We start from the raw sequence: 71,750 nt of genomic DNA on the forward strand, positions 1-71,750 counted from the left end.
AGACATGCACTAAATCAGAAAGACTGCTCTCCACAGATCATCGAGTCACAGCACACAGCTTGGTAAATCATGAGACTCAAATAAATACTCCTAATTTGTTGCAATCTGGCCTACAATTCTGCAGTATTTAACGAAAATCAGGTATTTTTACCTAGAATGATGAAAAAGAATCACCTCTGAAAACAGGTGATCTTTGGGAACAGCAAAGGAGCAATGCCAGGGAAAAACAGTTGTCTTTGCAACGTGAACAAGTTGATCCGAGCGCACTGAGAGAGATGCACCAGTCTCATCGTGGAGCTTTGTAAGGCACCCAGATCCAAGGCAAGATGTGACATTTCACTTCTCAGATATCAAGCAGGGCGGAAAACCTGTCTTACACTGCAGATCAATACATCACTTAGAGAGAGAGAGAGAGGCCATAGCCCAAATCAATCTGTAAGGTGTCAGAAACATCTAGGCCAACGCCTGGCTACAGTGCCCTTTAGCCCCCTGAGAGTCACAGACTAAAGCAGTTGTCAGGAGATGAAGTCAGTGAGGCAACAACACAAAGCGAACATGAAAAGAGCCTCTGCCATGGAGCAGGGCATTGCTGTTTTCCAAAATTACACATCTGTAATGCATAGATTTCCAGGCCCAAATGTGCATAGTATTTTACTCAGAACTCTTCAAATTGTAGAAAAAAAAAATTGGAAATTATTTACTCCATGCATATACTACATTTTGGCTGGACAATGAGGAAGAAGTTGGGGGGAACAGATAAACTTGCTTTTTAAAAGAAACTGCAGACTGTGTTATAATGATCCTCTGGCCTCTTAGCTGGCAATTTCTATGGGGTGAAGACATATACTACAATTTCTCTCATTCAGGAAATATTATTATGTTAGACTTCATTCCTCATCCTGCTTTTTGTTAAGGGCACATTAAAAACAGTCTGAGCCATGGTTGCGGTGGCTATTTTAGTCCCATACACAAGGACACTTCTGAGACCACTCACCAGGAGTTCCACTTTCAGGTCGCTTTTCTTTCAAAGACTAACTCCCAAATGAATAATGGGGGGTTGTTTCCCTCCATCACAGAAATTTTTTTGTCACAAAAATGATTTATCTGTTGACAGCCAGGTTCACTGCCCCCAGGCAACTGATGGCAGTTGAAACCACTCAATGGAAAGCACAGAACACTATTACCAACTCAAAGAAGAGGAAGGAAAAAAAAAAGTATAAATACTCCTCTTCTCTAAGACTGCCTTATAACTCCTCCCTGGAAGAGACACAAGCAGAATCAACTCTTCCAGGTGTTAGGTATATGTTTACTCTTGGGTTACAACACTAATTATGACTTGGATAAGGTAGACCAGACAGTGGTTGGTCTTAAAATATTTTTCACTATTTGTGAAGTCTCTTTTTTCAAAGACGTGTGGCAAAAACACTTGAAAATACAAGGTTGTGGTTCAAAGTGATGGAGAATGGGTCTAGACCTAAAGTATTGAATTAAACACGCCCCCAGAGGAAGAAGACAAGATGAACTCATGACATCCAGTAGTAGGGACTAATGAGGACATGTATTAGTGTGATCCACTGGCAGGGATTAGAGCAGTGGTCTGTTTGTGGCTGATATCCCTGTGTAGTCAATGAGAGGGACAGTACTCAAATAATTGGGAGCAACTCAGTCATACTCCTGCTCTGAAAATGTGTCCCTCTACTTCTGTTTCACATCCAAGGTGAAGGCAAAAAGAACAGTTACATTAAGTTTTTCTTCAAATTTGACTCTACGTATTGCAAACTCCTGAGAACAAGGACTGTCTAACTGTCCAACCATGGTGGCCTCTTGGGAACTAGTGTATTAATACTTTTAAACAAAATGCCATAGAATCACAGAATCATAGAATTTTAGGAGGTTGGAATGGACCTTAAAGATCACGTAGTCCCAACCCCCCTGCTGTGTGCAGGGACACCTCCCACTAGACCAGGTTCCTCAAGGCCTTATTCAACCTGGCTTTGAACACTGCCAGGTTTGGGGCATCCACAAACTCCCTGGGCAACCCGTTCCAGTGTCTAAGCACACACAAAAAAAAGTCTCATATTAGCCAATCGATAAGCTAATCATGAGTTTATTGACACAGAAGACATAGGAAGGATATTGAGCACCACACAGTACTTCTAAAACAAAGTCCATGACTAAACTGAGTAGAATCTACATACAAATACAGTGTATTAAACTTATAACCCAGTTGAGAAGTATAAATGTAACCTGTTGCTTACTCAGTTGCTAGATGTGATCACACATCTTCAATTTCAAAAAACCAGAACAGCAGGCCACACTTTTACATTTTTCCATTTGAACTACAATTATTGTCACAAGAGCCAATTTCACGTTGGGCCATTTCTTGTTCTTGTTGCAATTCATCATGAGAAGACGTGAGATCTAAGATACCTCAGCAAGGCATAGTCCATGAATAACACAGTGCATTACTTTGACCTTTTCAGTTTGCTTTGTAGTGTGATTGGCCAGCCATTCCTGTCCTCTCCTGTTAACCACCCCATTAACCTGGGATGAGAAGGTGGAACGGACAGACAATTAGCCAGCAGAATGCTAAAAAGGTTAACGCAGGAGCTCGCAGCCCCGGCTTTCTTGAGCTTCAATCAGTATTAAGATTCTGCAATCTCTTCCCTCTTTCAAAGTGTTCAGGGAAAAAATAAGAAATAGCACAAGATGAACTTTGTTCTCATTTCAGATTATAATCATGTAGTTCCTTTCAGATGTCACACTTGGATGATTCTAGAGTATGGTGAATAAAATGAGAAGAATGTTTATTTTTACTCCTCTCAATATGGAGAATATTCAATTAGAGTGGTGAACTTTCTCTTTGAAGCTGGACATTCTTGAGTAAAGGAAAACTGGAGAAAGGAGAGGCAAAGCATCTCCATACGGCAACGTGCTTTCAAAGGTCACTTGCTACGCTGACTACGCAAGCTGAGCCATTCCAGTCATTTCCTACTCAGAGGAAATGGTGGGATATTTACATCCTGTGGGCTGTCAGCTGCAGAAAACTTCATCGCAGTACTCACCAAGACTCACAGGGCGGGTTCATCTCATATGTTCAGGCACATGTAGAACATGAGGCACAGTAGGTCTTGGTGAAGTTCCACAAGTGCCCTTCTGAAAGCAACTGCCCCATTTTCCTGGGTTTCCACACATCTTTAAAATCTCCCAGGTTTTTTTTGTTTTTTTTTTATGAAAGATCACACCATCTTGAATGACAGAGAGTTATAGGTAAGTATCCAAAAAGGTTTTCTGAAGCCTTCTAGTTAAGAGGCCTAATTTCAAAACTCCACGTGAGCTTCTTTTGCTCGTAAAGATTTCCAAACTATCGCTCCGATGGTTCAGTTGTGATGACCTGGGATAGTTTGTTTTACAAACACTACCACACTCATGTCTTTATAGAAATGTGTTACTCTGAGTTGCTATTACTAGCAATGATATTAAATACTTTAGACGGAAGAAGAGGGAGTAAAGAGAAAGGGACCTTTTCACCACCCACTAGAACACCAAATTTTATATTTATTACAGGTATTGACTGCAAGAACGTGGAGTCTTTTTGATTAGCTCACAGTAATAATATATTCTCTATTTTGCTTAAGGTGAACAATGATATTCAGACAGGAAGAATTACTAGCGAAGAAAAGACAAAGCTTTAAATTATAAAAATGACTTGATAGTTTCTCTCTGTAATACATTTTAAGTCCAGAAGGGACCATTAAGTTCACCTATATGCCAAGGATTTTTACACTGTACTTTTTGATATATGGGATCTCAAGTAACATACCATTTCTTTTGACCCTTGCTCTTGAGTGCTGTCTCTGATGGATTTTTATAAACTGCATATTGAAATATTCACTTGCTTAGGGGCCTGCTCACAAACTGAAAGAGATTAGGAAAGCACAATTTCCTTTCAGAAGAGCGGTCTTTTTTTTCAGGATAAAAGTTTTGCTGAGTTTTTGTAACAATTTCAGTGAAATCAGCATAAAATTTATCAGGCTGCAATACCTTTAATGTGTTGATTCAAAAAGATTGGTAGCAATTTTAATGCTAATTCTGGATTTAAAGGTTAGAATAGAACTGAATATGTCTGGGCATTTAGCAAGAAAAGTTATAGAAGTTATACCATTTAAAGGCTCTCCATAACTCTACCCACTGCTGTTTAGACAGACACCACCATGAGAAGAACTCCCAAACTCAACGGCTCATTTCTACAGATCACTATCACAAATTAAAACATATCACAAATAAAGAGAGTACTGATCTTGTCAAGAATCAGATTAAATTCTGGGTATGTTGAATAAAAAAGGATAATGAAGAGAAAGGAAGCTAAATCATTCCTGCATTTGTTTGAGTGTATGGGTGATCTGGGGAGTCCCTGTGGCAGCAGAGGAATTGTCCCCTCCCACAGCTAAGGGATTAAAATCTTCATTCTTTATGCTCGTTAAATGATGGCTGAGGTGACCCCTAAGAGAATGAGGGTGCCAGGAACCATGTGGAGTTGTTGTGCTGCTGTCATGGTTTAACCCCAGCCAGCAACTCAGCCCCACGCAGCCACTCGCTCGCTCTCCTGGGTGGGAGGGAGAGAATCAGGAGAGTGAAAGTGAGAAAAGTTGTGGGATGAGATAAAGACAGTTTAACAGGGAAAGGAAAAGCCCTGCACACAAGCAAAGCCAAACAAGGAATTGATTCCCCACTTCCCATGGGCAGGCAGGTGTTCAACCATACCCAGGAAAACCGTGACAGTGACTTTCCATCACACATAACAGTGACTTGGGAATGCTCAGCGATGGCATTTGTCTTCCCACTTTCTTCTTCTCCCCCAGCTTTACATGCTGAGCATGACACCACATGGTCTGGAATATCCCTTGGGGTCAACCGTTCTGGCTGTGTCCCTTCCCAACTCCTTGTGCACCCCTGGCACCCTCACTGGTGGGGTGAGGAGCAGAAAAGCCCTTGGCTCTGTGTAAACACTGCTCAGCAATAACAAACGCATCCCTGAGCTATCCATGCTGTTCCCAGCACAAATCCAAAGCACAGCCCCATACCAGCTACTGTGAAGAGAATTAAGTCAAACCCCAGCCAAAACCAGCACAGCTGCCTTGAACAGTCTCTCCCCAAAGCCACCTTTATAGCAACACATCAGTAACTTCACTTTGGAAATATATTTATCCACCGCTATTGTAAAATGTGCCCTAAGAATTTTTGTTTTCCAAAGGAATAAGAAAATCATTTTTTACACATCAACAAACAAGCTGAGATAAAGCTTTTTCTGTTAAGATGAGGAGTATGCTTTTTTGTGGGGGTAAAAGCTGGAGGTGCATAAAAGCCATTTAATTAGTAATCAACAATGATCTGTCAGTCAGAGTTACTGTAATTCATGAACTGTTAAGTCAAAGCAAAAATGGCAAGTAATTAGACTGTATCCATTAGAGCTTCACTAGCACACACTCATACAGCCAGGGTTTCAATCCGAGGGAGAAGTGGAAGTGTGAAACTCCTTAATATATTCTGCTTTTTAATTAGCAATCAGTGCTGATTTGTCAGCCATACCAACTCTAATGAACAAGCCATTGAAACACAGAAAAAAGAGGCACATTTTTAAAATCATTTATGTTTATATTTACATTCCCTCCAGGCTGAAACATTGGAGGAATTACTGAAATACCATCTTTGCCATCACAAAGCATCAGAAAGCATGTAGGAGCTCACAATCCAACACAGCCAATGCACCACTGATGGTTTGGGTAAAGACACAAGTTGAGTATTTAGGAGAGGCAACTGGCATCTCCAAACACTGACAAATAAACATTACCTTTGTTAACTGCACACAACCCAAAATCTCCAAGAGCTCAGGTGGCACTATTTATATTCCAGTCAAGCCCATTTTAAAGAATCCATTAATAAATTGATAGTGTCTTACCAGGCTGCTGTGCCTTCCTCAGTCTCTGGGTGGAGAAGGAGGTGAGGGAAGAGAAGTGCATAAAGTCCTCCTTTTTCTGATCTTCACAGGTACCTGGGAAACCTGAGCAGGTGAAGCAGAACACAAGCTGCTTCTGGGCTTTGGTAGGCACAGGGTTTTACTTGCCCCAAAACAGGATGGGATCTACAGTGCTCCTGGGAAGCTGAGCAGCAAAGCTGGGCTCTCCAGCATTAGGTCAAGAGCCTCTTCCTTCTTCCTCAGCCCTCAATGAAACTGAGGTGCTGGGGGGAAGAGAGAGGATGGGGAGTAAAGATTTTCTCCTCTTGTTATCCACGGTAATATAAAGGTCAGAACTTTAATTGCTCAGTTTCACCAGTATAAAGTATCTGCACTCTACCTCCCTATGTAGGGTAAAAGTTAAAGGCTGCTTCACTTATCTAAGTACAATTTTTTTATATATATAGAAATACACATATGTATTTTTATATAGAATAACTAGCTTCAAAAGCAGAGGGTAGGTCCTACTGTAGTCAGGCTCTGTACTTGAAGTCAGTGTATGGATCAGCTGATAAAGGCACCAGCACAGCTTAAACTGATTACAATTTGCAGGTAGGGTGGTAATTGTGCTTCTAATTGTCTAAATTAGGCAAACAAATGCCTGGTTCCCTTTGTGTAGAGGCTGACAGGGTACCCTGTGCCAGCTGAAAATTCAGCCCTAAATAGTGGCAATGTTCTCATTGAAAAATGACTTTTGTTTGCCTAACATCTGACAGCATTACATCTATTTCACTAGATGTTTAATTAGTTTGTTTTCATGGTGTTCCCATTTCCATGTCAGCTTTCCTTAGTGGTGGGAGCAAGCAGGTTTCTGGCTCTGTGCTTAAAACCGGTCCCAAGGCAAAGGACGTGGCATCAGTTTGCCTTCATGCTTCCAACGTCAGCTGCGTGGAGCACTCAGCCAACATTTTCAGCTTTCAACAGCTTTTGTGCTTTTAAAGTACATTCTAGCTGGCCCCTGCTTTGTCTCTGATGGCTGGCTTTCAGAGCTTGTAAACATCCGTCTTGCAGTGGAGTTTTCAGTTCCTATTTTTGAAACAGTAACTTATTTTTCTGCAAAACACAGGTCAAGACATCCTACTGAATCTACAGCAGATTCGCAAACAGGTGCTTACAAGCAGCTGTAAACTCTCCACCTTTTCTCTTCGAACAGAAACCTACAGAAGATTAATTATGTTAGGCCATAAATGCTTTAATAGTTTGTCATGAGGGTATGTTTATGAATTCTAGGTATAGGTTTGTGGATGGCTCCAACCTGTGTTCCAGGTTTCTTCCAGTCTCTTGGCCTACTGCTGGTTCTTGAATATCTCAGAGGATTCTTCTAATTTTTTTAAGCAAGCAAACAAGTTATTGCTTCCTCATAACACCACTCCACCAAACACCCACCCAACAGGAGACCCTTTCCTTTGACAGCTGCTCTTCAATTACAAGAGGCACCAACTTGGAGCAATGGTTAAGAGTAAGGATTCTTGTAGCCATGAGAACAGCTCACTGAACTGCTGGATGTTGTACAGCCCACGAGAGGCTGTGTTTTAAATAAAGACAATCTTTTGACCTCCTCTTCCAAAATTCCATTCTTTCTGAGTGAAAACAATTCCCTATGCTGAACCTGTGCTGGGTGACTCTGTAGCACAGAGGTAAGTGAATGAAAGGTTATTCCAAAAAATACTGAAAAAAGCAGAAATCAGGGACTGCTGTTGATTTTTAGCATAGTATTTATTGAATAGCTTATTTTCTAGAGCCACTTTATCATGTGTCAGTGCATATTTAGCTCAGGTGCTTATTTTGAGTGGATAAGGACAAAAAAAACCCCATGGATACACATAGCCAGGGGAGAAATGTGAATATATTAAGAAAAACAAAATAAAAAAGTTGTATACTTTATTAGCAATAGCTATATAGATAATCAGATGCTTTGCTTTTTTTTTTCCATGTAAAAAAAGTAAACTTTCACAAAAGCCTGTTTAGCAAAGCCAGAAGCAGTGTTATTTTAAACAGTTTTATTTACATTGCTTAGATTGGCAAAAAGAGATATAAAAAACAGTGCAGTCTGACACATTCAGAAGCATCACTAGTTACATATAGATACAAGACAAAACACAGGTGGTTAAAAAGCAACCAGAAGCTGTGAACTCCTGCTAATACCGACAGTAGAACTGTTAATGAAATGCAGAAATATACATATTTAGATAGTTCTTGGGATAGCATTGCATTGTACAAACTGTTCAGAGATGAAAGAGGTGAACATACAGTTTTGAAGGAAGACATAAATACAGGAGAAAGCCAGGTAAAAGCCTTAGGAGTACTACACCTGAAATTTGACACACCAGAATTGGACCCTCAAGTTACAATGTCACACCAATAATCCCATGCATTAAATAATGATTCATCAACCAACTATGGGGAAGGTGTGGGGCTTGGGGGTTTGGTTTTTTAACAGCTCTAGAACAAGGGAGTGTAATTCTTTTCCTCAGACTTCTACTTCAAAGCAATTAAAAATAATTCAATTAATCAGTTTTGGTGGTCAAAGCTCCTCATTGCCTTTAAACTTCCTGTTCATATCACTGTGTTACAGTGAGGCTGCAGGAGACCATAATCACAGAACTCAATTCTATTTAATTATAAACAACTACATTTATAAAATATCTGGAATAAGCAGCTGTACAACAGGTTAACTGTCATACTTGAAAGGTCAGGTACTTCATAATGCATCTCCATTTAAGAAATCCACAATTCAAATATTAGAGTGCTCTGCCAATTGATGAAGTTAGGCAAGCATAAGAGTCATCCAAACTAGCAGTAAATTATGTGATCATCATCTTCATTTCAAAATCTGACAAACCAGTTTATTGCCTAGAGGGGACAATTTCCACAGATGAAAGTGTTTCAGTTATGTTGGTGAGAAAATAAATTTGTGCAAGGGAACACTGAGTTTAAATGAAGGCCAAGTCACTTATTCCACTGATCAGCTGATCTGCTTCAATACAACTAAAACCCCTTGTGATTAACTTAGTGTTATCTAACATTTTGCTAATCATGGCTAAGTGCTAATGACTAAGGTACCATTAATGTCAGTAACAGGTCAGTGACCAGCCAGCTGCTTGTCAGTCACTTCCACACAGCAGTGTCTTTTCATCCTGCTTCATATCAAGTGGGTTGTTGATCGGCTTAATGTGTGACTCCTCCTTTCAAAGATTGAGGGAAGGCTGACCAAGGAAGGAGAAGGAATACCCTGTTAGAGAGGGAAAAAAACAAGTTACTGATCATTTATTAGCCAATGTCAATAGCGCAGTAGTTGTTTCTCAGCCTTGATACATCATACAAGGAATATGTGAGTGCAGAAGACCTTAAAGATCAGCAGCTTTTGAACTTAACGATTCAGCATTTCTAGGGTTAGAAAAGTTGAACACGTTTTAAAAACTGTGCAAGAAAGATTTTTTCCTTGTTATCAGCCTTGAGAGATTTGGAAGGCAAGAACATGTTTTTGAAGAGTAGCTGTTAACTAAGTATTAGCATACATCCTGCATCAATCTTTTTGCAATAATAATCTCCCTCCAAATTGAAGGCAAGATACATTATGATAATCTCTTAGAGAAACAGAGCTCCCCTTAGATCCTACAACTTTCTGTATTATCATCAGCTCTGAGTCCCAGATGAGATGCTGAACACACGTCTTCTTGGCTGCAGAAGGCAATAGATATCACAAAGATTTGTCAAAGCTTGCTTTAGCTATGCCTGGATGGGCACATACCAGGCAAAAAGCTGACTTTCCTTATGCTGGGAGAATAAGCTGCTTTTGACACTTAAAATTACAGTGAAACCAACACATCAATATGTAGCACTAAAAGTAAACCTCTTTGGATTAGCTGAGATTTTATATTCTTATCACATTAGACCTCAAGATACTTCCACAAGCAATGCTCTGTTGCTCTTTACAGCACAGCCAAGCTTTTCAGCATATCAACAGGTCACAGTAGTTAAGCAGCTCGTGCACTTGCGTGCTTCAAGAATCTTTTACATAGGGATATGTGGGGCAGGTAAGGATATACCACTTCACTATGAACAAGTCTTATGCCTATTTATGGCATGTCTTCTATTTGCACTCCTAGGGAATATTTGAAAATAAGATCCTAAACTCCTCTTTATAGAACAGCTCTTATTAGACTCAAGTATTTTATACCAGATATCTTTTCTATTTATAGATAAGGCTTTTGCCACAGGTAAAATGAGCTGCTCAAAACTTCCCTGCAACCAAGTTAAAGTCCTCAGAACTCTGGCTAATGAACTACACTGCAACTTGGACAACTGAACTGAATTGATCTACAATTCAATTGTAGATAAATTAAAAAAAAAAACAAAAAAAAACCAAAAAAAAACCAGAAAAAATAGATGTAAAAGGATTTGTGAAAGAATAAAGTTTACACCCAGAACCAAAAAGAGAATTACACCACGTGTGAGTGTTGACTCCAACCATGTGCATTAGGACGTGTCAGAGAAGAGCCCAACACCATTTAAAGCACCCTGTGGCTTCCAGAGTTCTACAACTGTACCGCGCTCTCTTAATTTAGAGGAATCAAGATCTCTTGCTCACTTCAGTCAGGCTCTGATGTACACAATTTTTCAGCACCATACTGGTTACTATCTCCAGCATCAGCACAAGTGGTAGTAATAATGGGGATAGGACATCGTCTGTCCAAGGCATGGCCATTTAAGCTTTCCAAGTTGGAAGAGGCTTTTTCTTGTGCAGCATTTGAAAGATGAATATTTGGAGAGCCAGGACACAGCACAGGTCGAGGCTTGGAATTTTGAGAGCTCCAATCAACAGAATTGGAGCGATGAACATGAACAGCACATTTGACAGATCCATTGAGGCTGCACGTAGAAGATGAACGAGCAATCTACAATTAGCAAGAGGTTCAAGGGTTAGTCCAAACAAGAAAAATAACAAGCATCCAACCTTTATTGATATTTTTACTCTATAGTTCTTTCTACACCAAAAAGTTTCCACATAAGCACAGGCTAGGATTTAATTTAAATAAAACAGTGTCTGAATAAGAGCTTTGACTCTATTAATAAACTCAGACAGGTTTCCTGCAGTTTTAGTTTCTTACTCAACAACTGCATTGGTATTCCAGCTTGAGGGGCTGGAATCCAAACCCCTTGTCCCCTCAATCTTATCAATTCAACCAAAAAGGCTTTATGCAAGTTCAGTGGTGTGTGGAATTGGTTAAAAAAAAAAAAAAGAACCCCACAACACATGACCTGCTGCCAAGCTGCAGCTTAATACCACAAAGGTCCAAGAACTCTGGGAATAAACTGGAACAGGAACATAGTTTTACTACTGTAAGTTTCTATAATTTTGTGGGAAAGAAGTATTTTTGTCTAGGGTAGACACACACAAAGATAAAAGTACATTACTTGCAAATTCATGAGAACAGATACAGTGCTGTATCAAAATGAAGACAATTAGAATGCAAAAACAATTGTTGGCATAATCATCATAAAAAGAGAAAAATCTCTCTCCAGAGAACTGGGCTATAGCCCCACTAGTGGTTTTCTTTATTTCTTCTAAAGCAAGGGAGTCCACTGTGATCCTTCCTCCCCTATTAATTCCTATTTTCTCATGTGGGGGAGCAGGGCAATATCTTTATGTTGTACAATTTAATGGACACTCAAACACACCAAATTATCTCAATATTAAGGTATTGACATATCAGGCAGTAGTAGAAAGATGAACAGGATTTCCCTTTCTTGGCCCCTCATCTTACAAATTACAAAGTAGGTGTTTACTCATCAGATTTACTCAAACACTAAAATAAAAGCAAAGATGATGAAAAAGTCCTCCACACCTAGTCTGCTTTACTAGATTATACTGGAAAATTGAGTTTGGCCTAATGTAGCAGAAGAAAGCTGCAACAGGCAGCCAGGCACAGCAGAAGAGTTGCATTATGTAGAGCAATATATTATTTTACCGAGTTTTCTTAAATATATATAAGGAAATAATTCCCTCAACTTTTTAAAAACTTGCACACTGCAGCATCTGTATTTCTCTACCCTTACTTTCCAGTTGTTTGGTTTTTTGGGTTTGTTGTTTGGTTTTTTTCCCCACAAGATGTCTGTCATCTCACTACTTTGACTGAAATGTTCAACATGTCATTCAGGGTTGTACACCACATTTTACACAGTGTTCAAAATCAAAAGCATGAACCAACATAAGACACTGGGTTGGAACTTTCTCACTCTCAGGAGAGGAAACATATTCCATCCCTGGCAAAAGAGATTGGTGGGGTTTTTCAACTTAATTATACGTGGCTACTCCCAGTTTCTAGTCCATGCAGTACAGTTTTCTGCCTTTTCAGCATGTAAGGCTTCTCATTAAAGAGCTCTTGAAAATAAAACATCTATGAATGTAGTTAAAATTAACATTTTCCCCCCCACACTGTGGATCTTGAAGTTGTTCAAGGAAGATCAGCACCAGACATGAAACACCTGTGATCTTAAAAAGGTGACTTCTTTGGCCTGCACAGCCAAGTCACTCACCGCTAACGACGACGTGCTCGTCAGGCGGCTGCCGATGTAACCCTCGTTAGCTGAGCTGGGACTCCTTCCCTCTGTGGCGCTGTGGGACATCAAAGCCCTTCGGAGAGCTCGCTTAGGTGTTTTTGAGAAAGAGAACGCTCTTGTAACCTGAGGAGTTTGACAAGCAGTTACACACTGACCAAAAGCAGGCTGTAATGACTACTACCATACAGGCTACTGATCGAATCTTGACCACCCACGGGATGTGTATCAAACGTTAACATGACTGTATCACAGCTACCAAACACACACGCCCAAAGTGGTCTGGCTTTGAAAGGCTCCACATCATCCTTGCTCTTCTCACTCTGTCCAAAAATCAGAACGTGGCAGGGGGACAGTAGGGCAGAGATTGAGGGAGAAGTCAAAATAAGATCTAGTCAGCTAGGCTTCCCCACATCCCTTGGTCCTGCAAAGTCAGGCCCCCCTCCTTCAAGTTGCTCTCAATTTTGTTTTTTTTTTTTTTTTAAAGATTTGAAGTATTAAACAGAATAAGTTCCAACACGGACTCAAAAATGACTACATAACACTTATGACTGTAATACTTAAGACTATATACAGATATTCCAAAACCTTAAACACTTCTCACCTCCTTTCTTTAAGGAGCTTATACTTCAGAATTTTAGTTCAGATTAAGTTTTTCGTGTCACTACTGTAAGTACTACAAAACATGTGAAATAGGAATACTAGCACAAGTCTCTGACTAATTTGGCTTTATAGTATCCATCTGTATAGTATCTTACCTTTTTGGATGTTTTCTTTATTGCCCTGGATGCTCTGCTCAAAGTACTGTCCATATCTTTAGTATTTACTTCAACTGAGTCAGGGTCAGCAGTGTAAATGAGATTTTCCTGTAGACAAGAACAGTCTTAATGGTCAAACATCAGCATTTGTTAAAATATAATTTTCCAGTTCATTAGATCAGATTTATAAGTTTTAATTGCCATATTCCTCCATATTTAACTTTTCATATACAGTTCAGCAACTATTTGTCTTCAAGACATTTCATTAGATAAACTGCTGGTGCAATCAGTTTGTGAAACCACATCATCAGTAGTTTTACATTTAGTTTGTCTGATTCAGTTTCAAGTCCAGGGCTGATCAAATTAAAGGCAGTAGTAGTTCTGGAGCATCCCTAGGGAGCTTACAAGATAAACACCAGTTTGTTTCACTGACACATCTAGCACACTTCTGAAGTGAAATCTTGATAGCTCCAGCTGTCTAACATTAAGTCTTTCAGCTTAAGGGCAATACATGCTGCAGAATAGCCAGAAGTTTTGGAGTTTTTTTTCATGCCTCATTCCTAAACTCCAGCAAGTGCAAAGCAATCTTTGGGTACCTACTTACAAAACTTGAGGGGCAGGGGAAGCACACATGAGAGTGGGAGGTTGCTAGGGTGAGTTTTTTTGCTGTTTTGTGTCTATATTTTGAGAAAACATAGTTTACATAAAATTTCAAAAGTACCCCAGACAACAGCTGTGTGGTTATTCCCAGGGTCTAAAAAAAGAGTAGTCAAAGCCTTTGCTGCCACCAGGTGGCAAAGTCAATGTTATTTCACTCTCACATGATGCTACAGAACTTTTTAAAACCAGGCAAAAGTGCTTAAATTGAAGCTCAGTTTGACATTGAAATCAGCAAGAAAGTATTATATAGCTGGTACAAAGCAATAGTTACAGAAATTATAACTAATGGATTCAGCATAGTAAGTTACAATTTGTCAGCATATGATTCTGAATGTCTTAGGGAATGATATATTTATTACATAAAGGTTTAATTTCTATTAAAAAATCCAAGTTACATCTAACACAAGAGACTGAAGACAGGCAACAAACAGATTAAAGTAATTTAACACTTTAAAATCAGTACTTTTACTACTCAGTACCTAAAAAGGAAGGAAAACCACAAAGCCAAGTCTCTTATTCCTAAGTCCCTAGATCACAAGACAAACAAAATAAAACTGTTTTCATTACTTAGTTACCTTTCCTGCAACAAGAATGTCTTTAAAAATCACAACCAAATATTGTAATGTAAGAGTACCCTGCAGAACATAAACCATTTCTAGTTTAAGCCAAGTAGTTTCAGCTATATGTACTGCACACATTTTCAGCAAATTTAGATGACTGATATGCATAGATTTTTACATAATTAAAACATCAGCTGAAAGCCTCTTGCCCTAATTGGCGAGGGTCTTGTCTTCAAATCAGTGGTTTTCTGGCTTTGGAAAGCCCACACACTGATCTTCTAAAAATGTGATGAGGCCAGTGTCTCCTTTATTTCATTGTTTTCTTTATTTCCTTGCTTTAAGGTTGTAGGCTTCTGTCTATAGGAGGGAGATGCTTCGTGTCTCTTTATATTACAGTGCTTACACGGATAAGGTGCAGAACAAAGAACTCAACCTAACTCACAGTTAAACCAAACCAAATGATTCATAATGCTGGGATTGTTAACTGAAACGTAGTTGAAGAAGCAAGCTGAATACAACTCATTAGATCTACAGTGTAGAGTTTAAATTATTTATAATTAATTTGTGATGGTGAAAGGGTATGATTCTTGATTTTTAAGTACTTACTAGCTCCTGCAGACACTAACTTTCAGGCTGTTTTTCCTTATCCACCTTTTAACCACTCAACTGCAGACATGCTAATGTTTTCTGCTCTACTTCACCTCAAGCATGTCCACTATTACGCTCTTTAGCTTCATGTGCTTAAAGCCAAAAAGAGAAAAATATTTCCAGTCAGCAACATGATTCCAGAGCACTTACTGCATCTGCTTTGCAAATAGTGTTGGCCACGTGCCGACACAACGTCTTCAGCCAGTCCTCCTTGCGAGGCTCTTCAGTTGTCATCTGGAAACTGAGCAGCTTGTTGTTGAGTTCTGTAGGTGGCCGCACAACCAAGGCAAAAGCTTTCTGGCAGTCTACAGTTTATGAAAAAAAGCAGGGGGTTAAGACAGAGAATAATAAATTTTCACATAATTTAGGAAAGAACCTTCAGAAGGGTTGATCCATCTGCCAGGAGCTGGAGGTACAGACAATGTGATATGGTGCAATGATTTTGTCTTTATTTACACAACAGCTGTTGTATCACTTGCAAGAGCACAGAGCTCTGTCCATAGCCATCATCAAGAGTCTGCAATCAACTGGTCATGCAACAGTTTATTCACAAAAAAAATCTGCCTACTCTAGACTGCAGACTAAGCAGCAGCCTCGTGTTTACTACCTACCCTCTTTGCCGTTTCTTTTTTTAGTTGGGTTTCTATGTCCAGGTGCTTCAGAGAACACAAAGCAGAACGCATGACATGCATATCATCACTTACAGTGAAACACTGAATCTTTCTTTCTAGGGTATAGATCTAGAAACTGGTCTGACTAGGCTTCTTTGTAAGTCACTATTCAAGGCTGGAGCAGGATGGCAAAGCAAACAGAGAAATCAAGTCATCTAATTCTATCTTTTAAGATGCCAAGCACAGCTCCCCTTGAGCATTATCAGCATTAGTTAAATGAAAATCTGGTTTCACACCAACAGCACTAGTCTCTGCCCAATCTAATGCTCTGGGCTGGAGTTTGGGTTTCTGTTTTGTAAATCCAGAGCTGTCAGGCTTTTAACTGTTTAACTCACCCTGCCATTTGGTTGGCTTACTCTAAGGTCATCTGCCAAATTCAGTTGCAGTGATTCTTGAAAAGCCAAAAGGTATCAGTGCAAGAAATTCTCAAGCTCACATAGAACTTCAAAGAGAAGCTTTACTAAAATCACATACCTAACATACCATACAACAAATACACCTGCATTCTATCCCACAGCAGCTGAGCTTCATCCTTCATACTCTGAAATAATTTTCATTAGCTACCACAGCACTTCAAAACACACAGACCTTCCGTCTCTCTGATGTCCAGGACTTTCTTGATCTGGGAGAGGGGCATGAGAACAACATGCTTGAGAGATGCAGGAGGCCTTGTGTGGCCATGTGGACTCTTGAAAGCTCCAATGACTTTATGCCGTTTCCTCGCGATCTGCAGTTAAATAGAAGAGAAGGCGTCAGAGCTGGAAGATCTCTTGGCATTGTTTCCTTTTTTTATTCTTTTACCTTCTACTATACAGGAAGGCACAGAAAATCTTGCTACTGAGAATATTCTAAAGATTATTTTACTCTATTTACCACATAAATATTAAAGAAACTCACTTCTCACTATTCACTGTCTACAGTTCAAGTGACCAACAATATTTGTTACTTAACATCAACCCACTCAGCTGAAAAATAAAATAAATTTAAAAAAAAATATCTAGAGGGGAAATAATTTTGCACTACAGACCTCTATTCTACCCTGGATAACAAATAAGGGCCCTTTGAAATCTAGCACAAAGAAGTCTAGATTTAAACAGAAAAGACAACATCTATATGCATGAACCATTTTAAGATGTGATGTGTTATGTTCTAGAAACATCTGTTACATGAGAGGTACTTATACAATTATCTTACCTCTAGGCAGTCATTGAACAGAAAGAGTGTGACCTGTTCTCCCCTGTCACAGAGGTCATCACCAAGTGCTATGGTTTCCAAACGCTGAACTAAGCTTCGGTGAGAGGACAAGAGATTGGCCTGAGTGACACAAGCAAAAATCTCATTAAGCACTTAGTTCGAGGGCTGGATTACTGCTTGCTTACAGCTTAACGCTGGAAATCTGTTTAAACCAGCACCACTGCAGTGTAACCTCACCCACTTTCACAAAGGGAGCAAAGAAGTGTGTGGTCATTTCACGGGTTTGCAGCTTCAGAGAAGTTACTTACCGGACATCCATCAACTTCATAAACAACGTCAAAGAACTGCCTTTGTGCCTCTGTTTTTCTTTTGTCTTCATTAATATGCCTAAGGAAAGCATATTATATTTATCTTCAATATCAAGCAACAGTAAGTGAATGTACTGCATTTAAGACATACAAAAGTAATAAAGCTAATAAAGCTAAACATTCAGAGATAGTTTACACAGCAGCACTGAAAAAAACAAAATCAGCCACACTTGCCCAAATGCCACACATAAGCACAGAGGAAACTTCAGACCTACCACACTATTCTTGTCACATTACCAGCATCTGACCATCCAGTTAATATAGAATTCCCCTCCCGTGTCCTGTAAGATTTGAACTAGAGACTGATACAATGCAGTTCTTTGCAGCCTGCATTTTATCCTCCCAAACAGGACTGCAGTTCACCAAGCAGCATATGTAAGAATAATTGCAATTTAAAAGTTGTTGTAGTTAAAACTGTACATTTACCCAATTAATACAGGAGGTCTCACTTCTGGATATGTACACTGTACTTCAGAAGAGGTGAGACTTAATCTGAACAACTTCAGCTTTAAGATAATTAATTCATGGAACAGTGCCAAGAAGAGCTAATACAGGACTAGTGGAGAAATTAATCTCCCACCAATAGTGTGTCCTTTCATGGGATACATGCAGAGAAGTAAGATGTAAAGACAAAACCCATCTCTTCCATTCTGGAGGGAACAGATAGAAATAAGAGCTGGAACAGAACAGAGGACTCGCGAGGTTCAGCTCCCATCTGAGGCAGGGAGTCAGCAGAGGTTCAGGTACAAGTGCTGAGTAACAACATCAACTCCTACAGAGCTCTGGCACAGAACACCAAAGTAACAACAGAGGCCAAAGGGAGGCTGAAGAACAAATACAGTTATGTTTACTTAGTGTTACTTATGGCAACAAAACATTAACAGCAATTTAGAAGGAACAGAGATATCAAAATGCGTAACAGTGTGTTTCTATAGAATGAGCACAACTTACGTCATCACTTCCTTTAATGATTCAATAGCTCTCTCTAGAGTTATTTTATCTGGGTTCTCTTCTGCTGTATGTTTCTTAATATCTACAATTAAAGAAAAAAGAAACAAATAAGAACTCCTCCCACGTTACAAGTGTCTGAAAAGAAATACGAAAAACTCAGGTTTAAACTGTAAGTCAAACAAAATGACTGAAGAAATCACATCTATCCTGGAGACCAAATAGCTCCGATGAAGTGGGGAACTAGGCTGAGAAGCAATTGTCTTGACATCTCATTAAGAAAAAAAACTACATACAATACAAAACCGAAACCATTAAGCTATTCAAAATAAAAAAAGATCAAGTTGAAGTGCAGAGACAAGCATAGAAGTCTTTTTCTACCTGAAGCAAAGGGTGAAGGTGTGGATTTTTTGTTATTATTTTTATTAACTTAATCATTATTACAGCAAGTGGTTGATACCAGGTAGAATATATGAAACTGTAAGCATTGCCAATATCAATTGCTCTCTAGTTTATATTAGTTTCATTTGAATCTCAATTGCATACTTGTTTGAAGAGACAGAATTTTTGTCAATGCAAACTCTTCCTTTACCTGTATCAATATATCACACAAATATGTGAACGAATGAAATTTAGTCAAGAGAATGCTTTCTGCAGTACTGGGTCTCACTGACTACCAGCAAGCATGATTAACTCACATAATCACACTTGTTTTATACAAGAAAAGCAGTTCCTAATAATGACAAAAAGTAGACATTATCTTGGTTTTAACACCTTCACAGACAAATTAATAAAAATTACATCACTAGACTACCATTTAGTAGTAGAGCAACACTGGGCAGCCTTTGAACAGGACGGATAAGGAGTTCAGCTAGACTTTGGCGGCCACACTCAGGTTTAGCTTGATTTATCTGGGGAAAAGAATGGGAAGAAAGTAAGAATTATTTCCTTTTTTTAATTATTATTCTTACAGACACACACAAAAAAAGCACAGGTTAGGAGAAACATCGTCTTCCTTGAAATTAGCATTGCTGTACGAATTTGAGAATTGTTTACCACAAACAGGCATTAACAGACAATGTTAAAAAATACATTATATTCAAAACTGGTCAGTGGTCTATGTTCTCAGTATGTCTAGTTTTAAAGTGTCCATATCAATCCCCTAGTCCTCATTTCAGGTGCTAATGTGGAGTGGGACAGGGGATGGCCTGTTCTCTTATTCATTCCCCATCTTCTAGATGTCATTACTCGGGATGCAATTCCTAGTCCCTCAGAAAACACAAGCTGAAATCTGTCAGTTTGATTACTTGATTATTTGAGAGACTTTTGGATACAGGAGTTAAAGCTACACTGCACTATTAATCAACTGTACACACATATCTGAAGAGCTCTAGTCTTAAGACTCATCTTTCTTTGAAGATCATCTTCCTGTTAGATCTCCACTGCTCGGCTCCTGTTCATTAATCACAAGAATGTTGAGAGATTCTACCTCCCTGGAGCTTCACAGCTGCCCAAAGCAAGCTAAAAGCTACTTCAGAAATACAACTCTTGCAAACACAGAAAGAACCTGTGAAAGCAGCAGCTCCAGTTATCTTTACAGAAAAGAGAAGGCATGTATTGGGAGGAACTTCTTCCAGCAACAAATGCATATAATCAAACTACCTTGAAAGCTGTTTAACAGAGGAGGAACTCAGACCTCTTATGAAAGAATTTTATGAGGAGCTTGAGAGATGGAAGGTCAAATCCTTCCTATTTCTGTGTCACCAAGAGACGTTCATATTCCTCCAAGCTTTCAAAATTTCACATTCTTCTATCTACTGCATTAAGCAGTACATGGTAATGGTCCCTATGTTCTACTTATAGACTTAGTTCTGCAGGCACTTACCTTTAGAAAGGCATGAAACCTTGGCTTCTGCTTTTCACATCTTGTAATAGTCTCTTTGCTCATTTCAAAGAAATTCACAAATGGAGGGTATGTTTTCAACAAGTCTTTTGACTGAAAGAAACAACTGTTAGGGCTCCGCTTTCCATATTATGCAGCATTGTACATATGCTCATATGCCCTGAGCCATACAAAGCTGCTCAAAGGCACATTTCAATAAAGAATAATAAAAAATGTGTTGAAAACCCATGCGTGCTCACAGAACAAGTTAAGACATTTCTGCATGCCAGATGCCCAAGATTCAGTGCTGCTGATTAAATGCAGACTGTTCTCACAAGCATCAAGCATACATGTGACAATCTTGGATCCTGCTGGGCAGCTCAAGTGGAAAGCAGATTCTCACCTAGCAAGAGGCTTTCGGTGAGAATTTTGGAAGTTTCAGACAGGTATTTTCTCCAGTTAATGCAATCACCTTTAGAAGACACCAAACCATCAGAAGCTATACCTTGGACTAAAAACTTTTGAATGACAAGCACAATATAACTCAAAATCATCAGGTCAGTAAAAGCACAAGATACCTAGCAGACTATTTACGTTAAAATGCAGTCCCACACGAGCTTTCCTGTTCTGTACGTGGCAAAACAAGGAGTCCTTATTCACTTGCACATTCCAAGTCTTGAAGAAAGAACATGAGAAGTTTTCCTGAAAAGTAATTTTCCTATTTCTTTACTATTGATCAGAGGCAGCAGATAGCCGAGGGTACAGGAAGTGCCTTTTAAAGTCTGAGTAAGACTCATGTCTGTAGTGTTGCAAATTATAGTTCTCAAACTGTAGCTATTTGTAGTTTGCTCATACCAGTGGACAGACACATACAATCCAGGTCAAGTTTCAGTGTATCATCTAACTCAACTGAAAAGGCTAAACAAAAAATACAATGATACAAGTTGGAGTTTTTTCTCAGTAGTGCTTTTCTTGTGTTTGGTGGCTTCTACAAGTGGATTGTTTGTAAGGCAAGATAATAGTTCTAAGCATAAAAAAAAGAAACAGGAACTTACGTATTTAAGAATGATATCACCAATACTTTTGCTTTCAGTCCAATTTATCATAAGATCTTCCAGGTCTTCCTAGAATACATGCAGGAATGGGGGGAGAGAAAACAAGCTGAGCATGAACTGCATAAAGCTGATGAACAGGATCAGTGTTCTGCCAAACACATACAATTAGGTGAGTTTTCATGCTGACAAAACAGATAATCCTAAAAGCTGTACAACTTCACGTTCAGCCCCTCCAGTCTACTGAGGGCTGAAAACAAGAATCTCTGGCTTACTGAATATATAGTTCTAAAGAAATGCAGGTAGAGCCCGGCAGTGTATTAGCACAAGCCAGCTCTGCAACAAGATGACACTGCTGCATTCAACACACAACAGAACATATCCCAAAGGAATATTAAAAAAGGATACACAGAAGACAGTTGACCCAATTCTAATTAAGAGTGCACAACTAATCTAGGACTTTTAAGTCCCTAAGATAGGATTGAAATAGAACTAGCATCAATCTCCTCACTTGCTACACCGGGGTGTAAAGGAAAGTGAGACCAAGCTGTTAAGCCTGTATCAGCTTGATAAGGATCAAGCTTATTCTCTGTCAGTTAATAACAGGGACAGGAGGACACAGCTGAAGGTTCAGGATTCAACTTAAGTGAAAAGGATTAATCATTAATATTGGTTTGTTGCTGCTCATATCTTTATGACACTAAGGATGAAGGAAAGCACAACTACACTTAAGCAACTCTCCCTAGAGTGCATGCTGCAGGTGAATCCCACCTGGCACATGGACACGCATGTTCTATTTTCATCTCAGTCTCAGTGGGCAAACATCAATACCCAGTGTGAGTAACCAGACTGGATCCCAGCAGATGGAAAATAACCAACAAAAAAACTCCCACAAACAAACCACTGAGTTGCAGGAGGTCTGCAAGTCTCTCTGTTTTAAAAGCCTACCATGAAATGCAGCCAGGAACAGACATATGCCACGATTTGAAAGAGATGTTATGGATCCATATTTGAGGAAGATTTGCATCATAGTCTATTGTGGGACCCAGAGATGGCTTCAGAAAGCACTTGCAATCCAAACCCAACTATAAAGAAACCCTCAAGAAAATAATCTTATAGGGAATTCTAATGAGCTCTTGTTAGGTCTCAGTACCACCAGGTCAACTCTTTCAGAGGTTGAAGTACAAGACAGTTTAATGGGCTGGTAGTTTCTGACAATTGACTCAAAGTCATTTAAGGAGGGATTAGTATTTCCTACCAAATAATAGAAGTCTCCTTATGCAAACATATTTAAAGCCAAGGAAAACACCAAATTTTTGTTTTGTTGCTTTGGGTTTTTTTTCTTTTTAATTGCCTAGATTTAGCTATCCTTCCAAGAGTCCTTGCTTACAGCTTTAATAGAAAGGTACCTGAGCATTTGTCAGTCGTATTACAATTTCATACCACTGGGCCTTTTGACCAGTTTTGTATCAGTTACAGAAAACCTCCTACAGAAAAAGGTATTGAAATGGGGAGAAGGGAAGCCAGTTCATGAATGCATTAGTTACATAATATCAGACTTCAAATATTTTAAAAAAGCATTAAAACTTAAAACTTTGGATTTGCATGTAATTCCATAGGTTGAACAGGATGTAACACCAGGTAGAATCTACACCTGTCCAGCAGATGCAACTGAAAACATGCAGAAAAGATTAAAAGTCTCTGTGAAAGCTTCCCCTGCAGGGGAGAAGTTGCAGCTTGCCTTGATTTTAGTGTGCACATCAAGAATATCTGGAATGCTGCCGAATATGGTCTTAATCTCTTCCTGTGCAAGGATTGGTCCCCCAAGTTGTCCTTCCTTCTCCAACGGAACTTGAAATAACTGATGAATTAAGAGAAAAAACATTAATGCCCTCCCCACTGCCAAACACTGTGTTAAGAAAGTTATAAAAGCAACAGTGTTTTCTTTCCAGATCAAAATTTCCTGCAGTCACAAGCTTGAGATGCCCCCACTTAGCCAGAGTGGGTTATGGAGGAGTGGCTTTAAGATACAAACATCTAGTTTGATATATTGCTACAGCATAAGCCCCTTTCATCTCCTTTTCTACTCACACACATCTTGGCTCATTCTTTAAGCAGATAATCAGCTGCAATGAAAATAAACTTTCAAGAAATTAAGCTCTTCCTGTAAGCTGTTTGCTATTATGCCCTTCTTGAAATAATTTTAAAAAAAGGTTTTCCCCCCTGCCATCTGTCTCTATTCACTAATATCCAAAATATCTGAGTTGTGAAGATCCTATTTTCCCAACACTTGCAATTTCCATACAAATTGCAATTCCACTGCAGATGCCAGATTAGAAATTGCATTTTCCAACTCCTATTATTAACAGACACTAAACATTTTTATGTTTGAAAAATTACATGAGACTGTTTACATTGTCATTCTTCTACGAACCTTTGATGCATCCAAGCCCCCCCTCAAAAGCCTGGAGATCACAAGTTGAAAACACTAATTGATGTGAACACTGGATATCTTATCACAATTGACCTGGACTTGCTTTAAAACCAGCTTACCTGAATGATTGTTGTTAGAATATCAACATAGTTACTTTCTGTCTGATACAATTCCTTTGCAACCTGCCATCTTGCAGATTGCTTTAGTGGAAGAGGAGTTGAGTTTTTGGAAGGCCTTGCACAGGATTTTGGTGTTTCTGATAAAGAGATATTCCAAAAGAAAAGAGAGCTTTATTACAAGAGTCCCTAAAAAAAGCTCAGCCTCAAAGACAAGAAAAGACACATTTCAGAATTTTTAAGTGAAGATAAGTTTGGGTTTTTTTAAAAGGCTATTTTGTAGATTATTCTATAGTAATCAGGGCTCTTTCTAGAAAATGGCTTTCTTTATTACAGCTTAATTATAGAACAACAGTAATATATTATTCCTCAAAAGTAGACTGAAACTAATAAGCCATTTACGGCCAGGTCAATAACTTGACCCTATTATTAGTACTTCATTTAGTAGGAAGTGATGATTAGGTGCTGAACATTATTTACCCACACACTACGTGCAAAAGCACTTTCCTACTTTCACTTTGCCATGAGAACAATTGTCTCTCAGATGCCTACCATCCTTGCATGAGGTATGTATCACAAAACCTTTTGTTAAAATCAGTCCTTGCATGAAACACATCTCATGTGTGGGGGAAAGACACAAGAGGTAAAGCCAAGGAGCAGTTCATAAGTTTTAAATGCATATTCATGTATTGGACCTCACAGATCTATACTGACTTTTTTGGATATCAAAGTTCATTACTGTCATAGTTACTATGAAATAAGTACCTTACCTGTTGTTTCCAAAATACCACATTCTGAGACTGTCTGCTGCTGCTGGATTAGAAGAAAACTCCATACCAGGGGTAATAAGAGTGCTAGTGTCATCTAAGACTGATCTTTCCTGAGTTCCTTCTGTATTATTACTTACAGGTTGTGCCTCATAAAGAGTTCTTATTTGATTTGATTTTGCCTTTTTAAGGCAGTAGTAGCTCCAGATACTTCCTCTCTGTGATGGAACTGGGGCTTTTTAAAACACTTGGGTATTAGTATTTGATTTATCTAAAATTCTGCAGTTCCTCTCTTCCACAAGAACCACATGCAGAGATATTAAAACTTTGTCCACTCACTAAAAACCAGTTGATTACTTATATTCCTGGGAAATTTTAAACATGACAGTTTGCTGACACAGTGTTACCTCAACAAAACATTTCCAAGACCTAGGAGTGGGCTCTGCAGGAATTTTCTCTTTAGTTCCTTTAGAAAAGAATCTTTGTCCTCCTTCCTCCGAGTATCCTACTGGAGAGTATTTTAGATTATTTACTGTTGACTATGTTGCTTATTTGCTACAACTTCCAGCAGAGTATTTCAAGCATTTTGGAATAACACTGGACTGTACTTCCTATTTATCAAGTCTATACCATTTCCTTCAGATATGAATGTGCTTACTGTGATGACAAGAGGCCTCTGTCTGAACTCTTCACTCCAATTCTTTCTGCACACTTCAAAAAGGCAAAAGCCTGGAATTACTCAGCAAATCTTTAGCAAAACCTGTAAGACTTCCCTTCCACTACCATTTCTGCTTGTATGCAAGAGCTCTTTAACATTCTGTGTCTGAATGGCAGTTTTTAGCTCTACCTCCATTGGTAGTGCCCGACTCTGGAGTGTTGGAAATATCCAGCAAGGACCCAATGGAGAGTGAGTGTTCAGCTGAGGGGCGTTTCCGGGGAGGGAACGGGGACACGTCTGTTTCCCTGGTCAGCTGTGCAAGAGTCTCCTTCAAACGGCGCCTTTTGCGGTTGCTGTTTGGAGTGTTCAGGGAAAGCAGAGACACGGACTTCTTGAAGTCAGGACTCTCTGACTGCAGTAAAAGAAAAGTCAGTTTAGTGGTTTTATCCACTGTGTCCAGTTCAACTCAGTGCAAAGATAAGTTAATTGCAGAGATCAGTACACAACACAAAAAAAAACTTCTTAGGAGAAGCTGATGGAAAATGAGTGAAGCCTGTTTTTTTCCCCCCTTTTTATACTCAAAACCACAGTGGTATCGTGTTTGACTTCCCACCTTTGGGAAGCAGAAAAAGGCTTTTTCCAAATTATCATTCTATGTATAAAATTTCTAATGGATTATCTGGAACTTAAATGCTGCGCTAAAACATCTGATCTCTGGCCCCACACATACTACCATGCATGCTAATTTTACCACCAAATACATTGTGGAAGAGAGTTCAACATACCTTCTCAAATAAATACATGGACTCTCCAGCTCTGGCATCCATTTGAATGCTTCCCCAAAACCACTAAAGGAAAAAGAAAACACACATTAAGAACACATTACAGAGCTTCACCCAAAGTTTAAAATATTCAAAATAGTATATTAATAGTAACACAGTTGGTACAAGAGATATTTTTTCAGAATAAGCCACTTGTCTGCATTTACCACATAAAGTACTACACAGCAGGATTCTTTTGAGAATTTCCAGCACTAACCTCTTGCTTTACAACATAAAGTTTTCCTAAAGGTTCAAATGGAAGATCTTTTACTGTACTTTCTTCAACCACTAAGTGCGTACATCTTTCATCACCAACAGGTAAATAATGTCCTCCTAGATTAAAAAAAAAAAAGGCAATTTAGCAAGAGCAAAAATATTATTGTTACAAGTTAGTATCTCACTTGATAGTTCTGTGGCACCTATCATTATCATAAACTCCACCCCATTCTTCATACAGGTCAATTTTCATAAACAACCTTGCATTTCTGTCATTTCTTCCATGTTAGCTTTCTCATCATCAGAGAATCCCAGGAAACTTAACATGCAATCTTGGAAGGGAGGAACCTTGAACCGGCTTCTAAAGTCATCATCGGCCGCACAGAAATCACTGAAAGAAAAAGGATGCACAAAAAAGTCACTAAATCAGTGCCATGGCACTATTTAAGCAGAAGCTCACACACTGCAGGTGAACGGGATGCAAGGTGAAGGTTGAAGGAAAAGAAACACCTACATTTCATTTCTTTTCTCCCAGGCCTTATAAATCCACTCAGTTTTCATGATGGGAACACCAAGGCTTACAGCAATCTACAAAACAGGAAAAGCATAAGTTGTACCAAGTATTTCCATTTAAATCTTTCTCACGTCAAGAAAAATTTGTAACCTTCCTTTTACTTTTCAAGACAGATACTGCAAAAAGTGAATATACTCCTTCAAGAATTATATCCAACTGCACTCCTCAGAGCTAGAATGTATGAATTCACCGAGTAAGAGATCAGATCAATAGCTCTTTTGACACTTACTCAAAAGTGCACCATTTTGTTAGTCTGATATCCTTCATCACTCACAAAAACACAAAATCAAATCTCTGTTCCAGGGGAATATGGGATCTCTTTTCTGCTTTTGATACTCTGTATGAAGACAAACATCCCAGCCTGCTTTATCAAAGAGAAAGCGACTCTTCCAAAGGTAACTGTCATGACTGAGAGATTGGAGAGTTTTCACACTTTTTTCCCTTTGAGTTGGCAGAAGAGAGTGTTTGAACAGAAAGTAGGACTTCTCTTCCAACAGGAAGTTTAAAAAGAAACTAGAAAAAAAGCAACAGCCTCCTAACAATTCAAACAAGGGAGAGGCAAGAGTCAGACACTACAAAAACATATTAAAATTTATTTTCTTCTAAACCAAACATACATGTCCTGAAGGAGTCCCTTTTCATACCAGAAAAAGTACACTCATGTCTATTTATACATAAAAAAAGACTTGAGTCCTTATCCATGAGTTAAAAATCATTTCTAAAAGAAGTTAGTAGTAAAGTTTATTGCAAGTTATCTTGAAGTTTATTGTTTGGACAGACAAAAAAACAGACACATTGATACATAAACACTTGTTCCTCAGTGTTTTAAGTACTGGTAACATCAGTAGTTAAACATTTTGAATCTTGTTATTTATGATACTTGTCTATTTCCAAACCTGTGCATTCAGGCAATTTATGTCATTTAGATCTCCAACAGAGAGAAAAATATGCCAAAGCTCAACACCAGATGGAGATCAACTCACCATTACAAGTTATTGCTGTTAGTACAGGAAAAAACAGCAGCTTAGGAGTTGAAGTATAATTAACAAACTCAGTCTACAATAGCCAAATTCCAAAAGTTTCCATGAACTCAAGCTTACATACCCTGAATTTGTCTCCATGTGTTGAGTTTGCCACCAGGTGTGTAACTTTTGAGCTGAAGTCCCTTCGAATAATTCCACCCATATGATGAACCAAGGTCACCAGCTTAACCTGAAAAATAAAGATGAAAGTTTTTGAGTATCTTTTGAAAACTGAGAGCAGCATAAAAAGCAGTTTACAAAGCAAGTTACAAGAGGTTACATTAAATGTCTGATCTGTTCTTAAAACAACTTGTTCACAACTTGTGCAGGATAAGATACAGTTGATATGTCAAAAGAACTATTAAAATCTCTTTTTATTTCAACATTTAATATAGCCTCACTATGTTGTTTGAAGAAGACTGTCCAAGCCACCAGTACTTTCAGGATCATCACACATAATGCCTTCACCTTTTCACACATAATAGATTTGAAGCATGTTTCCCTCGTTGATTTAGGGTTAGTTAAATTTGATCAAGAATTGACTAACACTGAGCATAGGCTTCTGTTTTGGGATTTTCTTTACCCTAAACAAAGACACGGAGTCATATTCCCCCCCACACAAGCTCAAGTCAGGGTTTACCCTATGGGTGATAGAACAGAAGAGTATTTTGAAAAGAAACTTGATATATAATTTTACCAAATCAAAGGAAAAAAAAGAATCTTACTAATTCTTCTTTCTTTCTGAATCCTGTAAAGCACAGTACCAAGTTCAACATACTCGCACAGTACAGTGGACGACAGGAGAAAGGTAAAGGCTGAAATACAAAGTAAGCTTATTAGTCAACAGCATACTGCTCCCTTTAAAGTTTTCACATTACCTTTAATACAGTACTGCTATTTCTAGCATTAAAAATGCACCAGACACTAGTCCAAGTGTTCAGTTATATCTCAGCTCCAGGTCTGTCAGTGTTCTGATAAAGTAACTAGAGCATCCCCAAGTTCCACAGGTAGCATTCCATCCTTTTATTTCCTCCCCAATCCATCTGCTCTATGTGACAGCTTTTGCAAATATACAGGGTCTGCTGGAGAATCACTTGTATGCTGCCTTTCCTAATAGCACAATCCCAACTGGTGGTCAACAACTCCCACAACTACTGCAGTAGCTGCAGCCTTACTGTCTGCCAGTGCTTACTCACTACATGAAATATTCTAACACAGTATAGGAAACTTGGTTTTTCTTAAAATTCTCTCACTAGGAATGTTTATGATTGATTAGAAAAGAGAGATTTTATTTTGAACACTTAATATTTAGACCTCACAGCAGCAGAGAACACTCATCTGATTTCACCAGCCAGCACATACCTCTCCCTTCTGTGCACAGTGCAATACGACCGGGGGTCCAATGACACGGCAGTCGGCTTTGCAAAGGTTGGGAAAGATGGAATCTTGGAAGTCTGATACAACGAAGACAGTCTCAAACTCTGGGGAATCAGAATCTCCAAGCTCTTCTATTGTGTCTGTCTTTATATAGGGCACTTTAATTTCCTTAATGTACAGGGATGAAAGGGAAAGCATTATTCAGGCAGCAGACTTGCACTAGTGTCAAAATTCAAATGATTTTTACTTCGGTCCATTAGAAAAATGTATGATTCACATTTCAGAGGCAGACTCAGGATTTGTGAAAGCTGAATGCACAAGAATATTATGCATAAGAATATCTCTAGCATAAGAATAGCTATGAACTGCTGAATGCTTTAAGATTGAATGTCTTAAAGCAATTCCTGTTGCTTTAGTAGTTTATGTATCAGTTCACATTGATAATATAGGACTGGAAATAGCCAGATAGAAAGAAAATCCCTAAGCTCAAAAGATAAATGAAATTTCAGACTGTCAGAACAGCTTTAGGTACTTTGGGATGCTACTAAAAAGTAGCACCCAACTTGCAACAGCAAGCTTTGCACTGCAGAACACCAGAAGAATGGAAATAGATTTTGTTCACTGCTTGGTATTTTAAGGGGTCTAAAAATTTAGTCCATTCCAATTTTAGTCAATAATTAAATTTTTTTTTAATGTTTTTCACATCAAGAGATGGAGAAGCATTTCTTGTACTTCAGTTTAAATGCAGCTTTCAACTGAAAGAGAAGTCAATTGACAATTACAAAGTCAGTTCATAGCAAAAACTTATGTATTGGCTGAATAAGAGCATGCAGTTGGATGTCTCCATGGATAGTTCTATCCCCCTGTTAAAAAACACCACTAGGTAAGAGCTGCAGGTATTATCTCCATATTTAAGAAAGCATTTATATAAAAGTGCTGTGACACCATGAGAAACGTTAGCAATTATTGTGACCATTGTGCCCAAATTAAAGCGTGTGCACACTTCAGTCCCAGTGAACATGCTGCATGCAATTACATGTGCTTAATTGCATGACATACCATATGGATAATACTTTTTATTAATTTTTCTTCTGATTTATCAGGACTAGTTTTCTTTATCTTTATAACAGGTACTTCCATTATCTTAATGCTCTGTGGAAGAGGAGAATTTAGTACAGAAGCAAACTGGTTACCAGAAGTCTAAAGGCATGACATGTCATTCCAGCAACTGTTTTATCTCAGACCCACATACCTCCAAGGCTTTCAGAAGCTCCTCACATTTCCCTGCTTCCTGAACCAAAACCACTCTTGTTTCTATTTGAGGCATTTCTTCTGTTTATAGAGAAACAAGAGTAATATTTGTGTTTAATAGAAAAATCTATGTTAATTCTAAACCAAGCAATAACATACAGAAGAACACAGGCAGCCAGCATCCTGTCAAGATACCTTATTTATCAGGAACAAGCCTGACAATAAGTGTTACCTCAAGAAGTCTGTCTTTTAGTTAAGGCACACCCAATTGACTTACAGCCTAAACTTTCTAGTATGAGGCAAAACAATATCCTGTAATCTACATCCAGTTACCTTACAGTCAAACCCAAAAACTTACTGACTTAATGCTCCCAGCAGAATTAGATACCAAGACTTGCTGGAAAACAGATAGCTGGTATCTTCGTTCTTTGTCTCCATGTATTAACAAGCTTTCAGAATATTAGAAGGAAGGTACAAGTGTTGCCTCCATGTCATTTGCACCAATAAACCTCCACTAAATTTTGGCTACTACATTGTAGGAAAACAAAAATATCTGTTGTTGGTTTATTAATTTCAGAAATTGCTTTTGAATTAATTTCAGGCTCAGGACTATTAATCTGTCTACCTCATAATACCTATTAATCTGTTTACCTGTACACAACAGAGCAGCTCTAGTTTCCAAACACTGGTGTCAAAATGCCACCTGGAACGATTTATTCCACAGAAGAGGCATCAAATGGAACTGACAGCTTTCTGCTCAACAGCCAGAAGACTAGCTTGATTTGGGCTGTAACTCCAAATTTTTATGACAAGATGAGTTAAAAAAATAAGACAGTCCCTTTGTTGATGAAAGGATACCAGATCAGCACCCTTCTGGCTACTCTACAATTCTGGAGCTCAACAAAGCACTTTTGGTTTTTCAAAACTACAAAATACCTACAAAGTAATCAATCATTACAGTCTTAAAATAAGCTTCCCCCATTACCTTCAACATCCAAAACAGACCCAGGAAACACATTGTCTTTGGAGGTTTCTATAATTTTTGAATCAAGAACAGAAGAATCAGCCAAGAGGCTCCTCCCAGTCTCAGACACCAGCGTGCTGTTGTCAGCCATGATTATGCCTTGCTTCTCTCTTCAACAGCTGGAAGGCAGAGGGGCTAAACTGAGTTAAAACTGCAAAAAGCTCATTAATAAGAGTCCTATTACTCAGGCAGTTGGAAGTGACCTCAGAAAACACAACATTCAGACTCTTACTGAACTCCCACTTACACTGATAGAGAAATTCTGAAAGAGCATCAGAAGCCACACAGTTGATAAAGGACCGACAACACATCTGCTACAGAAATGGTTCTGTAATTCATTTGCACAGAGAGCTGCAGAGTAACTTCAGATCTAAACAGCAGGGAAGCATTAACTAATGTTCATTTAAAAACGTTTAACCACAAAGCATCAACAAAATAAAAGCATTTGTTCCCTTCACTGACAAACTATTGTAAGCTAAAGCTGAGACCAAGTTTAGCATTGCTGAAATGAAACATTAGCAGAAGAATTAGGGCAGGCAAAGCATCTTGCTAAAATTTGATTTTTTGGGTGAACTGGCCAGAGACACTGCAGGTAAAAAAGAGCACCCAGAGAGTAAAACAGCACTCTTTACTCACAGAAAAATTAAAAATGCATGAGAGTCTCTACAAAGTTAATAAGCATATACATGTCTATCTATATAGTCTAGTCTATTGTTCTACATTAACTGTAATATAGTAGAAGTATCCATTGTCAGATAAAGCTTTTCACAGACACAAAGTATCTGTGCTCTCCCTGCCTATCAAACCTGTCACACACTGAAAAGGCAGAATTCTTAATCCTCTCACATTTTGTGCAGGTACCCACCTGAATCTTGTACCAGAGAGCTTGCTCTAAGAGACCTGACCAACATGCAGCACATTTTCTCTGGCACGTGAAGCCAACAGGCTGCATTTCCTGTGATTCATCACATACCTAGATTTCAATATTTGCACAGTGATATCACAGATTATCCACACCAGCAACTGCAGCTGAACTGCTGTCGCACAATAACCCTTTGTAGCGCTTTAATTGAAGTTGCAACACAGCAACCACCTAAATGCTACATTAAAGCACTGCCTGAAAGAGGACTCTTGAGGTAGGAAAACCCCTGGAGAACAGCACATGCTATTTTTCAAGTTGTGTAATGACCATTCTATTACACAGCAAAGTAAGTCAGAAGACCAAAAAAAAAAAACAATGGGCATTTTAGCATAATGGCAATATAGTAAAAACTCTTCCAGAGTGTAGGAGATCACATTTGGGACTCTTGGAAAGTATTCATGTCTTCATAACACCAGTAAGTTCTTAACACAGTGATGAGTAATAAGTCAACACTACAAATCTATCATAATTCTAGACAAATTCGGTTATCAAATTTGCCATCTTAGCTTCAATTTCGAGGTCCCACACAGCTGTGCAGGCTCCAAGGAATTAAGTTTCCTTAATTAAGTCTCAGTCACCCACCTCGTTTATCTCAGAACAGCTTAAGACAGAGCAAGAGGAAAAAGCAACCTTAACCATAAAGTCTTTTAGGATCACCTGTCCAAGTTATAATGTTACCACCAGGAACTGTTGTACAAATACATCTTTGGCAGTAAGGGCAAAGGGACACATAATCTTGGAAGATTCAAACCATATTGTTAATAATGATTACCAACAGAAGAGTTATATGAACTCAGACAAAAACAAACCCTCCAGTTAAGGCTACAATTAAACTTAAATCCTAGGGATTATTACTTAAAAGTCTGACACATCAGTAGAGTTCCTGTCATGCTGTTTTTGTTATATCAAATAACATGTATACAAACTTACAGAGAACTTCATTGTATCTTTGGGATAAGCCCATATTTTGGGCTGCACAGTGATTTTCTTTATGGCTTTTCCAATTTATTTATGAGGTTCCCTCTGGGTGTACTTTAAAAAATAATCCTTGTTTTAATGGTTGCATAATAACTAATAACATTACACTGGTCACTAAAATTAAGAACTGAAGGTGCCAGGACACAAAGGAGAAAGAACAGCACACAGAGACACGAACACAACAGTTTTCCTTCACTTGAAGAGCGAAAGTCAGAACGCCATCACTACAGGACGCAGGCAGACGAAATGTTCTCACAGCATCGCACAGAAACCATCGCCCTACAGCCTGTGGGAAGCCTGAAGGCCACACAACACCCGCTCACCAAAACTCGTTTGTTAAAGCAAAAACAGGACATTGAACACCTCCCAAGCTGCCATTTCCCTCCCGAGGAGCCGCCCAGGAGGTGCCCGAGCCGCTCTCACGGCAGGTGCCGGCGGACCCGGGCCTCCGCTTCGCCCGCGGGGAACCTCCTGAGGGGCCTCGGAGTCCCGGCGACGCTCCGAGGCCTCACAGGTGCCCGGGACACCAACCCGGCCCGGGCCGCCCGCACCCACCGCTGCCCCCCACACCAGGCTCGGGTCCGAGCTCACCGCCGGCACCACCCGCTGCAGTCCGCCATGAGCGGCCGCCGCCAATTCAAAAAGCGAGCCGCCGCACTCGCGGCGCCACCCATTGGCTGCCGGCCCCCCCGCCCCTCTGTAAGCCGCCATCTCATTCGCCAGCTCCGCGACATGTCCCGCCTCCTCCCCTCCCTTTTCGGGCAGCTCTCCCTCTCAGATTGGGCGTTGCACCTGCCGCTCACACTGGGCGCGCTCCCATTGGTGGTGGGAGGTTGCCAGGCAGACGGGCAGCGCTTGTTGCGGTACCGAGCGCAGGTCGCTGAGTGGGCGGGGCAGGGACACGCTGTGCGCTGATTGGCTGGCGGGGGGTTTGAACGCTCCCAACGGCCGCGCCGAGAGACCCGGATGCAGCGGGGGGAGCGGCCCCTCCCTCAGCCCAACCCAGGGCACCAGGCGAAGGTTACCGTGGTCACCGTAAAAACAATACTGCTGTTAATAAATACATAAAAAATAAAAAGGGTTTTGGGTGTGCATCTAAGTTTCGGAATAATCAGTTCGTAGGAAACAGGTTCTGCTGGGGGCAGAGGAAATAAGACTGGTCAAGGTGAAAATCAACCCGCTGTCTCCATGGCACCAACCACAAATAAATTTAATGTACCAAATGCTTTAACTGCCCTTTTATTGTCAATTGTTCTTGATGCTAAAGCTTACTGGTACAGAAGGGAATTTTGTCATGGGGCTCAGGTTTAGCATAACGTCACTGTCTCAATGTAAAAACAGTGAGATATATTTTCTTTTTCTAGAATTTTTGATTATATGTCAAATTGAGCTCTTAGATCCTACCCTCTTTATTATTATTATTATTATTATTATTATTGTTATTGTTATTATTATTATTGTATACTACAGATTTTTATCAATTCAGGCATTTCCATGACTGATTCAGCAGCTCTAAAACTCCACTGACTTTTTACTATTTGGAATCCAAATGGAATAGGAGAAAGCAGAAGGAGATGAGAACAGGTGTTGTTTATGTGAATAAAGATTTGCTGGTGATGTACATGTAAATTAGGACTATTTTCCTGAGGAAAAGATTTCAGAATAACAGCCTGGAAACTGTGGAGGTCATTCCAATGCTGACACAAGTCAAATTATTACACAGTCCTACACTTGCTTTATTTCATACTGAGGAATTGCAACAATGACTTACAACCAAAATACAGCCTGACGTCCTTTTGTCACCTTTGAGCTCTCATTTGGGCTATCACTATGCAGTTCCAAGCCAGGGCAGCCTTCACTGGCTTTTCCTGTTTTCTTCTTTCTTTGCACTCTTCCAAAGTCCTTTTCAGCCAGGTGTTCAGTTTTTCCCACCCCTGAAAGCAGAAACCATGTTTCTCCTAGGTTTGGAAAAAGTTCTGTAGTACAGGAGTCAATGTCACTTTTGCAATATAGTTTCTGGGAAACGATACTGGTGATTGCACATTGATTTCCACTTTACCTCTAGATCTTCAAAAAAAAATCTATATAAAGTTTTGCATGTGCAAAGGCAGGAGAAGCATATTTATCAGGGCTGGAGATTGTCAGATGATACGTGTATCACTTCTCAGTTAAAGGTTTACAGAAGAATTTAAGTGATATCCAAACATTCAGTACATAACTAGAGGCTCACTGCAAATACAGGGGCTCACTGTGAATACAGGGAGGGACTTGCATTAGCCGTTTTTTGAATATTCCTGAAAATCCAGAATTATCTCAAAAACCAACTGGGATATTCTGGTGAACTACCTTAAGCTGTCCTTTCTGGGACTGACAGAACTTTTAGGAATTAATCACTTAAGAAAAGTGACTGTTTATGGTTCGGTTTTTCGTTTATTTTATTTTTTTTTAATCTGGTGCATTTATTCTCCCAAAGGTCAGATCAGGACTGATGACAAAAATAATTACTATTCTTTATATGTCTGACATTTGAAAATCTAAGTGCTTTTCTTACAAAAGGCTCTGAAATGGAAACACCCATTATTTTGTGTTTTGTAAACTGTAACATGCATCTGAAACTTGCTCTACCTTCCAGTTAGGTAGGCTTCAGTAACCTACGAGTATAACTTTTGTTTAGTAGTTAAATAGTTTCCTCTCACAGTGACACCCACAGGGAGAAAGTTTCAGGAGATTAAGTCAATAAATGACTCCTGACACAACAGCTACATCGCAGCAGGGATCTCATACTTGCAGAAAAAGTCAAGGAGTCCACATCAGCAGAGCTGATGGAACACCTGATGGTTCCTAGATATCTTGCAAGCACTCTCATGTTTAATTTATCTATTTTATATATTTTTTTAAAAAGTAACCTTTCCCAAACCACAGTGGTTTTTTTTGGTTGGTTGGTTTTTTTACCAAGTGACTTCTTTATAAGCACCTGGAAAACAAAGAGTTATCGATTCAGTTCAGCCAGAGCAGCAGCTTTCAAAATGTGAGGAAGGGGAGAGATCAAGCATGAGATGCATGTGGGGGGTCAGTGGGAGCATGAGAAACCTCAGAAAAATCTCATCCAGCCTTCTCTCTCTTTTGAGGAGATAAATAGATGAGAGGGGACTGGGACTAGACCCAGTTTTGCCAAAGGTTTGGGAACAATGAGACAGGCACCAATTATTACACTCTGGGATGCTGGGTGTGGGCTTTAGGGGCAGGAGCTTGGGAAAGCCAGGGAATGGGAGCATGCAAAGCAAGGGAGGCAGGGGAGCAGGGCACAAGGTAAAAGAGAAGGTGTGGGCACAAAATAATACAAAAAGGGACAACTTGGTATGAAAAGCTGAAGATCTCAGGAATCTCACCTTGTGCTGCTTTCTGGGCAAAGTTTGTTTCTTCACACCTGTAGTCTACTCAAACAGACCATGAAAATTCCAGAAACTCCATCTGCTGTTGTTATGAAAAAAGGTTAAAGATGCTTGAGTGTCTGATTTCCTCCCAAATTCCAGAAACTTTCTTCTGCAACCTTTAGAATCAGTGAGGTGGTACTTCAATTCCAGGAAAGCTAGACAAAAAGCTGACCTTTTACTTCTTAGAAACATATTTTTCTTCTATTACCTTTTCATGTCAATTTTTAAAGGAAACTTGTGCTTTCCAGGACTCTAAATAATTTCTATGTGACTTTTTAGTATTATGAATTCATTGTTTTAAAGCAATGTCATTGTTAAAATTAGTGCTCATTCCTTTTTCTGCGCTACATTCATAATGCACATGAATCTGGCTATTTAAATAAATATTTTAATTTGCTGAAGGTAGAACTGTGACTAAGTAGAGATCTGTATGAAGGCTGAACTCTATAGTGTTTGGGATGAAAAAGACTTATTTCAAAATTTTTTCTTTTCTTAGGTACAAGAAATGTTCCTGCATTAAACCAAAATTTGTTACTGACCCAGGATAAAAAGAAAAATAAAAAAAATAAAAAGCCCAACAAATTCCCAGTCCAAAACAAAATTACGAAATAAACATACCTTAAAAAAAATAATCTTTCTGGAATTGTTTTGTGATGTGTTAGATGAGAAACAGCATGGTTTCTTCAGCTAAAATAAAGATGTCCCTGAGTTCCTCCTGGAAACATGCTGGATCTGGGATCCTCACGGATTTACTTGAATTGATTCCCATTGCCTTCCTCTCACCTCCCCAGCCTCTGGGCTCAGTGGACTAGGGCCAGCCCTGCCTGAACACTGATGTTCCCGCTCTCTGCTGGCAAAGACCTGCCACCATGCTCGTCTTCTGGTGTTACAACCTCTAAAAATGGAAAATCAAAGCCAGCTTGGATGAGGCTCTGATCAAACTTGTCTAGTGGAAGGTGTCCCTGCCCATGGCAGGGATGTTGGAACTAGAAGACCTTTGTGGTGGTTTGAAACTCCAAATAATCTAATTTTTAAGTTCAAGCCCCCCTCCAACCCAAAACATTCTCTGATTCCATGAAAGTGGTGGGGTTTGCTTGTGGGTTCGACTGCTGTCAGGTCACTCTTCCCAAAGCCACTTGGGTTCTTTTGCCAGCCCAAGGTGGGTGATGGGCTGTGGGTTTGGGTGCGGGTACAGAATCACAGAATCAGCTGGGTTGGAAAAGACCTCTGAGATCATCAAGTCCAACCTTTGACCTAACACGACCTTGTCTTCTAGACCGTGGCACTAAGTGCCACATCCAGTCTCCTTTTAAATACCTCCTGGGAGACGGTGCCATTCCAATGTCTGATCACTCTCTCTGTAAAGAACTTCGTCCTAATGTCTAACCTAAACCTCCCCTGGCACAGCTTAAGACCGTGCCCCGGTTGCCTGGAAGAAGAGACCAACCCCCACCTGGCTTCAACCTCCTTTCAGGGAGTTGTAGAGAGCGATGAGGTCTTCCCTGGGCCTCCTCTTCTCCAGGCTGAACAACCCCAGCTCCCTCAGCCTCTCCTCATAGGACTTGTGCTCTAGTCCCTCCACCAGCCTCGTTGCCCTTCTTTGGACATGCTCCAGCACCTCAATATCCTTCCTGAAATGAGGAGTCCAGAACTGGACACAGTACTCGAGGTGTCCAGTTCAGGGCCGCTCAATTCAGGAAGGATATCGAGGCACTGGAAGCGTGTACGAGGTGTCAGGAGCGGGTGCGTGGTGTCAGGAGGCAGCACTGCAGATGCGGATGCCTTTGCTGTCCGTGCGTGCGATGAAGTAGCTCCAGGAGCCCACGCCTCGGGGACCCTCGCCCGCAGCGGGGCCGCCCCGGGCAGCGCAGGGGACCCTGCGGGGCGGTGGCTCGGCGGCGCGGGCGGGCCCGGGCGGGGCGGCGCTGGGCGGGCGGCGGGGCTCGGCCCGGGCCGGGCACTCGGCCCGTGGGCCGGGAGGAAGCGCCAGCACTTCCTCCGGGGGAGGCCGGGCCGGGGGAGGCCGGGCCGGGGGCGGTGCGCGCCCCGCGGGAGCCGCGGCGAGGCGGCCGCACACGGCGCGGCGGGGGCGATGCGGGCCGCCTGGGTGCTGCTGCCGGCGCTGGCCGCGCTCTCCGCCTACTACGTGTACCTGCCGCTGCCCGGCGCCGTGTCCGACCCCTGGAAGCTGATGCTGCTGGATGCCACCTTCCGGGCGGCGCAGCAGATGGTAAGGCGGCCCCGGCACCCGCGGCTCTGGAGGGCCGGTCGGACACCCCCACCACGGGGGGAAGCGCGGCCGCGGTGGCGGTGCCCGCCCGGGGCATCCGCGCAGCAGGAGCGGCCCCGCACCCGCACAGCCCTCCCGGCCGTGCCCTTTGTGGCTGCAGTCGGGTCCCCGGCATCGCTGACATCGCTGGGGCCGGTCCCGCTGCACCGGGCGGTGCCGCATCCAGGAGGAGAAGCGGGGTCGGGTCCCGCTGTGCCGCCCTGGCTGCCGCGGCGAGACCGGGCTGATCAGCCGCGGGTGTCGTCCCGGTCGGTCCGAGCGCTGACGGTGCCATCGCTGCCCCAGGGCTCGCCAGGGCTCGGTCTGGTGCCCAACTTGCCGGCTCTTGGTCAGAAAAAAAAAGAATTGGTGGGGTTTAATCTGATGCATTATGCGTGCCTTAGGGAAAGATCACATATAAAGCTCTTTCAAATATTAATCTGCCTTGATTTGGTGTCTTGTTACTAAACAAACTCTCGGAATGCTTGATTATTTTTTTTTTTTTTGTCACAAGGCAGTTGTCACTTCACGATTTCTTCCTTATTTTCTGCCAGGGTTTTTATGCTGACATGAAATATCTCAGAGATGACAAAATTTCTGATAATGGCTTTAGCTGTGAACTTTGCTTTTTTCTAGCGTGATCTGATCTTTTACACGGACTCATCAGTCATGGTCAGGACTGATGTAAGGCACTACCTATGTGAAAGCTGAAAGTTGTTTTGTTTTTAATTCCCTAGCAGTATCTCAGTTTACTAAATTGGTTCTGAAATGTGCAAAAGCTTGTATTTCAAGCAGATGATGATCCCCTTCAGAAAGGGATTAAATGAGTTAATGGACAGAGGACTCATAAATGGACTAGGTGGGAATGTACCTGCTACGTTCTTAATACAATAACTGTGGATGGTAGGAAGCATGAGGAGAGTGGACTATGCAGTGTCCAAACTTGTATATTCTGCCTGAACAGCTTCTCTGGGTGCCACTGTTGGAGACGGTCTGGAACTAAATAGAACTCTCATCTGGTCCACTGGGACATCTTCTCATGGTCCAGTTGTATTTCTGAATCAAAGTTTATCTCTAGGATGAAAGGATAAAACCTATTTGCTGTATAGGATAAAACCTGTGCACTTGTATACCCTCACCTATGCCTGATAGGAAAATTATGCAGACGTGGCCTACCATAGCTTAATTCTTCAGTAAAATCTATGGCTTGACATTCACCTGCTCCATGTTTTTAACTCAAGTGGCTGAATTGCAAGCACTCAGCTTGCCCATTTCATTGATAAGTACAGATAGAAGGGCCATGGTGCCTGCCTAGCATTCTGCCTGCAAAACACAGTGTCACAGTTTGTTCAGTAACACCTGAATCAAGGCCAGAACCTCTGGCTGAAGGAGACCTATCTTTAGAAAATCATATGACTGTGACTATATATACGTATATTGCTGCTGCCTCAGGTACACATTCAGTTTGTTTAACGTTGGGCATAGATGCATTCTGGTGCCTCTAGCTTGGGAGCTGAAGGGTATCTCTTTTGGGGTATTGTAGAGGTCATAATTCCAAGAGGAGCTGGCAGGACAAAGCCTGGTGGGTGGCAGCTGGAGCAAGCTGGCAGGCAGGGCTGAGGTGCCCACATTTGTCCTGCTCTCTGGGGCGAGGAAGTCTTTGTTAGGGGAAAGTGGTAATTTCTTATTTGTTTAAGTCTCTATCCTTAGAAATAAAAACTTCTGTAGTGAGAAAAATTACTAAACAAGTAACAGTTCCTGTAACATTGCTTACACATCAAAGGGACAAGTGAGTTTTACACAGAAGCATAAAGGAAGTGAGTTGTTAGAGGTGCCTGAATCACATATCAGGTGAGCCATGGGGCATTCGTTTCTGGTTATAGAGAAGGTGCTTTCCAAGTGTTCAGAAGTCTTTCTGACACTGAGATAGCACAGTTGGGAATAAGTGGCTGTCATTAAGAAGGAACTGCGTGAACCGGAGGTAGGATTATAAAAGTTAAGCTTGAGTGTTTACTTAGGCAGCTTTTGTGTGTGTGTGTCTATAAAATAAAGTGTATGTCCTTTCACAGAGCTCAGCTTCCTCTTTCTCTAACAGCTATTGAAGGTCAAATGGTTTAACATTTCTCTCGATGTGACTTGAACTTTCACCCACTTCTGAATGTATTTCCAGCATGCTGTTTATTACTTTGCTTTGTAGGTTTGATAGCAGACAGAAATACCTTTCTAACTTGAAAATCTCTGAAATGTAGTGTTGTCCTTCTTTTTCCCGCAAACTTCCACTTGGTTCAAATACAGTTAATTGTCATTTGCTTATTTTGAAATAGATTCGTGAAGATTCTGATAATTAAGTGTGATCATTTCTTGTTAGGGATAATATGTTTGCTCAGTGCATTATTAATCACTGTGAATAAAAGACAATAGGGCTGTCCCTGGCTTTCAGCATATTAATGGTAAGGTTTTCACTTGTGCATGTAGAGTTTTGTCCTGATCAGCTACAAATTTTTTTACAAGCTTGGGACTGAGTCAGTGTCCTGGCTCAGCATGAGACTTCGACAAACGTTCAAGTATAATCACATGGTTAAAAGAGTGCATAATGCTTATAGGGCAGTTTCTCTAAATAGGTTTCAAAACTTACTACAGAAGGGAACTGATACTAGTCTTAAATTGGGGGGAGCAGAGATAGGAAGAGAGCCTTATCTGAGGTCACAAAAGTTCCAGTGAAGGATACTGATCTGGGTTTTCAGAGCCCTGCTCCTTTGCCCTCTTTAATGCCCTGTGCTGTCCCAGAATAAAAACAGAGGAACTGAAGCTTTAATAATATTAATGAATTGATGTGAAAGTGCTAAACAAAGAATGAGAGTAATTTGCCCCTCACCTGTCTCAAAATAGGACATGGTAACATTTTTACAGAAACCTGTAGTATAACACAGTTTGACCTCAGAAATTAAAAAATATGTACATACATAGGCATACAGGTATATCAGAACTTGGCTTCACTGAAATTTGGAAACCCACATAAAATTAATTGCGGCATTGAGTCATAGATTTAGCTATGGTTAAGAAGTGTCTAAAGCAACATCTCATAATTCTGCTGTAACAGCAGTATTGATACAGGCATTTTCCACTTCTTCCCCTAACTACTCTCCCTTATAGGAGTAAAGAGAGCAGCATATGTTATTAGCCCTTTGAAGTAAGTTATTTCTGAATACCACTGTCAAGATACTTGCTATTCTGGTGCATGGCAAGGAAGAAAGTTGTTGGGTTTTTTTTTGGAATTGGGACAGCTGTTTGCAAAGGTTCAAAAGGATAAATGGATTGGCATAGAGGCCATAGATAGATGTATATGGAAGAAGGTAGGCAGCTGTGCAGGGCAAAAAACTCCTCATCAGCCAAGTGTTTCCTTCATGCTCCTCTGCCACTCACTCATTCTTGGAATAAAATCAATCATGGAACATCAACATTCAGGAGTAAAGAAAACAGTTCTTTCTAACATTTTAATATTTTTCTGCCCATATATTTCAGTGTGTGTGACTTCTGGACAGATGTAAATAATAGCTATAGACAGCCAAGTAAGTTGCTGATGTTTCTGGATGCAAGAACAGTTTTGCAATTGGTTTACTGGAAACCAGGTTGTTAGTTGTGACAAGCAACTGTGTCTCACAACACTGGCACCTGAACAGAAACTGAGCCACACTGAAAGTCTTGTATGCAGTAACAGATAACTTTTTTTGCTATCTGGTGTAAGAGCAGATCCTTGTAGGTGAATAAGTATATGCACAAAACCTCACATTAAAAGGTAATCTAGATTTTGCTTCTAATTAATTAACTGAAAAACAGTCTTGCTGGGTTTTTTTCAGTTCTAAAGGAAATTTATACAACTAAGAGCGCTTCTCTTTGAGGACTGTCTTTAAAATACAGTATTAAAGGACAGTATTAAAAATACATGTTATATACTGGGCAACAATGTGCTAGAATTGAGAAATCATTTTGTAAAATCACCCTTAAACAGGGTGAACTGCCTGAAATGCACATAAAACAATATGTCCTGCACATTGCTAAATGGGGAAATGATCCTGTTTGTTTTTCACTAATCTCTGTTATTGATTACAGATATTGTAGTTGGCATTTTGGCCTTTAATGTTGACAGAAATATGTTTTGCAAGTCATGCCAGAACTGACAATAGTGTCTGCATCTTTTAAGGTAGGAAGTTTAGACTTACATAGTTCAACCTCCCAGTTCCAGCATCATTACTCAGTTGAGTCATGAGGGAGATTTGGCTCAGTCACGAGTAGTGCTATATGTAAAAGAGCCTTAGCTGTTTGCCTAATTCCTGATCCTCCTGAGGTCAGTGCAGGACCTTGGGCCTGACCAGCTGCGAGGGCAGTGGAGGAAACAGCTGATATGTTGGGCTCAGTTTTAGAGGCTTTTGTGCATTCTGAACACGACATGTCGCAATAATTCCATGGATAAAGGTCAGAGGCAGTGTTACATATGGAAGTCATATGAGGACAGAGAGAATCCCAATGTGCTGAGTAGTGTTAGAGGTTGCTAGACATTAGCAACAAAAACTTTTGGTTTACTTTTTTGCAAATGATGGAAATAGAGTACTAGTCCTTGAGGGACGTAAATGTAATAGCAGGGAGCATTTGGAATTCTTCATGAAATTACCAGCTGAGGAGCCAATAGAAAAATCCAGTTCGGAGACAGATATTGGTGGTTAAAGGTGAAGTAATGGTGCCTCTCTAGAGCAGTACTTTTTTCATTCTGCCTGCTTTTCATCACAGCCCTGACTCCTTTCTTCATTTTTGAAAAAATTCTCCTACACCAACTGAATCTTTCAGTATCTGGTACCCCTCATCAAAGAATTTACCAGAAGTTATGTGGCAGTCTTGAACAGTTTGGTCTCTAGTGAGTCTCTGAGCTGTCCTTACCTTAAAACCCCAGTTATGGGAATGTCCTGGTGAAAGAGGAGTTTGGGCTGTAGTAGTTGCTTTGCCTGACTTGGTGGAGAGATGAGGAGCTTTACAGTGTGAGTGTAAATCACACAGCTGTCAAGGCAGACATGGATCACAGGGAGCCAACAGCACAAAAATTAAAACCTGCAATCAGAAATGAGCAGTAGTCAGTCACTAGGGCTACTGTAATATGCTGATAGAGGTTTTTTGCCAAATTGGCTCAAATGCCTGCAAAATACTCATGTTTGTCCTGCTACCTGCCCAGCCCTGTCTCCCAGGGTCCTGCTGCTCATCCAGCTCTGCCTTGCTTCCCGGCAGCTGAGCTCTCTTGGTGTGTGTCACCCCATTGCTCAGTCCAGCCCATAATGTGAAGTTCACCAGTTAAGTTTCCCCAGAACTATCTGTTCAGAAAACAAAAGTATTTTTTTCAGACAAATGCATAAAATCAGTCATTACATGGGAAAACTTGCAGCTGTGACCCAGAGAGAGTGATTTGCTGTGCCTGTAGCTGGCAGAGCAGTTCTGGGCTAGTTGCCCGCAGGCCTTTCATCTTTATACTACCTCCTCTTTTTTCTGTAGTTTCTTAATTTCCCCCTTGTCCTTTTGATTTCTCTTCCTTTTCTCTAGCTTTTGGTACGACAGCATTGTCTTCTCTCCCTTTTCACCAGAGAACATCACCATTTTCCCCTTCCCTTCCCTTCCCTTCCCTTCCCAAACCTTCCCTTCCCTTCCCAAACCTTCCCTTCCCAAACCTTCCCAAACCTTCCCTTCCCAAACCTTCCCAAACCTTCCCAAACCTTCCCTATCCACACACATAATTCCCACATATATTTAAGTGCTATATTTGATAGCCTGCAACAGCCCTGCAGGTTGTAACAGGAAAGGTGGTAAAAATCACAAATACCAGCAAAGATCAAACCTGTAATTGCTCACATGAGATGAAGATTCCAGTTTTATACTGGATTTAAGGCAATCCAGCTATGGACTGCTGCCAAAAGGGCTGGTCCCATCCTTTGCCCTGCTCCCTCTTCCCTGCTTTGGGGTATCAGTAAGATGGTGACATGGTTGAAGTTTAGTTTTTCCTCTGGTTTTGCTGGGTTCAGATTGAGCTGGTGCAGCAAGGTCATGCTCTGAGGCTTCTGTTTATTAGTGCACCATAAGAAAGGTGCCAGGGAAGCACAGCCATTGGGATGGGTGCATCTTCTGCCAGGGGTATATCTATATTACAGAGTGCTAAGATATTTTATGTATTTTTTAAATATTTATAGAGAAAAAAAGAATTTTATTTTTAAGAGTTTTGGGCAAGACTAGCTGTTTGCCAGCAAAAAGTGCAATCCTGGTGCCTTTATAAATAACAAGCCAGTAGGCTGATTAGATGGATCTACTTACAAATAATCTGTGTAATAAGTGCTTGGCAAAAAAACTGCCTATGCCTGACAAATAATTAGGACTGTTGCCCTGATGTAGAAAGCATCTCTTCCAGGTTTATGGATTCTTGGAAAGAGTGGTCTATTTCAGGAAAAATAGACATGAAAGAGTGTGGTAACCTGCAGATGGCCGGGGTGCTCTGAGGTTTGAAGAGCAGGGCAAAACACTTCCTGGTAAACACCACTAAATAGCCTTGAAAACAAAACATTCCTGATTCCAGGGAACATGTGGTAATCTTGTCTACAAAGAGTGTGAACTAAAGTGGGAGAAAGCAAAAATGAGACATCTACTGCAGCACAGTCAGCCTAAAAAAAAAAAAATCTACTAAAACATTGTTTTCCCTGGCAGTATTTCTAAAACTGCTTCCCAGTGTTTACCTTCCCTGGGAACCTCCATAGGGCACTGAGAGGATCAGACCTTTATCTGGTTACATCGGTGGCAGCCCAACAAATGGTGTGCCAAATTATTAATAGATGTATTGCTCTTCAGATTTCAAACTAGAACTGGGTTTTCCTGTGGGAATTTTAAGTAATGGTGGGAGAAAAGCACGGGCTGAAACTTATGAGATACAAACAGCCTTGTGAATTCAGGATTTCTTCCTGCCAGGTGGATACTTTGTGTTTCTTCTCCCAGAGAAAAGCCTTACAGTATGAAGAAATGATATTCCATCTAAAAAGCAGCAAACATTTTAAAATTTGGATTCCCACCAAACCATCTCAGCAGGGTGACATTACCACAAGTCAAAGCAAGAAAATAAAGTAGTTTTTGCAAATTTTGGGAGTGGATTCCTCTCCCAGCTCACATAACAGCCCATTGTATTTGGCATAGTTTTAAAAAAAAATAAATATCAAAGCTTGTCTTTTTTCTACAGCAATGTAGAAAGTGGAAATGGGGCTGTGCAGGGCCTTTTCTGAAAGCAAATGTTTCAATTTTTTTACATTCAAACTAATTAGGACAGAGAAAAAAGTTACATGTAAGAGGTTGTGGCTGTAGGAGACAGATCTGCTTTGGCAGGGATGCTGATGAGTGCTTCAAAACTTGCTTTTCCTCCGGAGGTGGGGGGGTGTGTGCAGTTTTTGTGCATATTAAACTATGGCAACTATCTGTTCTTCACCTTGTGAATGTGGTTAGACCGGTACCTGGGTGACCCCATCGCTCAGGTGTCAGCATCTTTAATTCATTGGAGCAGTTGCACTGCAGTAGTGGGACTGGCAGAATGAAAACAGCAAAGTGGTTGTGTAGGAAGGCTCTATATAATAGTACACCTCTTGTTCCAAGTATTTGGCATCTGTTCATAAAATAAAAGGTCCTAGCTGGCAGTTTTCCTCATGGTAGTGTTCCTACAGGTGTCCATTGGGTATATATATTACTTTTAACTCCCAGCTCCATTGCCTTGACTGAGAAAGTTGCACAAAAGGCTTAGATGATTATACAGTTTCTGAGCTTCATCACTAGGACAGAGATTAACTTTTCAAAAGGGGAAAAACCCCCCACTACTTTTTCTTTTTAATGGCCTGCCTGGACATCATAGTGCCTGCAGTCCTTTGGCTCACCTTTTGCCTCCCCTTCTGCACCATCCAGGGAATGGGAACAAGTGTGCACCACAAATACTGTGCAGGTCATATGTAGGGAGCAGGTTGTGACCATTTCAGCTGGAGGAGTGCCTTGAATGGTTCACTGAGAGAAACAGCTTTCTAATCTGTTCAGGGCAAGATTTTAAAAATAAACATGAAAATAAAAGTACTGAGTGGCCAAAGGGGATAAAATCTGTCTCCTCCTACTGTAAGAGAAAGAAAGATCAGATCATTCTTCATTTTCGTGGTGTTTTACCCCCACAAAAAAGTAACACACTTGAGTCTCTGGGGTTGGAAAAAAAGTATCATTAACCATGGATAGTGTTTCAGATCCTTCCCAATTCAGCAGGAAAACATAGGACAAGACAATAAACACCCTTATATTCCTTTAAGACCATTCCTGTTTTCAAATTTCTTTGCAGTCTTTGGAAACTTTCTTAATTTGGAAGACTTATGCTTTGGGGATACCTTTCCACCAAAAAACATTGCCTGTGTGGTATTGCCCTCTGCTGGCACCAGTCTGTGGAGCTTCACAGGTCCCACAGCGGAACATGCTGGTGACGTTTGTCCCCTTCCAAGGTGTCTTTCAGAGGGCCTGAGTGCTCCTTCACAGTTGTGGTCCACGAAGTGCTCATGGCTTGATTTTTTCTGACAACAGAAAATCTTGTATGGACAGCTTTTTGTTTTAATAAAGCTTTAGAAGCACTAAAGGTCCTTGATAATAATTCATTTTCCAGTGAATATTCTAAGAATCCACATTCAGTTTCATGTAGGACCTGCCCTTTGAAGACAGCTACATTAAACCTCAGTGTGGTATCGTATGATATGCTCTGAAGTAACAGAAATTTTTCTTCTTCTTTTTCCCCCCTAGGGCCACCTGATTCACTATCTGAGATTCAGCCATCACTTGATAGTTCTGAATTATTTGATTTCTACCTTTGATTTGTACCAGCTGGAGTCTGTCTCCTCTGAAGACATTAAAGTCACAGATGCTGTTTTTGACGGTGTGGAAGTCAGAGTGTTTGAACCTCCTGCCAGGGGAGATGAAAGCCTCAAGCGCAGCGTTGTTTACATCCATGGAGGGGGCTGGGCCTTGGCAAGTGCAAGTAGGTTTCTGCCAGTAATTAAATAGGGTTCTGGTCTGCTTTTCTCCTAGCAGAAAAAGCCAAAAGCTCTTTTTCCTGCCAGGAATGACAAGTATGCTGAATACCTGAATTCAGTAGTAACTGTCTCCACTCTGGTAGATCAGTTCTAAGGAGAGAGGGAGAAAAACATCATGAACACACAGTAAAATATCTTATCTGCACATGAGCTGCACATGTTACATCCTGAGAGGACAAAATAGCTTATTATTTAAATTCCTGGGATGCCTGAATGAGCTTCTTGGGCCAGTCCCCCACTTTCTGTGGTCATGTGCACGAGTCAATCCTTGGTGATCAGGATCCAGTGACTATCCAGTGTAAGGGGTTTGCCCGATTTTCACAGAATAATTAGCAGAAGAGTGAGCTGATCAACACTGCATGTGACAGCCTTGCTGATGTTTGGTTGGTAAATAACACCTATCTGGGAATACACATTGCTGAGCACAGACAATGGGCAGCACAAGGGAAACCCGTAGAGATTGGTTCCTGTCCCATGGTCTGGCCTCCTGCCCTAGGCAACCACAGCCACCACGACATAATTACCTTGAAAATAAATGCTGTTTACTGCAATTAACTTGAGAACCACAAATATGATCTGAGAAAGTAAGGTACAGCTATAGGCAAGGATAAGGTAATCACTGATCCCTTCCACATCCTACTGGAGGAAAACAGCCTTGGGAGGAGAATGGGCAATGTGGTTCCTGTGGCTGCTCTGAGATCCAGATCTGATAGGATTCTTCTCCCTTTTCCTTCCCCATTGCTCCTGTCACATCCTGAATTCCATACAGCCCTGATGCCTTCTGTGGCTTCCTCTATAGGAAAAGAATATTTTAGGGGTTTTCCAAAATGATCCAAAACACAGACTATATTGACTGCATTTGAACTATGCATATACAAGTCGTTTAGACCATGATTTAAGTGAAATTTAGGTTCCTGAATAACTTCAAAATCTGGCCTTTACCTGCCTTTGGAAATCCCAGTCTCTTTGTCCTGTAGTCCTGTAGCAGTTAAACATTTTACTCCTCTTCCTACGGAGGAATTGTGCTTTGAGATGGATTTTCTTAGCCCTGCCTAAGCATTATTTGTTAACCTCCTGCCTGCCTCATTTGTTCTTTAACAGTTTGCATATGACTCTTGTTGTGCAAAAAGTTCATATTAAATTGCAGTGCTTTGTCTGGGTGATTATAACTTGACTATGTCAGATGTATCCTGAGTCCAAGGATCAGAAGTTAATGACACAATTGCTACACCTAAATATTAAATTCTCAGTCTAGATACTTCAGGAAACATTTAGTGTCTCAGTATATTTTATAGTACCAGGAACCAACGATTAAGTAACTGGAAAGGAACAAAATTAAAGATAATCAATCCTCTGATAAATAGGATAGCTGTGATTAATCCTCCCTTAAATGAGTAGCTCAGTTGACATTAATGGGGAGATTCATTTGAGTCAAAGCAATGCATGCTATAATAAAATGAACTACAAGCAGTGACTCATACAGTGATGACTGTCTCTGGATGCTAATGCCCCCAAAGCACTGGGTACCTTAAATTTTGCCCAACTGAGAGAATTGTGATAGGTGGGTGAAATGACGTGCCTCAAGTCACCAAGAAACAGAAGAAGAAGGAAACATTAGGCTGCAGGGCTTCTGAAGACATGAATTATGTTCCCTCTGCTACAGCGTGCATTTGGCACTTGATCATTTGCAAGCTGATCTCATTTACTTTGCTTATATTTGCGTGATATTTGTATATTTTCTGGGAAGGCTCAGGTGCAGCTTTGTGACTATTGACTCTTATGTCCCTAACACTATTCCTTTCATGCCAGGAACAAGCCTTTACATCAACCTGTGCAGAATCATGGCTGACTCTCTGAACGCTGTTGTTGTCTCTATTGAGTGAGTAATCTAAAGCTAATCAATTAATTTTAAGGTATTAGAAATATGTAACATAGTTCTTTTAACTTTTGCCTTGTCACTGGCTTGTGTATAAGGCTTTAATTTGGACAATAATTCTCTATACCAGTCTGATATTCTTATCCTTTTAAAATTGCAACAAAATGGCATGGTATAAAAAAATCATTTGGGTTCCTAATTATTTTAGAGGTCATTTTAGAAGACAGAAGTGTGGGAAAAGAAAGTAGCACTGAATTCAGTTGGACAAATACTAAAAAGCAGTGTTAGTGCATCTTGCAGTTTTACCTGCATGTAAAGAGTGTAGCTAAAACCTGAGATCACTCAAATACCAAGTTATGATTCTGTAAATACTTGTGAACTTTAAAAACAATCAAACAAATAAAATCAAACTCGTTTGGACATGATTTGTACCTGAAAGAGGGCTGAACCACATGTCGGTGCCTCCTCATGTAGAAAGAGGGACTTTTCCCATCCTCAATGGCCACTCCCACTGCTGCAAAGTATATTATTAATATTATATTTAATTTTTATATATGTATCATACTAAATATATCCATATTAAATCCCCCACAAGTCTGTCTATAACCCACAGTTTCTAAGCCATATTGAGGAAGGGTCTGCCACATAAAAATTATCAAATCATTTTACCCCTGCTCATTAACCAGAATACACTCTGGGGTCTGGCAGTTTTCTATTGCTTTCCCAATCTCCCACTGTTCCAGTCACCTCTTTTAAGCCTTGTGCTTCCCTCAAGATCAGAAAACTGCCAGACAACAGAGAAGCAGGGCTGCTTTTTTAACACCTTGAACAATTCCAAGGTAAACAAACCTCTCACTAGCTAACTGCATTACCTAGATGGCTCCAGCTTGATTGGTACTGTTCCCATCTTTATTGTCACCTTCAATATTTTCTTTTGCAAACCCAATCACTTAATATAATTACTCAAGTTTTCCACCTGCAATTTGTTACATACCAAGCTTTGTGATCTAATTGCGACTTAATTATATGGAGTTGATGTTACTCATTTGATACTCATTATAGTGTACTTTAAAGTGTTGCCTTTTCTTTTCTTTTTTTTTACTGCTTCGGTTTTTATTAGTAGAGATAATGAAAACTAAAAAAAATCAGTTGTTGGTTATTCCAGACGAGCGGCAATCACAGTATTGAAAAGTTCCTTGTTGTTCGTTTTCTGATTTGTGCTGGTATAATTCTGCCTATTGCTCTGAGTTACTATTTACCTCTTCTCTTTAACCATTATATCCTTCAGTCAAGGTGTTTGTTCTCAATTAGTCAAGTCTAATTAGATTTCTCATTGGTTTAATTGCTCGTCTCACTTTCACAATCTAAGCACAGTCTGTTACGCAGCTTTGCAAGGAGTTCCAAAGGACACTCTCACATTCCTATATGTGCAAGATATAGATTTCTTTCCGAAGGCAGGTCACAACTGGAGCGTGAAACTTGTAATCTAAGTTTAAAATTTATTCTGCGTATGAAACTTCTTTTAGCTTACAGTCTAAAATTAGCTTAAAATCAGAAAACTGAATTTTGGTTTGCTTGGCTCTACTGAGAATGTGTAAAAGCTGTTGTTTGAAAAGCTACAAACAGAAGACGTGCTTTGTAGCATAAGGCCTGGTTACAACTCTGAGATTTCAAGTTATTCAGTAAATACAGAGAGACTTCTTCTTCACTGTTGTTTAGAAGCTGAGAAAACCTCATGTCTGGGATTCAGCTGCTGGCTGCTCCTGGCAGACTGTTTGCTCTCTCTGCGCCTCAGTCTACCCACCTGCCCAGTGGGTATATTTCTGCTCCTCTCCTTGACAAAGGAAAGGAATTATCAGATCTGTTGCATTGGAGCAAATTGGTATTACTCAATTTTTTGGCTCTTGTTCATTTCATGGCACAGAGGTGCATACAAGGTTTGTTTTCTCCTGAGCATGGGTAAAAATTTGGGGAACAGAACTGCTTAGGTGTTTGACTCAGCGGAGTCTGTTGGGTGAATATGATTTACTCTCCTTCATACTCATTAAGGTGGGAATTTGGATCAAAACCAGACTGAGTGTAATGACTCCCTTGCCAAGGGTGTCTTAAGTATTAATTTTTATAATGCATGAGGAAATCCTCTATTGGGAAATCCTAGGAAAGTGCTGCACAGTTTTATACTATCTTGGTGTTATTTATATCTAGTAGGTTCATTTTAATCTTTCTGAATAGTTATAATTAATCTAACATTAATTATAAGATTAGGTTTTACATAAGTATTACACACCTCCTACTTTCCCTGTAGTATTTATCCTAATGAAATAGTCATTTCCAGTAAGGATTACCTGATATCACCTGTTAATCCTGAAGGAGAGGTACAGTGATGGTAATAATTGTCTCTCATCCCTTTGTTTTGTAGATACAGGCTGATTCCAAAGGCCTGCTTCCCCGAGCAATACCACGACGCTCTTCGTGCTACAAAGCATTTCTTGCAGCCTGATGTCTTAGCTGAGTATTCAGTTGACCCAAGTCGAATTGCAATCTCTGGTGACAGTGCAGGAGGAAATTTGGCAGCTGCTGTGTGTCAGCAGGTAACATCCAGTGTCTGTTCTGTGTTACAGTACAACAGCCAGGGTCAGCCATGCAGAGAGACTGATGGATTCTTTGTGCTGCATCAACACAAGGTGATGTGCCAGCCCTAAAAGCAGGATGGTACAAAGCCAGCAGCTCACAATATGAATCACTTGGAGTCCCTTCCACCTCAGAGTATTCTGAGAAATTTCTGTCTTGCTACAGTTACGAGTTGTTATGGACCAGATTTTAAAAGCAAGTAGCTAAACAACTTTTTTTTTTACCCATTTTGCTGGTTAACTCTTTATTTTTCTAAGTAGGCATAATTTATCAATATAGCTTCCTATTTTTTAGATAATTGTCTCTGAAAATGTGTTTTTATTTCTTTCAGATACAAATGAAGAACAAAAAAGTACAATAAATGATGCTTAATTCTTCTGCTATATTTTCTTCCTGTAGCATTTTGCAATTTTAAGGAATTTTTTTTTGTATATCTGCAGTTTAAATGTAAATTAAATCTGAATTTGATCTAGTAAAGAGTTTAAAGGCAGCCTGGGGCAAGTAATAATATTTTTCATGGTTGAATGAATTATTATTATTACTAACTTTCCTATTGCCATAACCCTTAGTGATAAGAAACCAGATACCATGTCCAGACAATTAATTATCATGACAACCTTGCAATATTGAATTAGGGTGGAAAAATTAATAAGAGGCAATTACAATAAAAGTTTCATTGTTGAGGACTGATAAACATGATAATACCATGTTTTGGAAAAAGCATTCCTAATTTAATTTTCTGATGCATACTTCTTTTTAAACAAGATAAGATACAATAGAGAATTGAGTATCCTGTGTAGAAGATGAAACAAAGAGTTTGCTGACTCTTCCAGAAAGAAAACTGGGGGCACCAAATGAATAATTGGTAGACTAAAATGAAATGCAAGTGGCAGGGTCAATTCGGACACAAAGAGGTACTTCTGCGCTTGGTGAGCCTTTGCTAGAGTAAACCGTGGATGCCAACAATCTGCCTTTGCTGAAAAAAAAAACAGTTAGATCAATTCATGGAAGAAAAATCCATGAAAAGCTGTTAAGAGCATGAGCAGCTCCTTTAATTCAGGAAATCCTTCAGCTGCCACTTGTTAAACTGGGCACTGTGTTAGAGCAATGCCACTTTACACTCTTTTTTTTTTTAATCTTGTTACACCCTTCAGTAAACTTCTGTCACTGATTTCTGTTGGGAACGGGATACTGGGTCTGCCTGATGGCCATGTTACAAGAGGAGAGGAGGTTAAGGCTGATGATACTTCAGACCAAAGAGCCACATTACGTGTATAAGGGCAAAATTCAGCCTGAAAATTGTCAAATGAACGTTCACTTGTATGAAATTCTACACTGATATATGTTTATAATTGCAATTCTGTGCTCTCTGTTTTTCCCCACAGCTTAGCAAAGAGGAGGATTTGACCGTCAGACCGAAACTGCAGGCCTTAATTTATCCAGTCCTTCAGGCGTTTGACTTCAATACACCCTCTTACCAGCAGAACAGGAATATGCCCGTTCTTCCTCGCCATGTCATGATCAACTACTGGCTGTATTATTTCAATGGTAACCACGACCTGGCTCACGCACTGCTGATCAACAACCACACCGCTCTGGACGTTGGCCAAGCTCTGTCCTTCAGGGGACGCCTGAACTGGACGTCTCTGCTGCCGCCGTCGTTCAAAAAGGACTACAAGCCCGTGGTGCAAACCACGGGCACGGCCGAGATCATCCAGAAGATGCCAGCGCTGCTGGACGTGCGGGCAGTGCCGCTGCTGGCAGACAACGAGACGCTGCAGCTGCAGCCCAAGACGTACGTGCTGACGTGCGAGAACGACGTGCTGCGGGACGACGGGGCCATGTACGCCAAGCGCCTGGAGAACGCGGGCGTGGACGTCACGCTCGACCACTTCCACAACTGCTTCCACGGCTGCATGATATTCACCCTCTGGCCCACTGACTTCTCTGCGGCCTTCCAGACCAGGAGCAGCTACATCAAATGGCTGGATGAAAACCTCTGAAGAGAGAGGGTTCCTCTGGAAGGCACGGGGGCGTGAGGCTCTGGTGTCAGTTCCTGCGGGAGAGCAAACAGTGAAAAAGTGCACTTTTCCAAATTCTGACTTAATCGTTCAGCTGCGGCTGCTGGGGGTGCAGACCACTAACTGCAGCGTTTATTAGCTCCATTGGCCTTGACTAGAAAAGTGTTTTCAGAAATATTTTTTCAAACTTCAATTTTTTTTCCACCTTGTTTCAGATGACTATTGCCAAACATAAACAAATTTTGAGCAGGGAGATCAGCATTCCTGTAGGATTCTTAACTGGCTGCAACATTCAAGCTTTGATTCTTAATTAGGCACAAAGGCTGGGGTTTTCAAGTGATGTGAGATAAAGCCAAACACCTTCATCTACATCTCAATATGTAAAAATGGGAGCTAGTTTGCAGCGGTGCTGAGCATCTGCTGTTACAGTGTGAGCACTCACCTTTGACAGTAGAGCCATGCATTTGAATGACAAGCATGGATTTAGGTGTTGGCTTTTAGGCACATAGACAAATGGCTCATTTAAATTAAAAAAAAAAATAGCTCTTCTGGGCAGTTGAGATGATGCTGGGTAAGTCCCTTAGCCAAACAAGTAATTCAGCTTTGGAATTTGGTCTTTACTACCTTTTAGTTATTTATATTTTAAAAAAGGACTAAATATATTTTCAATAAAAAGTATGATGGAATACACACGAATATGTAGGGTAAAATAAAATGTGTAGCAGCACAATCCAGATTTCTTAGGTGAATGACCTTCAAAGCTGCTACTTATTTGGCTAAAGAATGTGACTTCATCTGTGTTTAAAGCCTCAGTTGTACGACTCCTTACAGAAAATACTGAGCTTACTACAAATAATCTGCTGTGTGGTTTGCACTAATGTTTGTAATTATTAGTAGAAGTTTTTGTTCATTAACTTTTCCTTTGTGCTTGTAGTCTTAATTGTATTTCCTGCTTCCTGGAAGGAGGGAAGCAAGCAAATAGAAGTGGGCTCCAATATATAGGGAAGATTTAAACCTGAGCTTTGCAGCTGAGCTTTGTCTGTCTTGTAGACTGACCCAAAACACTAGGTAAGCTGATCTTGCTATTGAGCAGCAAATTTCTACAGTTTGAGCCAATCTGTAAAGTTCAGACAGGCAGGACAGGGGAGAGAGCCCATTTGTGTCAGTATATATTGTCCAGGGTGCAGCAGCAATGATAGTTGTGTCAAAAGCCCAGTGTTCCTGGGCAAAAAAAGAGAGAAGGGTAGATTAAATTCATCCTCAGCTTTATCACAGACTCAGTGTAGGACCCCAGGAGAACAAAAGCAATCTCTTTATGCTCCACTTCTGCAAGGGAGGGAGTAGTAATTTCCTACCTCACAAAGGAGCTGTGAAGCTGAATTCACAGGTGTGTGGGAAGCACAGGGATGTGAATGTAACTGGTAGGCAACAACTCCCATAGCTTTTGACTTTCCATTCTTCTCCAAGATCGGGCTTGGAGCAGCCTGTCCCACAGCTGGAGTGCTGCTGGGCTGTGTGTCCTCCTGGGCAGTTGGCTCATCCCTGTCTTGGCTCCTATCTAAGTACCCCAAGGTGAGGCTTCTTGGCCCTTGGAGATCATAACAGATTTCATCAGAGCATTTCTTATGGTAGGATTCTGAAAAGTTCTTCTTAAAAAATCCAGACCAGGTACTGGTAGATCGAACTGCCTTCTGACATTTAAAATATATAGAACAGATCATTTTCACTGGGTTTAAAATAAGAAAATGGCTTTGCTGAATCACTGCTTCCTAGAAACATCAGGTTATTAAGTGTTTGTATGTGTTAAGAAAGGCTATTAAGGAGGCAAGGCCTGGATGTCAGCTCAGTCATGCAGGCCAAAACTCATTCCCAGCATAGGTTCACACGGAGATCACAAGGCAAAGCTTTTTCAACAGTGGCCCAGATTCTTCTTCCATTTAGCTCGTTACAAAGACGCGGTGGAATTAGAGCAGCCAAGTGACAATCTGAATCAGCATAAATTTTGATCAAGATATCCAATTAACACTGCAGAAGAATTCAAGCTTTTTATCTGGATTCAAACCCTCTTTCCTCCTTTTCCCCATAAACACAACTAAAGTAGATAGAATTTATGCTTAAAACAGACAGCAACCAAAGTTACGTCTATTCAAAAGACAAATTACTAATCTGCCCCAGAGTCCTTTTCCATTATATGGAGACAGCTACATTTGCCTGACTTTAAACTATCACTAAAATAGTAAAAAAAAATACTGACAACAGGCTTCTTCCTGAATTTCCCACTTGAAGAGTAGACCAAGTCAGAAAAGATGTAATTTATATCTACTTGCTGTCATTAAAAGATAGTAAAACTGTAGTACTGGAAAAAAAGTGGTTAATATTCCTATAAATCCTATAATAATTAAGTTTTCCTGAGAGCTGTCTGCAAAGCTTTAGCTCAGCATTTGTTTATAGCTAAGTTATGAATATCTGCTATGAACTTATAATATAATTGCTGCTGGTTTTTTAAACTGAAACGAAAGGGAGAGCTGGAATATATATGTTCATGGAGTCGGTTGTAAATTTCCTTCATGCACTGAAGCACAATTAAGTCCTGGCACAAGAAATCGTAGTAAGTTTATAACTGGAGTGAACGTGTTTACTAAGTCATCACCAGCCTGGTGCGACACCCGAGATGGCAGCACAGCGTGGATGGGATGTTACAGTATTAACTACTTCTGTCAAAGTATCTTGACTACTTTTATCTTGCAGCCATGCGGTTCAATACATGACAGCTGCGAAGATAAGTGATGGATCCTACAACATAGAAAAAGAGGTCTGAGTTCCAGCTCTGAAAAGACCTTTAGTATACAGCTGCACAAGACATTTGATCATATTCAGTGTAAACCTTGAAATGTTAGTCCAAACTCAGCTTTCCTCCTCCTTTCCTTTATTCTCCTTTCCACGAAGTCCCCGTGCCCTAAACTAAAACTTTAGAGTTGTTTCCAGCCGTGCTGCTGCAAGCTCCTAGAAACAGCACTAACTCAGGATTAGGGAAAGCTGATGCCCGAAAGCAAGGGATTAAGGTTAATCCATGTTGCAACATCTCGATTTGTTCATGTGTTTTCCTCCTTCTCCAAGTGTTTCCTCAGGCGTAATTAGCACCTTCATCCCTTGGTTGTTTCACAAAGCGGTTTAGGGCACTTTGCACGTTGTAGGATCAGACCAGGTGTTTGTAACAATATTTCACCTGTGCATGGTAGAGTCAGTCTTGTAAAAGGAGATACTCTGTAAGTGTGTCTGCTTATCCTTTCCTTAAATCAATGAGTATGGCTAGCTACCATTTTAAGACAGCTTTTCTTCCCATCCTACAATTAGACTTTATCTCTCTATTGCAAGAAAGCTTTAAAAAAAATAATAAAAAAAAAGCAAAGACGACTTGCATAACAACCTGTAGTCATTCATATTCTACTTTCATGGACCTGAGCACTATATTAGTAGGTTCCCGGTATTTTGGCCAATATTTGAGACATAAATTGAGGTTTTTGTCTCCCTAATTTAGGACCTCTTAAAGTATGGGTGTTCAGCATTTCTGGAAGCTCTGACCTGTTTAAAGATGTTCCATAATGCATAAAAATCACAAATAAGTTGAATTTCCTAACCTTAATCTAAATAATTCTAAAATTGCATCCCCAGCCAAAGCAGAAAGGCCATTGTGGGTTTTAAGCCCTACAAATAAAAAGAAATGCTTTTTCTTTAAAATGTTGTTTTGTAGCATTTGGGCCTCTGTATTTTTTTAATCTCTTACCAAACTTTATTAGAAACTTTTTAAAATAAAATAAAAACATTAGAACTAGATAAACTTGAGTTAAACCTTTTAAGCTGCTATGATCTGTAACAATGAAGTTAAAAAAAAAAAGCTGGTTTAATGTTCTCATATTTATGATGTTCAAAACCCCAAAGTACAACATACTTGATGTGAATGCATTCAATATCTTATGCATGACTGATTTTTGCTTTTTTTCCCAGAGCAGGGGAGAAATTTGTAAGATCTAATTACCAGTGTGATTTGAGATGTGCTATGAAAATGAAGAACAAATAAATAAAGTGAAATGTGTCTATGATTTATGTCTTTTTCACAGGACCACTGATTTTGTATTTCTGAACACTTCCATTTTGATTTCTGGTTGTTTTCAAGGCAGGAAACCTTGCCTGTGCATCTGTGGGCTGCAAGGGTTACTTCTTCCTTCTTTGTTTGTCTCAAATGATTAATAGTGACCACATCTGCTGGTGCTGAAGAGTGCCTTGTACCTGCTCTAGTGCTGTTGTTCTCTCTCCAGATAAACAGCAGAGCTCATGTTCTCCATTCATTTTTATATGAATAGGTTATGCATATGTTTTAGCCAGTGAAAGTCCAGGTTCCTTTTTCATTCCTATTTGCCTTCCTTTCACATTCTTTCTTTCTGAACTGTAATCCATCTTCTGTCCCTGATCTCTCATTTATTGATGATCACAGGAGCATTGCTTTTGAAATATCCTAATGTGGGGGTTTGCCATTTTGTCCAGCAGGCTCCTGTGACGTTCACAGAATATAAAGCTTTCCACCTGCTGAAAAAAATGGTGTGGAGGGAAAAAGCTTCAAAGGACTTATAACCCTATTTTTTAAGCCAGCAGGAGTCATACTCCTGCTTGCATTAAATTGAATGCATTAAAAATAGCCAGGGCCTCATAGAACATTTTTTTCCAGTCGTGTTTTCTTAGATGTCATAAAACATCTGACTGTGCAATGCTTGGCAAGCCCAGGGCAGTGCCTCCCACAGCCAGGTGCGGCCGTGCAGCGCATCCCGTGCCTTGGTGGTGCTGGAGCTGGATGTCCCTGTTCCCACTGCAGCACCCTATTTCCCACCTTCCACCCTCACCTGGAGCAGCAGAAGGTTCCTGGTGAGGCTGTGACTGACGCAGGTGTCCCTCCAGCCCACAGAGCCTTGTGCCTCTGCATCCAGAAATCCCAACCTTCTCCCACATCCCACCTGGCTGGGCACTGCTCTTTGCCTCACACTTAGAAAACTCTTTGGAGCTGGGCCAGTGTTTTGTTTTGTTCATCCTCAGGGGAAGCACACATTTTCTCCTTGCTCTTACTTCCAGTTTTTCTGGCACTAATCCAATGGCATTTATTTGTTTTATAAATGTTGTCCAAATAGCTGCCAGCACATCATTAATATAAGACTAAATTTACCCCTAAGGCAAATTTAGTATTTTTTCACAATGATTTTCTACAGCATTTTAAAGTGTTTATCAACTATCCAGGAGAAACACAAGCAAAAGAAAACAAAAACAAAACAAAACAAAACAAAAAAAACCCCAAACAATAAATCCTGCAATCACTGCTTTAAAACCATTTCTACAGAAATTTTATTTTAAATAACTTTTTCTGACTTTATATAATCTAGAGAACACTAAATATTTTTATTATAACCTCTTTTTCTTTTTTGAAACAGAATCTCTACAAACAACAGCACTTCCCAACATAAGACATTCTAGGGGTATAGGAGAGGCAGTTTGTCAAAGGAGAGAATATATGGAGAGACCTAAACCATCAAAAATAATTGGTGCTATAGAAAACTACCTCTCTCACAAACACTGTGCCAGTATCAGGACAGGTGCAGTACACTCAGTGCCATTGAGATATGGGATTCAGGGTGTGGTGGAGCAATAAAGGGAATTCTTACTGTTAACCTAGGAATTTCATTGCCATCTAATTTCAGCCTGAGGTTTTTAATTAAGAGATAATAATTCACACTTATAGCCAGCAGAGGGAGCGTTTAAAGCAAAGACTGGTTTGAAAAGGTGCAGCACATTTCTAAAACCACACTATAACACCAAAAGTGTAATTTGTGGGAACTGCACCAAAACATTTGTGGCAGCCCAGCCGTGACTTGTGAATTCATGCACAGACAAGGTAGAAAAGTCACACTAATGGGAAATTACTCAGATTTCTTGCAGAAAAACCCAAACAAACCACTCCATGCCAGGGATGCCCCTGAAGTGTCCAAGGCCAGGTTGGACAGGGCTTGGAGCAACTTAGTCTAGTGGAAGGTGTCCCTGCCCATGGCAGGGGGTTGGAATAAGATAAGCTTTAAGGTCTCTTCCAACCCGAACCATTCTGTCATCCTGTGATTCTGTGATTCCTCAGCATGAATCATTCAGCCCTCGGAATGCCCTAAGGGGTTTTTTTAGGTAATCTGGCTGTTAGTTCAGATTCAGTGACCTAGATGGGGTGTGTGTGGTTATCTAGGTCTCACCACAGCTGCCCGTGCATGTCTCCCGTCTGCAGAGCTGAAAGGGTGGGGGAGTGCACCAAGGGGAAGTCTGCTTCCCTGTGCCCAGGGAATGGCTACATGGTTGTGGAGGGCTGTATTTGCAGGGTTATATCCACTGCCTTCACAGATACTTGGCTGTGTCAGTGAGGGATGCACAGAGGCATAGCAGCATCTCCAAAAGCTTACGGAGAGCTGTTAGTGCCCCTGGAAATGGTGCATTTCAGCCCCCAAGAGTACTACCTGGAAAAGTGTGGCTATTTCTGCCCTTATGCCATGGCATTTCTGCTCTTTTAATGGTGCATAAGGCAACTCATTGTTTGAAAAAAAGCAATTTTTACAGTCCTTGTACACCCTGCTGCTGGTTCTGTGGGGAGGAGAGGGCCCCTCTGAGAGCCCCAGCGGCAAAGCAGCTCTGATGCTCTGCTCTGGGGCCTGTGGGAGCCTGGCTTACTTGGCACAGCCAGCTGCTGTTTGGGTTATTTTAGCTGTCAGATGAGTTCCCTTTGATGTTTTCCACATTCAGCCATGTGCAGACACTCCACACTGCCTTACCTGCCGTCGGATCCTCTGCTCCAGAGCTTTCCTCCTCCCTGTGCTGCAAACACGTTGTCGGTTATGGAGCACTGCAAAGGCAGAACAGCTCAGCAAAGCAGCAGCATACATTTAGTATGACTGTATCCACTTATAAGGGTCTTTTTCCTCCCCAAAAAATCCCATGCTGAGCAGCATGCAAAGGCAGGAGCCAGACACGCTGCCTCAGCCCCCTGTGCAGCCGGAGAGGCTGGGCAGGAGTCAGGGCCTGTGCCCAGCCTTGGCGCTCCAAAGACCTCTGAGTTTCCTTTTGCATTCCTATTTTTCATCACAATTTCTTCTGCAAAAGTGAAACAGAGCTTACCAGCCTTCCCAAAAAGCATAGCATTACATTGCAAATCCTGCTTTTGGTCATCTGTGTGGATGGTCAAAAAAGGGAAGATGCCAGTTGTTATTTTACAGTCACAAGGAGCCAACTAGTTAGTTCAGGTCCTGTGTGATCTGCTAAGATATCAGGCAAATAGTCAGAAATCACACTGTGGATTTGTATTTCATGTTAAACACCAGAGTGCTTGCATACAAACAGGGCATCTGATATGTTAGGAATTTCTTTGGACACAGACACAGACTTCACTGGGTGTTGGCCAACTCTACAGTAGAATTATGAAAATCAAAGACAGGGATACGAATGTGAAAAAGCCTATGGTCCTTTAATTCAGGGTAAAATGACGCTATTGGCATGAATTTGGGCTCAGGCCTTCTAGTTTAATGAGTGTCATCATGTTGACCTCTTGGGCTGATGATCTTCCCACCTTACCGAGCTTCCAAGGGAGTGTCTGAGTTTAAGCAAGATCTAAAAAGGTCTGCTGTCCTGTCACCTTTAGGCAGATACATATGCTTACTTACCTCAGCCACCCATCCCATCTCTTTGGGCCTTCACTTGAAAATGTAAATCCCAATTCTAACTTAATTTTCAGTGTCACTTTGAAATGCAACTTTAGCTGGAGTAGAGTTTATTTTTACTGTGTCACCTCTCCTAGGCCTGCCCAGAACAGTATCTCCTGAGCTGTAAAAAGTCATTTACAGTTTACATGTTAACCCAGCAGAGCCAATACATCTGGGTGCTCTTCCTCCTAATACTTCCTCAACAGACTTGTTTACAAACCTACAGTTGGGTAAGGGCAGCAGGGTTAACTCAGCACCTCTTTGTCTCAGGTGACCAGAGTCACCACACTTTTCTTGCAGGCATCCAAGCAACTCAGCCTGACCCAGTCTCAGTTCCTGGAGTCAGGGCTGGGAGCAAAACCAACTATCTTTCAACTTTCAAATCAATCAGGGCACAGGAATCATTAAAAGCTAATCTATGCCAGGATCCATAATGAAATTCTGAAGTAATTTATTCTCCAGAAGAAAAACAAGTTAAAGCAGAAGGCACTTTTCCTGTTAATACTTCATCCTTTCCAGAAGGGACGCCTCAGGAGCCAGGGGATCTTTACTGTGTGGGAAGGAGGACATTGGGGAGAGGAAAGTTTGAAAAGCAATGAAGCTGGCAAGGGTTGAAGATCAGCTAGGCTAAACTTTCATGCACCCACTAGCCCTGGGAGCAGGAGCGCTCCCATGGGCAGAGCCAGTCCCAGCGGGGCAGGGGCAGCTGTTCACCCCAGGTGGGACAGAGGGGAATTCCATCCCTGGTGGCACTGCTTGCTTTTCTCCTGAGTGGGTCTGGACACTTGCCAGCCCTTCATAGACGGTGAGGTAAAACAATGAAGGCGTTTCCTCATTTAGATTCTCAGGAAGAGACTGTGAATTTAATCAAAACAGATAGCTGGGCAGCCTGGGGAGCTCCTCTTCTGCTCCCAAATGAAGCTAGAGCAGCCAGAGGCTGGGATTCATGACTAGCCCTGTGCTTACCCACATGTGTGGCACTTAAACCATATGATTTCTATAGCCTGTGCAAGGCATTGCAAAATCTGCCAGTTCACCAGAGTGTCAGCACTGTTTACTCAGGCAAGGATTCTAGTAGAAAAACACACCATCATGAGCTGGCACTTGCCCTAACTGAGCAGGTTTGCTATTTTTTTCCTTGACAATGCTCCTACAACACCAAGCTGCTGCAGGCTTGGGAGCATGGAGAGACCTCTGAAAACATTATACTCCTCACAGCAGCTGAAGAGACCTAGCTATTCAGTAAGAAAGAAATTAGATCACTGACACACTGGCACTTTAGGAGGTTAACTGCAGTCTGCTGAATCCAGCAGACTGACAGCGTCCTGAGCAGCTCTGAACCCACAACTGATGGAGAGGGAGCCCCAAGAGCCCAGCAGGGAGCTGCTGCCCCAGCCATGGAGATCTGTGAGCACCCAGTATCTCCTGAGCTTTGTCACAGTGAGGTTTGAATAGGGATACAGCTAACTCAGATTCTAAAAGCCCACGTTATTTGTAGTTGCTTCATCTAATGTGCTGGTGAAGGAACTACTGACATAAGAGCAAGGAGAGCAGCATCTGGAGCAAACAAACAGGGCATAAATGCAATTTTACTGTACTCTTCTGAAAAGGCAAACTACCATGCAGGTAAGTAAGGTCAAAGGTTTTAGACCTGGTGCTTTCCACAAAATAATAAATGAATCAGCCAAGGAGAGAAGAACACAGGATCACTGGCCCTTATCTGCTCCACCCGGCCATTCGGTTTGTTTCCCTTTCCCTGAAATGTTTGAAAATAAATGAGCCTGTGCGGTTTCAGTAGAGTACTTCAAATATTAAACAAGCCTGCTGCTCATAACTAATAAGGAAGGAGGCTGGCCAAAACGCCCTGCCTGTTTACTGACTCAGCCGTGCCCTTCTGGAGCCGCTGTAACTGGGAGGTTGGCAGCACTCAGGCAAGGGCATTAAACAGAAATCTGGGGAAATGTCAGGGGCTTGTGCAAATCACGACAGTTTTGCCCCTCATCAAAGCCTTTTTAGTGGTATACTATACAGATCTCACCAACCAAAACCAAACCCCTGACAATTAAGGAAAAGAGCACTTTCACGTGCTTTGAAGTATTCCATGTATCTGAAGTTTTGTTTGCCCGGCCTGAGTGTAGAAAGTTTCGTTTATGTTTTCTCTCTGGTCTTCCTTGAGCAACAATCATTAAATGAAATAAGTCCAGCTGGGCAAACTTGCCTGGTTTACACACTCTTTTATAACCTTTATCAGAACTAACAAGAACTGGTAAAATGTTGCAAACAGCCCACAGTCAGAGATATCACCTCTCCTGCCATTACCATTCTTAAAAATGCTGTTCTTCCACTATATGCCTCTAATTACAGCTTTTTGTTATTGTTGGGATTTAATGTCCCAGGTATTTCGCATGTTTGCATGCAGCACAGCATGCAGGGCTGGAAATGCAGGCCCTGGGTAAGGAAAAGTCACCCTTATGCAGCCTGTTCTGTTCTAACTCTGCAGAGGTGCCAGCCTGTCTGTATTCTATCACCTAACTGGAGATGCAGACATGTCACCACAGAGCTGGACTCCTCCAGATTCGTCTTTCTCACCCTTTTTTTTTTTCTCCTGCCTGTACCTCTTTGTTCTCTAAACATTTGTTTTCTGTGGAAACACTTTCTTGGTGGCAGCCCCAGGGGTAGAGAGAAAGTTTAAACTGAAAGTGACAGGGATTTCTGTGAGGTCTTTGCAGTACCATCTGTTGCAATACTGTATTTCTACTAGAGGTTAATAGATATATTTTTACAGTATTTTGTGAACAAGTTCCACAACTCTAATATGTATTCTCACCATGAAGAAGGCCATAAAAGTCAGGGGATGTAAAAGCACTAGCATTAGGCATTCTCGGATTCTCAGTTTCACTGATAAGGCAAATAACCTGAGTTTACAATGTTAATGTTGATACCATTTCAGGCTTTCTTATCTTTCCCTTCACCCCCCCCGAAATATTTTCACAGGGAAAGAACTGCAGGAATTTGCTCCTTGCAGGATATCCTCACCATGGCTCTCAAACCTGTGCTCCCTGCTGAGGTGTGTAGGCAGGAAGGATCTGCCCAGATCCCCATCACCTGAGCTTCCTCTTTCTGCTTTTCATCACAGTTGAAGCCAACTTTGTTTACACACAAAATTGTGTTTACACACAAATATTTTCCAGGGTGTGGCAATCCAAACAGATTACCTATTGACATTTTCTAGGTCTCTGCAAACGTTTTCAAGCTTGAATAATATTTGCTCAATTCAAGTTCAGACCATATTCACCAAGAAAAGTCAGGTGAGATTTTCCACCATGGTGACATCTTCCTTTTCTTTCCTTATACAATAAGAAATGCAACTTTTTCATTCCAATTAATGTAGTCTTTTGAGAAAAATAAAATCTGTATATGAAATTTAATAGCACAGGTAGATCTGCAGGGAATAACAATATGAAGGAGAACACTGTCAAGCATATAATGATATTTTTTTGTATGTTTGCTACAGCCAATGCTTTTAATTGCATTTTCCAGTTTAATTCTAGTAGCCAAAGGCTCAATGCACAAGGCAAATGAAAGACAGGATAATTGGCATGCCCAAGTGCTTCTTTTCAACATAAATCAGGCAGAGAGCAAATATGAGTTGAGCAAGGAGATCACTGTGTTGCGGTTTAATTCACTCAAGATTTTGTTGAAATTAATTTTACACTGCAGGATGGAAAAACAGGCATGGGAAATGCATTGAAAATATCAGAAAGGACTGGAGCCACAGTAACCCCCTTCCACATCACTGTTTCACACAAGTGTGAGAAAGATTTGTAAGCAGACTGACTGGGGGGAAGCAGATCAGACAGAGCACCTTGGCTGGGTGCACCTCTCCAGTCCCTGCATGTCTGAGGTGCTTTACTGAAAGATTCTTCTGTGATTGCAGGTGCAGTTATAAAAGGCTTTTGAAACAAAAAGTCATTCCTACAAACCTGACAGCAGCAACTGATTTAATTATCCACGCCCAGCTGTTTTTTTCAAGGCATCAGTCCTGCAAGTACATGAAGGTGAACTATCACACTACTTCCACAAGTGCTGCACAGCTGGTTTTACGTACCCAAGGAGCTGCAAGGAAATGATTTTGACTGTAAGTCCTTGAGGGCTAAGATTATCTTTATGGGCTTGGACAAACACACGAACACATTACCAGAGCTTTGTTTTTAAGTCCATCAGAGCTGCAAGGTGAAATAAGTAAAAAGACAAGTACTTTTCCTTGAGTTTTAAGTCAGGGTGGGTTTTCTGCTGTTTGATCTACAAGTCCAGCCAGAGTAAATACTTTCTAAACTGCAGATATTCACTAAGGGTAATAATTCGCTCATTTAAGTCCTATGTGCTTATTGTTTGAAGATAGAATGAATAGGTATTTTTTGCTTATCAACACTGCAGAGCTCAGATGGTTTCTTTGGAGAGAAGAAAAAGCTTTCTTTGGAAAGCTCTGATTCTCTAGTGCTTTGCATGACAGCAGCTGAAACACAGCTGGGCAAATTCCCTGCTGGTGTTACCTGAAATATTTCTATGAACTTTGAAAGAGTTTCACCCCTTTATGCCAGTAGGCAGTAGACTCTACTGCACGTGCATTATGTTCAGAGTTCCAAAAATTTTGCAAGTCTTCACCGGGGTTTTTTTTAGCATTTTTTACTGACTATAAAGAAAAGCATGTCTGTGTTTGGCTTCTCTACAGATTATTTGGCCTCTCTACAGATTATTTGGCCATCTAACCTAACAAAACACTGCAGCGATGCTGTTGATCACATCCAGTTTTGGAAAGCCACGCTGTGTTGAGTACAGTATTTCCAGGCTGTAAGCCATAAAACAAGCCTGTTCCTGCTGCAGTTCATGTGGCTTTTGCTGTGAACCGGAATGAGGGCAGGCCCAAAGACATGGTCCCAAAGACACTCACACATATTTCAAAACTAAAAATCATCAGCTGCAAAAACAAAACATTTGGGGAAACTCCAATCAGGGAGAAAACTGCCAAAAAAAATCACTCTGTGTTTACACACAGTTGTTTTTATTTCTGCTCTGTGGACTGGGCCAGGGCAGGGACAGGTGAGTGCTGGTTCACGGGAGACAGTAGGAGCAAGAGGCTGAGTGACAGGACAGTCCCTTTTCAATGTCAACAAGCCACTACTTTGTCTTGGCTGCAATGTAAGGTTGTAACCTGACATTGCAGTGCTTGTTCCAATAGATCCCTCTATGCTCCTGAAGGCCATGACATTTCTCCCCAGTTTGAGGATAATCCCATTAGCTGGGTGAGTCTCCAGCACAAATCGTGCCTCTGTGATTTCTGCAGGGATCACTCCTGTACCTGAGTCTCAGTGCATTTACCTGCTGATGTCTCAGTGTAGTATCTTTACTCACTGGTATATTTACTCTCAGTTCAGATCAGTATTACTGCGAGCACTTATTTACAGTCAAAAAGGTGGTGTTAGAAAGGACTAAAAAGCCAGATGTTCCGTGTTTATCCAGTATCGGTGATTTCATAACACTTAGTTTGCAAGTCATGACCAGATTATTTCAGCTGCCAGCAGCACAGCTCAAGCATCAAGCTCTGTTCCCTCTGCTCAACACACTCACAGCTCTGAACTGAGTGGTAGGAATGTTAAATTACCACAACCAGGAAGAAATGCTTCAGAAATATATATATTTTGCCTTTTGAAGACTGGGTTTCACAAATAGGTAGCACATACTTTAAAACCACTCCTTGGGGCAGCAGGGTTCAGCCTGTGGAAGCATTCAGCTTCATGCTGAGTGGAGCCTGATGCTGACCACTGGCTGACCTTTTTGCTGATGCTGCCTCTGTCAGGACAAAGCACACATCCTTCTGCAACAGATCTGGCAGCACTGATACTGCTAGATTAATTAATAGTGTCTTAAGATGAACACAACATAAGGCTTTTATATTTACTCGAGCTAATGCTTGCTGCACCTTAAATTTCTGTTCAGAAGATATATATCTTGTCCCTTATCACCCAACACACCCTGCTAACTTTCTCTTACCTTTACAAGACTTTTGTACTCTGCTATAGCAGCTGAGACTCCATCAAAATTCAGAAATTAGGTGAGAAACTTTGGAATCCAGGTTGAATATTATGCCTTCTATCTACATAAAACTGAGAAAAAGAAAGAGGTGACTACAATAGATTTTGCAAGAACTGCAAAGTCTACAGGTCAGTGTAAATACACACTAAACATACATCAAGCCTCTGCTCCAGGCTGCCAGAAACAGCAAAGTAACCTGGCAGGGATTTTGGAGAGCTACATGCTTACCAAATAATGCGCTGCATTCGCTTGAAAAATTAACATTCTCCAAGTTAAGAAACTGTAATAGCAGGTGTCTTCCATACAAAACAGATAATTGGCTCAGCTACAGTAGTAGTCCATCGGGGGATGAACGTCATCCAGAGTATTTAAAGCACAATAAATCAAAATTTTGTTAAAAGCACCACACCAGGATTACTGTACACTGGGAGGAATTACATCTGTAATATATATGTATATATTAATATCTGTGTGCAGGTTTAGATAGCAGTGTGCATTCATTCACAGAATAGACCTCTATATCTATGTAGACATGTAGACTTTAAGTCTGGAGCAGCACCATGTTCAAGGATTAGCAGAGTTTTTAAGTAATCTGTTTCTCATGATATTCCTTTCCTCTGCAAAGAAAGCAGAGGTTTGTTGAGGCATCAATAATTCAGTCATAAAAGTCAATTCCCTCAAAGTGCTTTTCAGGCATGAATTCTTCATCATCTGCCTGTGGGGGCAATGAGTGCTGGGATTTCTTCTACCTGATGGTCCCCTTGAAGACAGGGACACACTGTGGTAGAAAAGTTGAATGATCTGGCTACAGATTTCAGAGAAGAAATCTGACAAAGAGCCCAGCATAGCTCTCAGGAGCTCTGGGCTGGCAGGTCTCTCCATGGACCACACATATCCATCAGTTTGATGCAGTTCACTGTCTACAGCAAAACCTCCTCATAGAAATAGGTGAATAATCAAGCATCTATTCATAAATGTGTACTTCTTAAAGAAAACTAAAGTAAAATTCCCAGCCCTAAAACCTAAAGTAAGAAGTTCAGAGCTTAGAAAAACCCAAAGGCAAGGGAAGGGAACACCAGATGCTTTCTCTTCAGACCTCTCGGGACCCATCAGCTTGGTCCTCCAAGGAAGGTGCAGCTATTCAGCCTTCAGCCAGATTTAGCCAAGAAACCACGAGGTCAGAGGGAGATTTTTCCTCTGTCCTAGCCCTCCATCACAAGCAGTGACAAGAGCTGTGGGCCTCTGGAGGCTGTGACACCTGGACTGGCTCTAAGGAGGGGAATGAAGAGAACCAGTAACTCACAGACTCACACCTAGTGGGATGCAGGTGAGCATTAGCAGTTTAAAAGTCACACTGAAGACACACTACCCACTTGTTGTATGTTTGCAAGTCATTCCTACAATGTAGAGCAGCACTGAACTGCTTTGCTCACATAAAAGTCTGGAGTTAAAACTCTTACGTGGCCAGGAGGATCAGACACATCCTGAGTCAGACCCAGAGCAAACCAGGATAACAAACGAGGAATGCAACTTACCCTTCAGGCTCTTGTTTTGATTTGAAAATGCAAAAGAAGCCGAAGTTATTGCTTTTCCCTACAACTCTTGCCTCTGGAACATTTTTTAAATTCTGGGGATTTCCTGTGTTGCATTTTAAGAACCATTTTCTGGAGCCCCGGCAGTCGGCTGGCTGGCAGTATTGCCTCTCACTGGTTGAAGCAGAGACTTTTGAAAGAGAAGAGGTTGTTAAACCTATCCTGATGTGCTACAGGTTCTTTTCTGAGTAAGGCAATGATGCCTCTGTGAATCACTGCCTCCAGCCTTCAAAAAGATCCAGTGTTGAAGAAAACTGATTCACTTTTAGCACAAAGAAACTTAAAATCCAAAGCAACTTGCTAAGTGGTTGCACCAAATTCTCCCAGCTCTTTCTCCTTGTGGCAGACTCAGCATTAAAATTCCCAAAGGCAACAGAATCAACCTGATTCCTGCCACTCTGGCATTACTCTTGTTCTTCCTGCAATGCTGTTTTTGATGCTGGGGATCAGAGACCAGCCTCAGGGACATGTTTAGTGGAGATGAAGCATTGCTAATCTACACTGGGACTTTAATCTGGGCTGGCATCTGCACTGGTCCAGTTTGGATTGGAGCCTGTTCCTGCACAGCACTCAGCAGAGGCAGGAAAGGTTGCACTTGTTTGATGGAGAGAAGGGGATTCCTCTCTGTCCTTAACCAGATGAAGCACCAAAACCCAGCTCAGGAGCTTCAATGCTTTAATACAGGGGCTTAGCTCTTTCAAAACAAAATAGTGCCTTGTCAGCAGGCAGGAAGCAGTGCTTGAAAAGGGAGTTTGAACAAACACTGTGCTCACATCTTTCCCTCTTACCAAAACTTTACTGCCTGCCAGCTTCCATCTCCTGCTGCCCTAGTCCTCCTCCAGACTCAGACCCCAGTCCTAAATTCTTTGTGGGAAACTTCAAAGGGGTTTAGTGAATTGTCCTACTAATTATTTGTAGGCATATTATCTGCAATCTCTGCTATCCCCATCCACCTATTGTGTTCCCTGTGCAATAAAAGCCTATGCAGCCATAGGAGGCAAGCAGATAACTGTTTATTAGGACCTAGCTGATTTGTCATACAGTAGTTTGTATACAGCAGTTTTCAGGAATGTGTGTGTGATTCTTCCTAAAAAAAATTTGATTCATTCTGAGTGTGGGCATAGGTGGCAAATCTGAGATTGCTGCAGGCATGGCAGCCTGGGGAGAGCTGCTGTGCACCTTCAGTTACAGCCTCAAGTGATCCTGAAAAAATTTCAGAACATATAAAGAGGGTATGACTATAAAAAAATAGGCTGTGTATGGAATAATTATAAAGTATTTCTAACTTCTACCCTCTTAATATCTTGCAAAGATGAGGAAATGGCATATTAATAATACATTCCACAGACCAGCTGCAAAAAAAAAAGGATTCTCTAAACAAGCATCTCTTGCTTATGAACAGTGGATCAGTTTTAAGTGATACAAACTAAACAACACCTCTTCCTTTTGACAGAGAGGCAGTGGT

At 40.8% G+C, this 71,750-nt stretch overlaps 2 protein-coding genes across 6 annotated transcripts; one reads left to right on the forward strand and one right to left on the reverse strand.

The window, feature by feature from the left end:
• Positions 1-7,729: 7,729 nt before the first annotated feature.
• Positions 7,730-34,359, reverse strand: ECT2 (epithelial cell transforming 2). 5 transcript variants are annotated; one of them, XM_017827796.1, is made up of 25 exons: positions 34,070-34,178; positions 31,540-31,697; positions 30,556-30,635; positions 30,363-30,455; positions 29,289-29,471; positions 28,652-28,741; positions 28,009-28,116; positions 26,845-26,918; positions 26,591-26,721; positions 26,332-26,447; positions 26,079-26,141; positions 25,483-25,705; positions 23,872-24,008; positions 23,060-23,179; positions 21,322-21,390; positions 20,270-20,380; positions 19,199-19,295; positions 18,388-18,469; positions 17,377-17,455; positions 17,069-17,188; positions 16,463-16,601; positions 15,354-15,508; positions 13,336-13,443; positions 12,557-12,703; positions 7,730-9,248 (listed from the first exon to the last, which is right to left on the reverse strand). In XM_017827796.1, exons 2-25 carry the CDS (start codon positions 31,667-31,669, stop codon positions 9,159-9,161), a joined length of 2,745 nt encoding a protein of 914 aa, XP_017683285.1. In that variant the 5' UTR covers positions 31,670-31,697; positions 34,070-34,178; the 3' UTR covers positions 7,730-9,158. The 5 variants fall into 5 exon arrangements, with proteins under 5 accessions (XP_017683285.1, XP_017683284.1, XP_017683282.1 ...); XM_017827795.1 differs by lacking the exon at positions 30,363-30,455; XM_017827793.1 differs by lacking the exons at positions 7,730-9,248; positions 30,363-30,455; positions 34,070-34,178 and adding exons at positions 10,454-10,914; positions 34,282-34,359.
• A 4,631-nt stretch (positions 34,360-38,990) lies between these two features.
• Positions 38,991-58,932, forward strand: NCEH1 (neutral cholesterol ester hydrolase 1). Its single transcript, XM_017827733.1, has 5 exons — positions 38,991-39,142; positions 48,011-48,245; positions 50,110-50,179; positions 52,596-52,767; positions 54,193-58,932. Exons 1-5 carry the CDS (start codon positions 39,005-39,007, stop codon positions 54,808-54,810), a joined length of 1,233 nt encoding a protein of 410 aa, XP_017683222.1. The 5' UTR covers positions 38,991-39,004; the 3' UTR covers positions 54,811-58,932.
• Positions 58,933-71,750: the final 12,818 nt, after the last annotated feature.

This window comes from Lepidothrix coronata, unplaced genomic scaffold (genome assembly GCF_001604755.1).
Source record: "Lepidothrix coronata isolate B3197 unplaced genomic scaffold, Lepidothrix_coronata-1.0 Scaffold142, whole genome shotgun sequence".
NCBI lineage: Eukaryota > Metazoa > Chordata > Aves > Passeriformes > Pipridae > Lepidothrix > Lepidothrix coronata.

What these genes read in the sequence shown, in the direction of transcription:
- NCEH1 (XM_017827733.1), top strand. Translation starts at nt 39,005, where the DNA reads ATGCGGGCCGCCTGGGTGCTGCTGCCGGCGCTGGCCGCGCTCTCCGCC. An exon ending in CTGGGCCTTGGCAAGTGCAA is followed by an intron (nt 48,246 to 50,109) that starts GTAGGTTTCTGC and finishes CTTTCATGCCAG; the next exon opens with GAACAAGCCTTTACATCAAC. An exon ending in GCTGTTGTTGTCTCTATTGA is followed by an intron (nt 50,180 to 52,595) that starts GTGAGTAATCTA and finishes TTTGTTTTGTAG; the next exon opens with ATACAGGCTGATTCCAAAGG.
- ECT2 (XM_017827793.1), bottom strand. Translation starts at nt 31,669, where the DNA reads ATGGCTGACAACAGCACGCTGGTGTCTGAGACTGGGAGGAGCCTCTTG. An exon ending in ACTGTGCACAGAAGGGAGAG is followed by an intron (nt 28,742 to 29,288) that starts GTATGTGCTGGC and finishes TTTGTATTTCAG; the next exon opens with CCTTTACCTTTCTCCTGTCG. An exon ending in GTGATATCATTCTTAAATAC is followed by an intron (nt 20,381 to 21,321) that starts GTAAGTTCCTGT and finishes TGTTTCTTTCAG; the next exon opens with TCAAAAGACTTGTTGAAAAC.